Here is a 65611-nt window from a genome sequence, read left to right on the forward strand (position 1 = left end):
CTGTTTCAAATATTTTTTATTAAACACACACAAGAATGGTATACAATTCTTACAAGGACATGTAGAAAGAAAGAGGGTAGATGTCCCCCCCCCTCCCCCCCCCCAACTGCTCGGGTGGCAGGACCAGCACATGCTGCCCAAAGGTAAATTAAAACATTACAATTGAGAGTGCGTTAATAAGTCCAAATTCACAGCGCCGACTCGTCCAAGTAGGAGAGGAAAGGCTGCCAGATTTGATCAAATGTTGATAATTTATTGTTCAGAATATATCTAATTATTTCTAAGTGTACAGTGTTTGCCAATTCACTGAGCCATAATTTGGTAGAGGGCGCTTCCCTCCTTTTCCAAAACAACAAGATTCGTTTTTTGCCGAAATGAGACCGTAAGAGATTAGTTGTTTTTGGGGGGTTGGTTAATCCGTTTAGGGAGTCTCCAAAACTTCAGAGAGGATCCCAAAAATTCCACACCAATAACCAAGCAAGCTAGAGCATAGGGCAAAGCAGTGGAGTAGTGTACCCTGCGCAGCCTGACATTTATCACATGTAGGGGATGTATCAGGAAATATCCTATGCAGTTTAGTTTTGGAATAGTGTAATCTGTGTAATATCTTGAATTGTATGAGACGATGTCTGGAATTAATGGAGCATGTGTGGATATACTCCAAGCTCTCTTCCCAGTCTGCCACCGAGATGTCAGTCCCTAGTTCTTCCTCCCATTTTGCCTTGATGGCATCTGTAGAAGGTGTGCTAACAGATTGAAAAGCATCATATAGACGCAATATCAGTTTATCTGAGGTGGGGCATATTTTTATGTTTTATGTTGTCTGAGGTGGGGCATATTTTTATGCACCCGTCAAACATGGAAGGTTTAGCATTCCCAAATGTTGGGAGGTGTTTTCTAACGTAGTCTCTAATTTGTAGGTATCTGAAAAAATTACTTCTGGGAAGATTATAAGTTTCCCTCAGCAACTCAAAGGAAGCAAAGGTCCCTTCTATGTATAAATCCCCCATGGTATTTATCCCCAACTCTCCCCATCGCTCAAAGGTGTTATCAAGGTTAGAGGGGGCAAAGGAGGGATTCCTGGCGACAGGGAGCATGAATGACCATGGTCTAAGCTCAAAGTGGACTTTAATTTGCTTCCAGATTCGGACTGTGCTATGTATAATAGGATTGTTACAATAAAGTGACATCTCCAGATTGACAGGCGACAAAATCACAGCGCCAATAGAGAAGGGGTGACACTCCTCACGCTCCATACTAAGCCAGCTGGATGACGGAAGTGCGTCATCCAGCAGAAACGTAACAGCGCGGAGGTTAGCGGCCCAGTAATAAAATTTGGGAGAGACAATCCTCCTTCCATCTTGGATTTACAGAGGTGTTTTTTACCTATCCTGTGTGTTTTATAATCCCAGATGAAAGGATTGATAATTGAGTCCAGTTGTTTATGAAAGGATTTAGGTATGAATACTGGGATGTCCTGATATAGGTAGAGCAGTTGTGGGAGGAAGACCATTTTAATTGGCATTGATTCTACCGAGCAGAGAAATTGGGAGAGTTCTCCAAAATAGTATGTTTGCTTTGAGTTTTTGTATCAGAGAGGGGAAATTCTCTTTAAATAGTAAGGAGTATTGTTTGGTAACTACAATTCCTAGGTAGGTACATTTTTCTGAAGATAACTTAAATGGGAGATGTTCTAGCCAGGAGGTGTTTTGCGACCGTATGGGCATTAATTCACTCTTGTTCCAATTAATTCTGTATCCCGAGAAGGTACCAAACAATGATCACATCAAGAATAGCTGGGATACTAGCCTGGGGTTCTGTTACATAGAGGAGGATGTCATCTGCGTATAGGGAAATCTTATTTAGAGTATCTTTAGTATTATAGCCGTGTATTGCTGCATGAGATCTAATCGTCTGAGCGAGCGGATCGATAATTAGGGCGAAGAACATAGGCGACAGCGCACAACCCTACCTTGTCCCCCTGTAAAGGTTAAATCGGGGCGACAATGATTGGTTAGTGAGTATTCTGGCACAGGGGTTCCTATATAAAAGCTGGATCCAATTTATGAACCCATCTCCAATATTACATTTCTGTAGGACCTTGAATAGATAGGGCCACTCAACTTGGTCAAAGGCCTTTTCGGCGTCAAGAGATATGACGGCAAGGTCCACGTTGGGTAACATCTGAGAATACATAATATTGAAGAGGCGCCTGAGATTGAAGAATGAGTTTCTGTTAGGGATAAAGCCGGTCTGATCCGAATGGACTAATTTGCCAATTAAAGTGCTAATCCTGTTAGCCAGAGTTTTTGCTAAAATCTTTTGGTCTGTATTAAGGAGAGATATTGGTCTGTATGACCCTACCTCTTCTGGATCTTTACCCAGGGTATCCATCTGGGCCCAGGGTCTTGCCACTCTTTAGAGATTTAATTGTTTCTCGAATTTCATCAAGAGATATTTCCTTATTCAGGAAGTTAGAATCTTCCTGGTTCAGGGCAGAATGTTTGCATAATTAAGGGGTTAGATGTATATAGAGTATATAGATGTATATAGAGTCTCATAAAACTGCCGGAATCTGTCATTGATGTCTTTGGGGGAAGAGAGTAATTCCCCAGATGCATATTTAACTTTGTGAATCATTCGGTCACTCACATTTTTTCGAAGTTGTCTGGCGAGTAATTTGTGTGGTTTCTCACCAAACTCAAAATATTTTTGCTTGGCATAGAGAAAAGATTTAGCAATTTTATCTGAGAGAATCTGATTATATTCAAATTTTAAAGAGGTATTTTTTTTATGTTTCTCCATAGATGGATGGCTAGCATTCTCCCTATCCAGTAAGTGAATTTGTCCCTCCAGTTCTTCCAGTTTTCCTCTGTTTTGCCTACTCCTGGCAGCCTGAAAGGAGATGATACAGCCTCTCAGATAAGCCTTCAGTATTTCCCACAATAATGCTGGGGAAGTCTCTGTGTTGTCGTTGGTATGAAAGAAAAATGTCATTTGGTCTTTAAGATATTCACAGAATGTTGGTTCTGTGAGGAGCTGAGGATTCAACCTCCAGACCCTCTCGTTTGGTACAATGTCACCCAATCTCAGGGAGAAGGTGAGTGGACTGTGGTCCGAGATTATAATATCATGATACCTCACATTACAGGTATAGGGGAGTAGTCTAGCATCCAACAAAAAGTAGTCAATTCGAGTGTAAACATTGTGAACATGAGATTAAAAGGAGTATTCCCTACCCATGGGGTTAGCGATCCTCCATATATCAAATAAGTTTGAATGTTTTATGTAGGTATTCAAGAATTCGCTTGAATAGGAGGTAGGGGTTCGCCGGGTAGAGGATCTATCCAAATATTGGTCTAGCACACAGTTAAGGTTCCCTCCAATGACCAGGTTAGTATGGGAGATACAGTGCCTTGCGAAAGTATTCGGCCCCCTTGAACTTTGCGACCTTTTGCCACATTTCAGGCTTCAAACATAAAGATATAAAACTGTATTTTTTAGTGAAGAATCAACAACAAGTGGGACAAAATCATGAAGTGAAACGACATTTATTGGAAATCAAAAACTGAAAAAACTGAAAAATTGGGCGTGCAAAATTATTCAGCCCCTTTACTTTCAGTGCAGCAAACTCTCTCCAGAAGTTCAGTGAGGATCTCTGAATGATCCAATGTTGACCTAAATGACCAATGATGATAAATACAATCCACCTGTGTGTAATCAAGTCTCCGTATAAATGCACCTGCACTGTGATAGTCTCAGAGGTCCGTTAAAAGCGCAGAGAGCATCATGAAGAACAAGGAACACACCAGGCAGGTCCGAGATACTGTTGTGAAGACGTTTAAAGCCGGATTTGGATACAAAAAGATTTCCCAAGCTTTAAACATCCCAAGGAGCACTGTGCAAGCGATAATATTGAAATGGAAGGAGTATCAGACCACTGCAAATCTACCAAGACCTGGCCGTCCCTCTAAACTTTCAGCTCATACAAGGAGAAGACTGATCAGAGATGCAGCCAAGAGGCCCATGATCACTCTGGATGAACTGCAGAGATCTACAGCTGAGGTGGGAGACTCTGTCCATAGGACAACAATCAGTCGTATATTGCACAAATCTGGCCTTTATGGAAGAGTGGCAAGAAGAAAGCCATTTCTTAAAGATATCCATAAAAAGTGTTGTTTAAAGTTTGCCACAAGCCACCTGGGAGACACACCAAACATGTGGAAGAAGGTGCTCCGGTCAGATTAAACCAAAATTGAACTTTTTGGCAACAATGCAAAACGTTATGTTTGGCGTAAAAGCAACACAGCTGAACACACCATCCCCACTGTCAAACATGGTGGTGGCAGCATCATGGTTTGGGCCTGCTTTTCTTCAGCAGGGACAGGGAAGATGGTTAAAATTGATGGGAAGATGGATGGAGCCAAATACAGGACCATTCTGGAAGAAAACCTGATGGAGTCTGCAAAAGACCTGAGACTGGGACGGAGATTTGTCTTCCAACAAGACAATGATCCAAAACATAAAGCAAAATCTACAATGGAATGGTTCAAAAATAAACATATCCAGGTGTTAGAATGGCCAAGTCAAAGTCCAGACCTGAATCCAATTGAGAATCTGTGGAAAGAACTGAAAACTGCTGTTCACAAATGCTCTCTATCCAACCTCACTGAGCTCGAGCTGTTTTGCAAGGAGGAATGGGAAAAAATGTCAGTCTCTCGATGTGCAAAACTGATAGAGAGATACCCCAAGCTACTTACAGCTGTAATCGCAGCAAAAGGTGGCGCTACAAAGTATTAACTTAAGGGGGCTGAATAATTTTGCACGCCCAATTTTTCAGTTTTTGATTTGTTAAAAAAGTTTGAAATATCCAATAAATGTCGTTCCACTTCATGATTGTGTCCCACTTGTTGTTGATTCTTCACAAAAAAATACAGTTTTATATCTTTATGTTTGAAGCCTGAAATGTGGCAAAAGGTCGCAAAGTTCAAGGGGGCCGAATACTTTCGCAAGGCACTGTATCTGTTCAATCTAATCCTGGAATGTAATGACATTCCAAAGATCTGGAAATCAGCATTTGTCCTATCACTTTTAAAAGGGGGAGATCCAACTCTTTTAAATAATTATAAGCCAATCTCAAAGCTGTCACCCCTGGTAAAAATACTTGAATCCCTTGTGAGTGAACAACTAAAAGAGTTTTTAAATACTAACTCTATTTTATCAATGTACCAATCGGGCTTCAGGAAGAAGCATAGCGCTGTACTTGGTCCCCTCTTATTCACTATTTATATAAATAATTTAGACAACAATTTGTAAAATGTGCAACTTCACTTTTATGCTGATGATACTGTTATTTATTGTTGTGCCTCATCTCTCACAAAAGCTTTCCAGAACTTGAAGACTGCTTTTTATACTGTTTATACTTTTCATACTGTTCAACATACCTTTTGAAGTTTTTGAAGCTTATATTCAATACTTACAAAACTAAAATTATGGTGTTTTCTAAAGCAAAAAATATATCTCTGAACCTTTCACCTGTCAGGGCAATGAGATTGAGACTGTAACCTCATATACATATCTTGGAATTTTAATTGATGACGGACTCTCATTTTTAAATTGCATGTTTACCAACTTACAAAAAAATTGAAGTTGCGATTTTATTTTAGGAATAAGGCCTGTTTTTCTTTTGAAGCCAGAAGGAGGCTAGTATCAGCTACATTTATGCCTTTACTAGACTATGGGGATATTTTATATATGAATGCTTCTGCTCAGTGTTTGAGATCAATTGATACCCTTTACCATGGCGCATTGAGATTTATTTTAAACTGCAAAACACTTACGCACCAAAGCCATTTTGGGTTTACTGCCATTTTATTTGTTCATTTTTATTGTTTAGACTTATGGTCGGGTCACCCATAAAGTTGCATATTGCAGCTAACGTCAAATGCATATGGTGGTCTGATATGGTGTATTAATGTATTTGATACCATTCCACTAACTCCGCTCCAGCCGTTACCACGAGCCCATCCTTCCCAATTAAGTTGCCACCAACCTTCTGTGGTGAGTACAGACAAATAACCATTTTTTCTAAAAGAGTGTAGGATCCAGTGAAAGGAACTATTAGTGCAACTGTTGAACCGTATAGCCATAAACATTGGCTTATTGTACACTAACACTTGGCCTCTGTTTGTAGATCTGCAGCCAGATCGAGATAATAACTTCCTGATCTGATCTGTATTTCTGCCAGAGCAATACATCTCCTGTTCTGGGATCAGCTGGTTGTGGTTATAGTCTGGATAGAAGCAGATAGTTGACGAACCAATCATATAGCAAGTACGCTATGGCCCTACAAACACAAAAATGTTAATCTGGACCTCGAAGCCAGTTCTACTTCTGATTTTCATCCTTCCCCTCTAATCAAGGATTGATTTAGAACTGGGACAGCAGGTGGGTGCAATTCATTATCAGGTAGAGCAGAAAACCAGCAGTACTCTGGACCTGCTGAATGAGACATGAGGCCCCCTAAATGCAACAGTCAGATTTTGGGGGATTTCTAAATAATGCTAATTTAACCATTCTCCTATTTTTTTTAATGCAATTTGTACTGCTACTGTACAGTGGTATATATGAAAATAAAAGCTTATTCCAAATTCAACTAATACCCCCACCTCTGTGTCATGGTTTAAAAAAAAATCTCATGTGTCTGTACATCCCGGGACAGTCCCCTATCTCAGCCCCTTTTTAGGTTTCCCAACTTTTCGTTCTACATAAAAAGTCTCAGAGTGTAGACCCAATGACAACCGCAGAATGTCATTACACTTTTTGGAGTTTAGTAACAGATGTCTATTTCCATTCATCAAATGGTGCAAAGAACCCTTAAAGTCTTAAAGTCTAAACTCTTCACCCTTAAAGTCTAAACTCTTAACCCTTAAAGTCTGACATTCGGTGGTCTCTATTTTTTTTACTTTACCTCCTATGTGTGCACAAACTTCCATGACATTTTTTTATGGGCCTAATAGTAAAGACGTCATTTAATGGTGTTTTTAACTTATTTACTTTTAAGTTGGCATGACCACAACCAGTCATGATGTTTTCATCTTATTGTCAAACAAATCACTTCAAAAAGTAGGCGACCTGCGCATGTTCATCCACTCCAAAACAGTTCCAGCATCCAAACAGTCCACAGTGATTTAATAAGTTGAAAACATCATGATTGTGTTCATGCCAAGTTAAAAGGTAATAAATAAAAAATATTGTTAAATCACATGTCTTTACGTCTTTTTTTTATGCATGCGCAAGCGAGTGCACACAGGAGGTCCGGTCAAAAGAATAGAGACCCCTGAATGTCACGGTATCAATCACACACACTGATATTTGACATTTGCTTTAGATTTGGCTTCATTCTCACTTTATGAGTTTCTCTTTAGAGGGAGCTAGGTTAAAGTAACAATTCTAGCAATTCTAGCAACTTCTATAGTTTTTAGGAGATCTAAAAAACAGACAATCCCTTTTACCTCCTCAAATAACTAGCGTTATACTAAGAAAATGGAATTCATTAAGTAGGCACGGACCTACTGGCACAAATTAGATTTGCTTATCATACATCTTCTTCGCAAATTGAGTAAATGTGATTCTAAAATGTAACTTGACTTTATTTCCTTATAGTGATGAACTACTAAAAAGTTTTCCAACTAAGGTTTTTCTCCTGGCGAATGATGCACTTCATATCCAAGAATATACTTTATTGAAAAAGGTTTAAAAACTACAGTAAAAAAAGCTATTGAGAGAATACAGTATGTGAAAAGTTAAGTTTGTCAGAATGTTGCACATTTGAAACATCTAAAAGCAAAGACAAGATCAATATCTGAATGTTTAGCTAGGTAGAATAAGAGTCAGGCAGAAAGAGAAAGCAAACACACTACTGTGACATTCAAGTCAGATCAGAGCTGAAATTACATCTGGTAGAAAAATATAAACATTTGCAGAAGTAGTCAGAAAATAGCAATCACATTTGTATTTTATTTATTTTTATGTGAGCACCACAAACTTGATATTATGCAGATGTAAATTGAAAAAGTTCCCAAAAATTACTAAAACTTCCCAGAAATCCTGTTGTATCACCTCAACCAATGGTCAATAGCTTGGTTTTAAAGATTATTTTGCTTCCTCTGGCTATCTTTTAATCTTTAATCTCTAATATACCCCCAAAACCCACAAATATGTGTACACTATTTACATATATTGATGGCTTTTAGTTATCTTTAGATACATTCACCAATGATTTGTGTTTTGTTTAGCAAATGGCTTTACTGGTCTCACTAAGTTCAAGTTCTGTATGTCTACACACACGTCATTTGGAGTGTAGCGCTTGTATGGGAGACCATTCATTGACATTATCTCTGCTGTTCCTCTCTGGTTGCTGGTGCATCTTCAGTCACCTGGTCTGTCCATGTTCATGCTCTTTGTTCCTTTGATCTGACATTCCTTCTGGGACCAGCTAGGAACAGAGACATCAGAAAGATCATCATACACTCAAACTCATAGAAATAAAGTTCCTAGAATGGACATTCCCATTCAAGTCAATGTTCTTGGTCATTCTATGTATATGGTCGCAATCACAGCTCCTCATAGGATGATATTGCCAATCATTTGAATCCCTCCAAGGAATAATGTTTTACCTGGAATTCTCCTGCTAATTACTGGTCTTGGGTTTCCCACTGTGAAGACAAATTTACGACGTCAAATATCCCAGGGTGGAAATGTGACAGTTAGTTTGAATCCTGTTCGTCACTCTCTGCTTCACACTATCTGCTAAACCCAGATTCTAACATAACCTGTCACATGTCCACCCAGTGACATGCATATACGTGATTTTCAATGAAACATTGCATTATTTCCTCTATATTAAGTTATCTTTGACCAGAGGGGTGATGTTACTGACCTTTCTGCTGGAGGTTTGCGATACCAATGCTGGAGCCACTGTTGCTGGCTGAGTACTGAGGACCTGTGGATGACATCATAATGAAACATGAAACATACATCAGTCTTCACATAGAAACATCATGTTTTCACAGAGGGGCAGCTGTAGGAGTCATGAGGGGGGTGACGTACAGTAGAGGGGATTCAGTACAAAAGACTCACATCTGCAGACCTGTGTCTCACTTCAGCAAACCAAACACACCCTTCTTTGTTTCATGTAGTGCATCAATACACTATATAGCAACTGTAGACCAAAACAGGCATAGCATACTGTAGCCTACAATACGTTTATTTTACTAGATGTTACTATGTACCCAGAGTTCTTCAGACCTCATGGACGAGAGTCAATAAAGACATGTGTGTCTGTGAGGTACGTACCTGAGACCACTCTCGTAACTTTGGTGACCTTGGGCTCTCCCTCGATGACTCGAGTGACCTTGGTGAACTTTGGCTCACCTTCAATGACCCTGGTCACCTAGTAATCATAATCATGTATTAGATTTATGTAACGCTTTTCCCGATTGCTAAAAGTGATTTGGTGGGTACATGGGTGGGTACATGGCTGGGTACAACAGTTGAAACATGGGTTGTTACATTGGTGTTACCTTGGTGATGGTAGGCTCTCCCTCAATCACCCTTGTCACCTTGGTGATGATAGGCTCTCCCTCAATCACCCTTGTCACCTTGGTGATGCTAGGCTCTCCCTCAATCACCCTTGTCACCTTGGTGATGGTAGGCTCTCCCTCAATCACCCTTGTCACCTTGGTGATGGTAGGGTCCCTTTCAATAACCCTAGTCACATGGGTCACATCAGGAACTTTAGAAAGAGAGAGAGGACAACAAGTTTAGCAACTGGAATAAACAACAACAAAAGGGTCATTGAAGAACATGAAGTTTAAAGGGCACACTAGTGAGATCTGAAGGATCGAATGAACTTAGAAACTCTAGACTCCACAAACTACAGACATGTAGTGTGTCAGTGGTTCCTCTACTCCTTCTTTAATAGAGATGACAGTTTATAGGTTTTATCAAATTAGACTGAATGGCAATATTTCACAGACTCTAAAAGGATTCATATGACTGGAATATTTTACATAATCAAAGGAATTGTGGATATGTGCTTTGTGGATACTTTCCAGGTAAAGGCTTTCTCCATGACATCAGTTTTCCCCTTAGAATTGCAACTACACTACCGTTCAAAAGTTTTAGAACAGCTACTCATTCAAGGGTTTTTCCTTGTTTTTACTATTTTCTGCACTGTAGAATAATAGTGAAGACATCAAAACTATGAAATAACACATATGAAATCATGTAGTAACCAAAAAAGTGTTAAACAAATCCAAATATATTTTATATTTGAGATTCTTCAAAGTAGCCAGCCTTTGCCTTGATGACAGCTTTGCACACTCTTTGCATTCTCTCAACCAGCTTCATGAGGTAGTCACCTGGAATGCATTTCAATTAACAGGTGTGCTTGTCATGCCCTCATCTGTTTCGCCTGTCCTTATGATTGTCTCCACCCCTTCCAGGTGTTGCTGATTTTCCCCAGTGTATTTATCCCTGTGTTTCCTGTCTCTTTGTGCCAGTTCGTCTTGTATGTTTCAAGTTAACCAGCGGTTTTTCCCATACTCCTGCTTTTGCTGTTCTCCTTTTTCTAGTCCTCCCGATTTTGACCCTTGCTTGTTCTGGACTCTGTACCCACCTGCCTGACCATTCTGCCTGCCTTGACCACGAGCCTTTCTGTCACTCTGTACCGCCTGGACTCGGATCTGGTTTTGATATTTTGCCTGCCCACAACCATTCTCTTGCCTTACCCTATTGGATTAATAAATATTGTAAGACTCCAACCATCTGCTTCCTGTGCATGCATCTGGGTCTCGCCTTGTGTCATGATAGTACCTTCTTATGAGTTAATTTGTGGAATTTCTTCCTTCTTAATGCATTTGAGCCAATCAGTTGTGTTGTGACAAGGGAGGGGGTATACAGAAGATAGCCCTATTTCGTAAAAGACCAAGTCCACATTATGGCAAAAACAGCTCAAATAAGCAAAGAGAAACAACAGTCAATATGGAAAATTTCTAGAACTTTTCTTCAAATGCAGTCGCAAAAACCATAAAGCGCTATGATGAAACTGGCTTTCATGAGGACCGCCACAGGAATGGAAGACCCAGAGTTACCTCTGCTGCAGAGGATAAGTTCATTAGAGTTACCAGCCTCAGAAAATGCAGCCCAAATAAATGCATCACAGAGTTCAAGTAACAGACACATCTCAACATCAACTGTTCAGAGGAGACTGTGTCAATCAGGCCTTCATAGTCAAATTGCTGCAAAGAAACCACTACTAAAGGACACCAATAAGAAGAAGAGACTTGCTTTGGCCAAGAAACACAAGCAATGGACATTAGATCGGTGGAAATTTGTCCTTTGGTCTGATGAGTCCAAATAGGAGATTTTTGTTTCCAACCGCTGTGTCTATGTGAGACACAGAGTAGGTGAACAGATGATCTCCGCATGTGTATTTCCCACCGTGAAGCATGGAGGAGGAGGTGTTATGGTCTGAGGGTGCTTTTCTGGTGACACTGTCAGTTATTTATTTAGAATTCAAGGCACACTTAACCAACATGGTTATCACAGCATTCTACAGCGATATACCATCCCATCTGGTTTGGGCTTAATGGGACTATCATTTGTTTTTCAACAGGACAATGACCCAACACACCTACAGGCTGTGTAAGGGCTATTTGACCAAGAAGGAGAGTGATGGAGGGATGCATCAGATGACCTGGCCTCCACAATCCCCCGACCTCAACCAAATTGAGATGGTTTGGGATGAGTTGGACCACAGAGTGAAGGAAAAGCATATAACAAGTGCTCAGCATATGTGGGAACTCCTTCAAGACTGTTGGAAAAACATTACAGGTGAAGCTGGTTGAGATAATGCAAAGAGTGTGCAAAGCTGTCATCAAGGCAAAGGGTGGCTATTTGAAGAATCTCAAATATAACACTTTTTGATTACTACATGACTCCATATGAGTTATTTCATATTTTTTAATGTCTTCACTATTATTCTACAATGTAGAAAATAGTAAAAATAAAGAATAACCTTTGAATGAGTAGGTGTTCTAAAACTTTGGACCGGTAGTGTATCTCTTTCAGAATCTTGACTAGAGATAATTGTATAAACAGTTAACTTGAACTTCTGTGCATATTTCTCTTTGAAGTCAGGAATTAACCACACAAATCAAAGGTCAGGATTAAGCCCAATAAAGAAGGGTTATTTTACCCAGAACAGATAAAAACCTTCCCAGGTGTCTGCTACTATGGCAAGTATTTTCTTGTTGCTGTCTGTACTGTAATTATCTGAACAGACATAATGGTTTTTCCTCTTGGACGTGGGTCATGAATTTAATTGAATGCCGATATCCTCCCTATCTGAACTGTGCCAACTATTCTATCAACTCTTGTAGCACAATGTCTTCAAGTCATTCCAAGACTAAATGTGAAATATCGTTTACAATTATATACACTGAGTGTACAAAACATTACATGACATAGACTAACCTGGTGAATCCAGGTGAAATATATGATCCCTTAATGATGTCACTTGTTAAATTCACTTCAATCAGTGTAGATGAAGGGGAGGAGACAAGTTAAAGAAGCATTTTTAAGCCTTGATGCAATTGAGACATGAATTGTGCATGTGTGCCATTCAGATGGTGAATGGGCAAGACAAAATGTGATATGGTATTAGGTGCCAGGCGCACCAGTTTGAGTGTGTCAAGAACTGCAATGCTGCTGGGTTTTTCATGGCCAACAGTTTCCCATGTGTATCAAGAATGGTCCACCACCCAAAGGACCTCCAGCCAACTTGATTTAACTGAAACATTGGAGTCACCATGGGCCAGCATCCCTGTTGAACGCTTTCGACACCTTGTTGAGTTCATGCACTTACGAATTGAGGCTGTTCTGAGGGAAAAAGGGGGTGCAACTCAATATTAGGAAGGTGTTTCTAATGCTTTGTACACTCAGCGTATTACACAAAGCTAAGATTTATGCATGAAGAATGTTGCTTCGATCTGTAACTTACCTGACTCAATGATGCGTGTGATAATCGTCCTCTCTAGAAGAAACAGAAGACACACAACAGTTACTCACTGGACAACAACAAAGTTACAAATAAATGTAATTTCAATGCAAAAAGGTACAGCGGACATGTAAGACTTGAACAGATATAGTTGAACTCACTCATGAATGTGAGGGGGATTTCCTTATAGCTGTATCCTGACACGAACTGCGAATGAATGGAAAGAAGGATTAGAGGCTGTAAACCATATTATTGTAGGTCTGTGTACACATCGTTCTGCTCAACTCCAATGCAGAGGGCAACAATGAACCTTCAGATGCACTGCTTGGGTTTTGTGAAGGCAGGAGAAATGCCTTCCTCTATTATGTGGTGGGTACTGTATTTGCTCAAGGCTTTACATGACGTCTTGTCATCTTAAGGTAATTTTGTAGCAAACACTTAAAGGTTAATCTCATCTTGTTAGCTCAGGGTTCTCTGGCATTGTAGTCATTTTCCTAATCATAATAACCTGTCTGGCCTTGTTCAGTACTGTAAGTAATGCTGTGGCACGATAGTCATGTGGGTGTGGCCTATTGTCCTGGTTCATTATATGGGCGTGGTCTGTTCCTTTATGTGGGTGTGGCCTGGTACTGTACCTTGATCTCCATGTACTTGATGAGTCTTCTCAGCAGCCCAAGCAGGTCAGAGTTTCCAGCAGGCAGCTCTACAGGACATTAGAGTACAGGGTGTTAGACATACTGGTAACACTTTATACTAGGGTACATACAGTACAGTACAGTACAGGGTGTTAGACATACTGGTAACACTTTATACTAGGGTTCATACAGCACAGTACAGGGTGTTAGACATACTGGTAACACTTTATACTAGGGTTCATACAGCACAGTACAGGGTATTAGACACACTGGTAACACTTTATACTAGGGTACAAACAGTACAGCACAGTACAGGGTGTTAGACATACTGGTAACACTTTATACTAGGGTTCATACAGTACAGTACAGTACAGGGTGTTAGACATACAGGCAACACTTTATACTAGGGTACATACACCACAGTACAGTTACAGGGTGTTAGACATACTGGTAACACTTTATACTAGGGTACATACACCACAGTACAGTTACAGGGTGTTAGACATACAGGCAACACTTTATACTATGGTTCATACAGTACAGTACAGTACAGGGTGTTAGACATACTGGTAACACTTTATACTAGGGTACATACACCACAGTACAGTTACAGGGTGTTAGACATACTGTTAACACTTTATACTATGGTTCATACAGTACAGTACAGTACAGGGTGTTAGACATACTGGTAACACTTTATACTAGGGTACATACACCACAGTACAGTTACAGGGTGTTAGACATACTGTTAACACTTTATACTATGGTTCATACAGTACAGTACAGTACAGGGTGTTAGACATACAGGCAACACTTTATACTAGGGTACATACAACACAGTACAGGGTGTTAGACATACTGGTAACACTTTATACTAGGGTTCATACAACACAGTACAGGGTGTTAGACATACTGGTAACACTTTATACTGGGGTTCATACAGTACAGTACAGGGTGTTAGACATACTGGTAACACTTTATACTAGGGTCCATACAGCACAGTACAGTTACAGGGTGTTAGACATACTGGTAACACTTTATACTAGGGTACATACAACACAGTACAGGGTGTTAGACATACTGGTAACACTTTATACTGGGGTTCATACAGTACAGTACAGGGTGTTAGACATACTGGTAACACTTTATACTAGGGTCCATACAGCACAGTACAGTTACAGGGTGTTAGACATACTGGTAACACTTTATTCTAGGGTTCATACAGCACAGTACAGTACAGGGTGTTAAACATACTGGTAACACTTTATACTAGGGTTCATACAGCACAGGGTGTTAGACATACTGGTAACACTTTATACTAGGGTACATACAACACAGGGTGTTAGACATACTGGTAACACTTTATACTAGGGTTCATACAGCACAGGGTGTTAGACATACTGGTAACACTTTATACTAGGGTACATACAACACAGGGTGTTAGACATACTGGTAACACTTTATACTAAGGTACATACAGTACAGTACAGGGTGTTAGACATACTGGTAACACTTTATACTAAGGTACATACAGTACAGTACAGGGTGTTAGACATACTGGTAACACTTTATACTAGGGTTCATACAGCACAGTACAGGGTGTTAGACATACTGGTAACACTTTATACTAGGGTTCATACAGCACAGTACAGTTACAGGGTGTTAGACATACTGGTAACACTTTATACTAGGGTACATACACCACAGTACAGTACAGGGTGTTAGACATACTGTTAACACTTTATACTAGGGTTCATACAGCACAGTACAGGGTGTTAGACATACTGGTAACACTTTATACTAGGCTACATACACCACAGTACAGTTACAGGGTGTTAGACATACTGTACTGGTAACACTTTATACTAGGCTACATACACCACAGTACAGTACAGGATGTTAGACATACTGGTAACACTTTATACTAGGGTTCATACAGCACAGTACAGGGTGTTAGACATACTGGTAACACTTTATACTAGGGTTCATACAGTACAGTACAGGGTGTTAGACATACTGGTAACACTTTATACTAGGGTACATACACCACAGTACAGTTACAGGGTGTTAGACATACTGGTAACACTTTATACTAGGGTTCATACAGCACAGTACAGTTACAGGGTGTTAGACATACTGGTAACACTTTATACTAGGCTACATACAACACAGTACAGGGTGTTAGACATACTGGTAACACTTTATACTAGGGTTCATACAGCACAGTACAGTACAGGGTGTTAGACATACTGGTAACACTTTATACTATGGTTCATACAGCACAGTACAGTACAGGGTGTTAGACATACTGGTAACACTTTATACTATGGTTCATACAGCACAGTACAGTACAGGGTGTTAGACATACTGGTAACACTTTATACTAGGGTACATACAACACAGTACAGTACAGAATGTTAGACATACTGGTAACACTTTATACTGGGGTACATACAACACAGTACAGGGTGTTAGACATACTGGTAACACTTTATACTAGGGTACATACACCACAGTACAGTTACAGGGTGTTAGACATACTGGTAACACTTTATACTAGGGTACATACAGTACAGTACAGGGTGTTAGACATACTGGTAACACTTTATACTAGGGTTCATACAGCACAGTACAGGGTGTTAGACATACTGGTAACACTTTATACTAGGCTACATACACCACAGTACAGTTACAGGGTGTTAGACATACTGTACTGGTAACACTTTATACTAGGGTACATACACCACAGTACAGTACAGGATGTTAGACATACTGTTAACACTTTATACTAGGGTTCATACAGCACAGTACAGGGTGTTAGACATACTGGTAACACTTTATACTAGGGTACATACACCACAGTACAGTTACAGGGTGTTAGACATACTGTTAACACTTTATACTAGGGTTCATACAGCACAGTACAGGGTGTTAGACATACTGGTAACACTTTATACTAGGGTACATACACCACAGTACAGTACAGGGTGTTAGACATACTGGTAACACTTTATACTAGGGTACATACACCACAGTACAGTTACAGGGTGTTAGACATACAGGCAACACTTTATACTAGGGTTCATACACCACAGTACAGTTACAGGGTGTTAGACATACTGGTAACACTTTATACTAGGGTACATACAACACAGTACAGGGTGTTAGACATACTGGTAACACTTTATACTAGGGTTCATACACCACAGTACAGTACAGGGTGTTAGACATACTGGTAACACTTTATACTAGGGTTCATACAGCACAGTACAGTACAGGGTGTTAGACATACTGGTAACACTTTATACTAGGGTTCATACAGCACAGTACAGTACAGGGTGTTAGACATACTGGTAACACTTTATACTAGGGTTCATACAGTACAGTACAGTACAGGGTGTTAGACATACTGGTAACACTTTATACTAGGGTACATACACCACAGTACAGTTACAGGGTGTTAGACATACTGGTAACACTTTATACTAGGGTACATACAACACAGTACAGGGTGTTAGACATACTGGTAACACTTTATACTAGGGTTCATACAGCACAGTACAGGGTGTTAGACATACTGGTAACACTTTATACTAGGGTACATACACCACAGTACAGTTACAGGGTGTTAGACATACTGGTAACACTTTATACTGGGGTACATACAACACAGTACAGGGTGTTAGACATACTGGTAACACTTTATACTAGGGTTCATACAGCACAGTACAGTACAGGGTGTTAGACATACTGGTAACACTTTATACTAGGCTACATACACCACAGTACAGTTACAGGGTGTTAGACATACTGGTAACACTTTATACTGGGGTACATACAACACAGTACAGGGTGTTAGACATACTGGTAACACTTTATACTATGGTTCATACAGCACAGTACAGTACAGGGTGTTAGACATACTGGTAACACTTTATACTAGGGTTCATACACCACAGTACAGTTACAGGGTGTTAGACATACTGGTAACACTTTATACTAGGGTTCATACAGCACAGTACAGGGTGTTAGACACACTGGTAACACTTTATACTAGGGTTCATACACCACAGTACAGTTACAGGGTGTTAGACATACTGGTAACACTTTATACTAGGCTACATACAACACAGTACAGGGTGTTAGACATACTGGTAACACTTTATACTAGGCTACATACAACACAGTACAGGGTGTTAGACATACTGGTAACACTTTATACTAGGGTACATACAACACAGTACAGGGTGTTAGACATACTGTACTGGTAACACTTTATACTAGGCTACATACAACACAGTACAGGGTGTTAGACATACTGTACTGGTAACACTTTATACTAGGCTACATACAACACAGTACAGGGTGTTAGACATACTGGTAACACTTTATACTATGGTTCATACAGCACAGTACAGTACAGGGTGTTAGACATACTGGTAACACTTTATACTAGGCCACATACACCACAGTACAATAAAGGGTGTTAGACATACTGGTAACACTTTATACTAGGGTTCATACACCACAGTACAGTTACAGGGTGTTAGACATACTGGTAACACTTTATACTAGGGTTCATACACCACAGTACAGTACAGGGTGTTAGACATACTGGTAACACTTTATAATAGGGTACATACAACACAGTACAGGGTGTTAGACATACTGGTAACACTTTATACTAGGCTACATACACCACAGTACAATAAAATGTGTTAGACATACTGGTAACACTTTATACTAGGGTTCACACAGCACAGGGTGTTACCCTGGCAGTTACATACATTAGCATACATACAGCACAGGGTGTTAGACGTACTGAACCATTCAGCACTGCTAAATATGTGTATTAAATCAATAAATGATTCACTGCACAGTGCGTCTCTCAACACATGACAATATAATCAGGGTATAATCAGTTTCTCCAACAGAGGAGATGGCAGTCTGAGACGTTTGTCAGTCTTACCACCAGGGTAGAGGAGGGTTTTGACAAAGTGAATGACTCCATTAGTGGCCATGATATCATGTTCAGGGACCTCAATAGTGTTCACTCTGATTGTGTTGTTAGCCTGGAGGAGAGGAGTAGAGAGGATTAAGATCCAAACACTGATGAGGTTGGCATTGATGACATTATATACAGAACATTTGCAACAGTTGTGGTGTTGTGGTGTGATCATAACATACAGGAACTCAAGTCCTTTTGTTCACCTGACCTAGAATTCCTTACAATCAATTGCCGGCCGCATTATCAACCAAGAGAATTCTCTTCGATTATGATGACAGTCGTGTATATCCCCCCCAAGTAGACACCTCGACGGCCCTGAAATAACTTAATTTGACTCTATGTAAACCACATATCCTGAGGCTGCATTTATTGTAGCTGGAGATTTTAACAAGGCTAATCTGAAAACAAGGCTCCCTAAATTATATCAGCATATCGAATGTGCGACACGTGACGGCAAAATTCTGAATCATTGTTACTCTAACTTCTGCGATGCATACAAAGCCCTCTCTCGTCCTCCTTTTGGCAATCTGACCATGACTCCATTTTGTTGCTCCCAGCCTGCAGACAGAAACTAAAACAGGAAATGCCTTGCTCAGGTCTGTTCAACGCTGGTCCGACCAATCTGATTCCACGCTTCAAGACTGCTTCGATCACGTGGACTGGGATACAGTGCCTTGCGAAAGTATTCGGCCCCCTTGAACTTTGCGACCTTTTGCCACATTTCAGGCTTCAAACATAAAGATATAAAACTGTATTTTTTTGTGAAGAATCATCAACAAGTGCAACACAATCATGAAGTGGAACGACATTTATTGGATATTTCAAACTTTTTTAACAAATCAAAAACTGAAAAATTGGGCGTGCAAAATTATTCAGCCCCTTTACTTTCAGTGCAGCAAACTCTCTCCAGAAGTTTAGTGAGGATCTCTGAATGATCCAATGTTGACCTAAATGACTAATGATGATAAATACAATCCACCTGTGTGTAATCAAGTCTCCGTATAAATGCACCTGCACTGTGATAGTCTCAGAGGTCCGTCAAAAGCGCAGAGAGCATCATGAAGAACAAGGAACACACCAGGCAGGTCCGAGATACTGTTGTGAAGAAGTTTAAAGCCGGATTTGGATACAAAAATATTTCCCAAGCTTTAAACATCCCAAGGAGCACTGTGCAAGCGTTAATATTGAAATGGAAGGAGTATCAGACCACTGCAAATCTACCAAGACCTGGCCGTCCCTCTAAACTTTCAGCTCATACAAGGAGAAGACTGATCAGAGATGCAGCCAAGAGGCCCATGATCACAGCTGAGGTGGGAGACTCTGTCCATATGACAACAATCAGTCGTATATTGCACAAATCTGGCCTTTATGGAAGAGTGGCAAGAAGAAAGCCATTTCTTAAAGATATCCATAAAAAGTGTCGTTTAAAGTTTACCACAAGCCACCTGGGAGACACACCTAACATGTGGAAGAAGGTGCTCTGGTCAGATGAAACCAAAATTTAACTTTTTGGCAACAATGCAAAACGTTATGTTTGGCGTAAAAGCAACACAGCTCATCACCCTGAACACACCATCCCCACTGTCAAACATGGTGGTGCCAGCATCATGGTTTGGGCCTGCTTTTCTTCAGCAGGGACAGGGAAGATGGTTAAAATTGATGGGAAGATGGATGGAGCCAAATACAGGACCATTCTGGAAGAAAACCTGATGGAGTCTGCAAAAGACCTGAGACTGGGACGGAGATTTGTCTTCCAACAAGACAATGATCCAAAACATAAAGCAAAATCTACAATGGAATGGTTCAAAAATAAACATATCCAGGTGTTAGAATGGCCAAGTCAAAGTCCAGACCTGAATCCAATCGAGAATCTGTGGAAAGAACTGAAAACTGCTGTTCACAAATGCTCTCCATCCAACCTCACTGAGCTCGAGCTGTTTTGCAAGGAGGAATGCGAAAAAATTTCAGTCTCTCGATGTGCAAAACCGATAGAGACATACCCCAAGCGACTTACAGCTGTAATCGCAGCAAAAGGTGGCGCTACAAAGTATTAACTTAAGGGGGCTGAATAGTTTTGCACGCCCAATTTTTCAGTTTTTGATTTGTTAAAAAAGTTTGAAATATCCAATAAATGTCGTTCCACTTCATGATTGTGTCCCACTTGTTGTTGATTATTCACAAAAAAATACAGTTTTATATCTTTATGTTTGAAGCCTGAAATGTGGCAAAATGTCGCAAAGTTCAAGGGGGCCGAATACTTTCACAAGGCACTGTATGTTCCGGATAGCGTCGGACAACAACATTGATGTACAGTATATGCTGATTCGGTGAGCAAGTTTATTAGCAATTGCATCAGTGATGTTGTACCCACGGCAACTGTTAAAACCTTCCCCAACCAGAAACCGTGGATTGATGGCAGCATTTGCGCAAAACTGAAAGCGTGAACCACTGCTTTTAATCAGGGCAAGGCAACTGGAAACATGACCGAATACAAACAGTGTAGCTATTCCCTCCGCAAGGCATTCAAACAAGCTAAGCGTCAGTATAGAGACAAAGTAGAGTCGCAATTCAACGGCTCAAACACGAGAGGTATGTGCTAGGGTCTACAGTCAATCACGGACTACAAAAAGAAAACCAGCCCCGTCGCGGACCCCGATGTCTTGCTCCCAGACAAACTAAACATCTTCTTTGCTCGCTTTGAGGACAATACAGTGCCACCGATACGGCCGGCTACCAAATCCCGCGGGCTCTCCTTCACCGCAGCCAATGTGAGTAAAACATTTAAACGTGTTAACCCTCGCAAGGCTGCCGGCCCAGATGGCATCACTAGCCGCGTCCTCAGAGCATGTGCAAACCAGCTGGCTGGTGTGTTTACGGACATATTCAATCAATCCCTATCCCAGCCTGATGTTCCCACATGCTTCAAGAGGGCCACCATTGTTCCTGTTCCCAAGAAAGCTAAGGTAACTGAGCTAAACGACTATCGCCCTGTAGCACTCACTTCCGTCATCATGAAGTGCTTTGAGAGACTAGTCAAGGATCATATCACCTCCACCCTACCTGACACCCTAGACCCACTCCAATTTGCTTACCGCACCAATAGGTCCACAGACGCAATCGCAATCACACTGCACACTGCCCTAACCCATCTGGACAAGAGGAATACCTATGTAAGAATGCTGTTCATCGAATACAGCTCAGCATTTAACACCATAGTACCCTCCAAACTCGTCATTAAGCTCGAGACCCTGGGTCTCGACACCGCCCTGTGCAACTGGGTCCTGGATTTCCTGACGGGCCACCCCCAGGTGTTGAGGGTAGGTAACAACATCTCCACCCCGCTGATCCTCAACACTGGGGCCCCACAAGGGTGCATTCTCAGCCCTCTCCTGTACTCTCTGTTCACCCATGACTGCGTGGCCATGCACGCCTCCAAATCAATCATCAAGTTTGCAGACGACACTACAGTGGTAGACTTGATTATAGAAGTTGGATTAGCTAACACAACGTGCCATTGGAACACAGGAGTGATGGTTTGCTTATAATGGGCCTCTGTACGGCTATATACGTAGATATTCCATTAAAAATCTGCAGTTTCCAGCTACAATAGTCATTTACAACATTAACAATGTCTACACTGTATTTCTGATCTATTTGATGTTATTTTAATGGACAAAAATGTGCTTTTCTTTCAAAAACAAGGACATTTCTAAGTGAGCCCAATTTATGAACGGTAGTGTACATTTTTTAGTAACTTGGTGGTAGTTTTAAATTCATCAGTTAATAATTTTTCTGCCATGTAGCAGTGTAGCTAACTACTGGAACTACACTCAACTTTTTTTTGCAAAAATAAGATACGGGTGAAGTTTGACCCCAAGTGATATGTTCTTGCAGTTTGTAGTCTACGACATTTCAGATTTACATACTGTATGATCATTTATCACAAAGTAATTTGGATATAGTGAACAACATTTTCAAAGTAACTGTAGTTAAGTGAACTATATTTTTTAAGGGTATCTTTAGTGTAGCTTAACTTTTTCCAGTGTGAAGTAATTGGTAGCAATGGAATGCAACTGTCTGTTGTTAGAAGTAAAACGTAATCTAAACTAAATCATGAATAGTCTGCACTACAAACATCCAGGGACTTCACATGGCTTTATGGTTTATTTCAATAAATTATTTTTTTGAATGATCTTAGAATATGACCCTAAGGACATTGCTGCAATCAAACTTAAAAGCTGAGTATAAAATTAACCCAAGGTCAAAACAGTAAATATCAAAGGTCAATGCAAGCCTTTGTGAAATCCTAAATCCTGTCAGCATGCTGAATTATGTTTGGGAAGTTGTTTCCGGGGAAGTTAATCCAATAAATACGTTTTGGTTTCTTATTCATCAGATGACCATTATTTCAGATGTCCTCTTTTTCCACGTTGAACTGTTATATATATATATATATATATATATATATATATATATATATATATATATATACGTTTTCGAAGAAGTAATATTTAGTCATAATTCCTACTTTGAACGTTGGTTTACATTGTTGATGACAAAGGATTGCGGATGTTAGTAATACTGAGTGGATCTGGAGGAGAGGCTCTTGATTCACTGTAAAAACATTGTACAATCTCTTCAGGGTCTGTCTGATAATAGCTTTTTTCCGGCTTTTCATACACACGTACATTGGAAAATGCCATGATTTCTTATATTTACAGTCTTGTTGAATGTTGAGAGATTTGGACTCACATGCAGCACTCGGAGGTTATTGCCCTGCAGAGACTTGAGAAGGTTGGTCACCCCAGTCTCCAGACCTCCACCGATGAACACTCCATTACTGAAGTGGTAGAGCAGGATGGTACGCAGGGCATTCATATTACCTGGCCAGGACAGACATGACTTTAGACGGAAGACTACAGTACCATAGAACGTGTCGTACATACAACCACTAAGTCTTATGGATGTTCCTTTGACATTACAACCTTTAGGAGAAAGCTAGTAGCTATGGTAGCTATGGTTAAGGTCAGCAGTTTTTCCTGACCATCATGATGTGGCCTGACAAGAAAAACCTCTGGCTATGATTTTTTTTAGAGAGACTGACACAGACTATGAAGGATGGAGAAAATGATGGAGAGAGTGACAGAGAGACAGAGAGAGAGACGAACCAACCTCTGAGCAGAGCCAGGTCGCTGTCTCTGACGCCAGTGAAGGCCTCATCACTGGGAGCGAACAGAGTGTATTCTCCTTCCTGTTTGAGCAGGTCAGTCAGACCAGCCATCTCCATCAGTGACAGGAAGATCCTGCAACCAAAACAACATTAAGGAAACAGTTACCTGCCACTCATGACAACCACTATAGACATTGTATAACCGGTAACCGGTGCCAGTGTGATAGCTTAGCATATAGCGCTGCCTCCCTAAACTCGTCTCTGACCGGGCTTGACCAGGGTTCTCTACCTCGCCAACACACGTGAACGCCAGCTTGACAATGTACAAACCGATTGACCTATAGAACAGGATCCTCTTCAGTGATGAGATCCTATGTATTATTTAGATAATAACTTGCAAGAGGTGGACATGATTTAGAAAGAAGTTGGCCCACATGTCTGTATAAACTGTTTTCCCAGCTTGCTCCCAGGTCTGTATGAAATTGATTGAACTCTGTCTGACTAGTGAACTCTCTCTGACTCTCTGGCTGTTTGGTTAGCTAAAGAACATCCTTTCTCGAGTAGGGAGTGAGACAAGGTTGTCCAACACTGTTTAATTTACAGTATATTCGTGAATTGGCTGCAAAATCAGAACAATCTTTGTCTGTCCCTTGATCAAAATCCTTCCACTAGTCTGGTCTCAGATCTGTATGAGCTTGAGCTAACTTCTCTGACTATTTCATTTGCTGAAGCACATATAGATCTGGGACCAGGCTAAAGCACACAGAGTCTATATGTGCCCAAGCAGCTTACTTGAATCCTCCGTTGTCAGTGAGGATCTGGAACATGGTGGTCTCAGCTGGCTTCATCAGAGTCTTCATCAGGTGGAGGGCTCCGTTACTGCCCTCCTTGCTGCCACGCACCAGGCAGGAGTTCTCTATGCACACCGCCTACAGACAGACAGGACAGGTTAAAGAACCACTAGTGAAAACTCTACTTTTTTTGTTGTTGAAAACTGTTTTTCTGGGTTTTATCCTAATAATGTAACTCTAGTCCTAATATCCCAATTCTAGCAAAATGATTACATATTTGGGCATGTTGGTATGCTAGCATAAGCACCTAACTAGTTAGCTAGCCAGATAGTTAGCTAGCTAGGCTAATGGTTTCTCCAGTCACCTGACTTCTGTTTTGAGCATCTTTAAAACTGAAATTTGAGTTGGAACATCTGCTGAAGTGGCTCTTTATAAGGCATACAATTGAACAGTCTGCTAGCTACTGAATTTACAGCCTCTTAGTCAGTCCAGTAGATGGATAGCACAGCGAAATGGATATGTGTTGTATGGCCATTGTGTTTGACCAGCTGTTCAGAGACAAGAGATGCACGCACACACGCACATCCACACACAAACTGTCATGTACTCACACAAACTCACACAGACACACCCCCCCCCCACACACACAGACTCACTGTGCGGTAGATGAAGACTCTGAGGAACTTCCCGGCAATGGTCTCCAGGCGCTGTCCATTGTACAGCTGTCCCAGAGTAATCTTCTCCTTCAGGATGTGGTTCTCCAGAATCATCTTCAGAAAGCTCTGGTCAATGGCCATCACCTCATCTGGAAGACAAGATATTTCATATAGATACATTGTAAGAGATCAAAATATGACATTAAATATGTTTGTAAACAATAACTTTTTAGAAACTATCCCCAATTCTGCAAAAATGGAGATACAAGGTTTTCCCAGGTCGCAGACGATAAAAAAAGTATATAGGCTAATGATGCAGTCTGGTGGTCTAGTCAGTCATTGTAAAATGTCAACCTTATTTTCCAGGAAATCAGATTGATCAGCCACATTGTAACAGTGTCTGTGTCCCAAATGGCTCCTTATTTCCTTATTCCCATAGGGCTCCGGTCAAAAGTAGTGCACTATATAGGGAATAGGGTCCCATTTGGGACACAGCCAGGGACTGTTCCAGGCTGCATTACCCTGGGGTTGTCATACAGACTATACTGATGTCCTGTGGAAGAAGAGCTGCCTCTCCCCACGCCTTTTGAGGTTCATATGTTCCTATGTGGTGTGTGTGTGTGTCTGGTTTGCATGGCAAAAAGCTCCAGCTATAAATCATTCCAGCACTCTTCCCTCGGTGACCCGTATATAGTAAGTCTAGTATATGAAGCTTACTAGTGAGTCAGCATGACAGCAAGACTAATGTCACAGTTTGGAGCTCAGTGTGCATTACCCACCTGTTGAGAGGAGAGAAACAGAAAGAAGGAGAGGAGTGATAAAGTAGTGACAGAGAGGAAGAGGGAGACAGAGAGAGGAGCTAGAGAGAGGAAGAGGGAGACAGAGAGAGGAGCTAGAAAGAGGAAGAGGGGGGCAGAGAGGAGCTAGAGAGAGGAAGAGGGGGACAGAGAGAGGAGCTAGAGAGAGGAAGAGGGGGACAGAGAGAGGAGCTAGAGAGAGGAAGACGGGGACAGAGAGAGGAGTTAGAGAGATGAAGAGGGGGACAGAGAGAGGAGCTAGCGAGATGAAGAGGGGACAGAGAGAGGAGCTAGAGAGAGGAAGAGGGGGACAGAGAGAGGAGCTAGAGAGAGGAATAGGGGGACAGAGAGAGGATCTAGAGAGAGGAAGAGGGGGGCAGAGAGAGGAGTTAGAGAGAGGAAGAGGGGGACAGAGAGAGGAACTAGAGAGAGGAAGAGGGGGACAGATAGAGGAGCTAGAGAGAGGAAGAGGGGGACAGAGAGAGGAGCTAGCGAGATGAAGAGGGGGACAGAGAGAGGAGCTAGAGAGAGGAAGAGGGGGACAGAGAGAGGAGTTAGAGAGAGGAAGAGGGGGACAGAGAGAGGAGCTAGTGTGTTACTCACAGTGACAACAGAATTGAGCGGGGCCAGTGGTGTGTTACTCACCAGTGAAGACAGAATTGAGCGGGGCCAGTAGTGTGTTACTCACCAGTGAAGACAGAATTGAGCGGGGCCAGTGATGTGTTACTCACCAGTGAAGACAGAATTGAGCGGGGCCAGTAGTGTGTTAATCACCAGTGAAGACAGAATTGAGCCGGGCCATGATGTGTAATCACAGTGACAACAGAATTGAGCGGGGCCAGTGGTGTGTTACTCACCAGTGAAGACAGAATTGAGCGGGGCCAGTAGTGTGTTACTCACCAGTGAAGACAGAATTGAGCGGGGCCAGTGATGTGTTACTCACCAGTGAAGACAGAATTGAGCGGGGCCAGTGGTGTGTTACTCACCAGTGAAGACAGAATTGAGCGGGGCCAGTAGTGTGTATTCTGCCTTGGCTTCCATGGCTGTAGACAGACCCAGCTCTGACACCATGTCACTGAAGGTGGACTGGGAAGGGGTGAGCAGCTCCATCACCTGCTTGGCTTAGAGGACACAGACAACACCATTAAAAGCTTTTCTAACACTGAAAGATCAACACTTCTACACTTATTCAGAGTTTTAAGATTTTATCTTAGTCTTGGTGTTATTGTGTCATTGTTTCCATCTATTTTCCTATGTGTATGGTTGACTTGTATACTAGTGTAACAGCAAAGAGGTGTTGCAAATAAAGGTGTTGTGTATTTCGTGAAACAGTTAATTCCATTTACATTTCAACAAAGAAATGCAAATGCAAAAACATGCATATTCAGAGATGTGTGTTACAGCTCTGTAATGAAAGCACTATAGAGAGAGCTAACCTGAGTCAGGCATGAGGACCTCGTCAATGAGGTGGATGACTCCGTTGGTGGTGACTATGTCTTTCTTCAGCACCATCTTGATACCGTTCACCGTCAGGCTTTCCCCATCACAGCCAATCTCAATATTGTGGCCCTCCAGGGTCTCAAAGGTCTGGCCGGACATGATGCCCTCTGAACACTGGACAGAGTTCAGCATGTGGAAGTTCAGCAGGGCTGGAGGAAGAGGATAGAGGATAGAGGATAGAGGAGAGGAGAGGAGAGGAGAGGAGAGGAGAGGAGAGGAGAGGAGAGGAGAGGAGAGGAGAGGAGAGGAGAGGAGAGGAGAGGAGAGGAGAGGAGAGGAGAGGAGAGGAGAGGAGAGGAGAGGAGGAGAGGAGAGGAGAGGAGAAAAGTGTTAATCGGACCCACAGACTCAGATACTTCTATATATACCGTTATTGATTAACAGCATTGTTTTATTATACATGACTGGCCCAGCATCCTGAGAAAATTTGAATTCACATACTGTACTAGCAAGGCATACCTTTTATCCTTAGTAACATAATAAAAAAATCCCCAAAAATCAGTCAGTTTAAGATAGTGACTTTTTGCATGGACTGCATCTCAATCCACCACATCCTTCTATGTCGGCCTTCCGCATCTGCGATGGAAGTTAGCCAAGCTACAGTTTGTCAGACCATGAGAGATGCCCAAAATGTCAACTCAGTGGCCTTGTGGTAAGAGTGTCTGCCCTGAAATTGGAAAATTGTGAGTTCAATCCCTGGCTGGGTCATAACAAAGACAGTAAAACTGGGACCTGAGTGCTTCTTCCCTTGTCACTCAGTGTTAAGAAGATAGATTGGGGGTAAAGCCATGTGATGGACTAGCATCCTGTCTTGAGGATGTACTTGTACATCAAGCTGCCTCACACTACAGATTAGGAGATAGGCTCCTTCCCTATGAGCTGTTCCACTTGTGCAAAGCTACTTATTTACCCACAAAAGCTTCCCACTAGACTTGTCTGCAGTTGATAGCGCTGATCTGCCAACTTCTGTCTGTAGCATCTGATATTGGTATAGGTTTTTATACTTTCATACGCTCTGGCACCGTATCGGATTGTAGGAGCAAATCCATGGCTACCTAGTATTATGGCTTGTATTACATGTCTGGATGAATTTGACTGAGATTTGAACATGAACATGAGTAGGCCAGTTGGCTGCTAGAAACAGAGGCGCCTTGCATCAGATTATGTCATTTCCAGCATGGCTTCAGAATAGTGAATGAATCACAGGTTGCGTGCCAAATGGCACCCTATTAGAGGTCCAATGTAGCCATTTTTATCTAAAAATATAATAATTTCTGGGTAAAAATGTAGTACCTTACTGTGATTGTTTTTAATTAAAATGGTCAAAAAGTAACAAAAATAGCTTCTTAGCAAACAGCAATTTCTAAAGCAAGAACTTTGCTAGGATTGCCTGGGAGTGGTTTGAGTGGGGGAAACCAAAATGTGCTGTTACTGGCAGAGAGGTTTGGAACTCTCTTTCTTATTGGTCCATTAACTAATTTACCGCATGGTGTTATCGCCATAGAAGGCCAAAACCTCCGATTTGTTTTGTTTAAATAATCCAGGCCGCAATGTGGCAGCAGCTTGTTTGTCTCATGCCTGCTGTAGATAATGTAAGCTAACTAGCAAGCTGTGCTCATGGGGTCATCACAAGCTATCACAGCCACAAAGTCGTAAACCCCACCTATTTCTACCAAAAAAATATAAACCTAACCTTAACCCTAACGTTAACCACACTGCTAACCTTATGCCTAACCCTAAACTCAAATTATGACTAAAAAGCACATTTTTGTTTTCATACATTTTTACTCTATAGCCAATAATGACAACTGCGCTAATGTTGTTGTCTTATCCGGTGTCCTGTGTGAATTTAAGTATGCTCTCTCTAATTCTCTCTTTCTCTCGTTCTTTCTTTCTCTCTCTGGACCTGAGCCATAGGACCATGCCTCAGGACTACCTGGCATGATGACTCCTTGCTGTCCCCAGTCCACCTGGCCGTGCTGCTGCTCCAGTTTCAACTGTTCTGTTCTATGGAAACCTGACCTGTTACCTGTCCCAGACCTGCTGTTTTCAACTCTCTAGAGACAGCAGGAGCGGTAGAGATACTCTTAATGATCGGCTATGAAAAGCCAACTGACATTTACTCCTGAGGTGCTGACTTGTTGCACCCTCGACAACTACTGTGATTATTATTATTTGACCATGCTGGTCATTTATGAACATTTGAACATCTTGGCCATGTTCTGTTATAATCTCCACCCGGCACAGCCAGAAGAGGACTGGCCACCCCTCATAGCCTGGTTCCTCTCTAGGTTTCTGCCTAGGTTTTGGCCTTTCTAGGGAGTTTTTCCTAGCCACCGTGCTTCTACACCTGCATTGCTTGCTGTTTGGGGTTTTAGGCTGGGTTTCTGTACAGCACTTTGAGATATCAGCTGATGTAAGAAGGGCTATATAAATACATTTGATTTGATTTGATTTAGCTATGTTGTGCTAAATTGTGATGCTAACCGTTTAGCTAAAGTTAGCTAGGAAGCAAACTGGTACTGGAAGTATGGGATAATGGAGAATTCATTTAAATATTTCTTCATCATCTTGCTAGATTGCTAGCTTGGTAAAGTATTTAGTGTTGTGTACATTGTGCTGCGGTAAAATATATAAAGACCTGCGATAGAAAAATGAGTCATGTGTCCGCGGCCTGCTATATAAAGCAGGCAGACAGGCATTGAGACATTCAGTTGCTGTTCACATGAACATTAGAATGGGCAAAATGAGTGACCTAAGCGACTTTGAGCATGGTACGATCGTCGGTGCCAGGCACGACAGTTCCAGTATCTCAGAAACAGTCTAGGGTTTACCGAGCATGGTGCGATCGTCGGTGCCAAGCACGACAGTTCCAGTATCTCAGAAACAGTCTAGGGTTTACCGAGCATGGTGCGATCGTCGGTGCCAGGCACGACAGTTCCAGTATCTCAGAAACGGTCTAGGGTTTACCGAGCATGGTGCGATCGTCGGTGCCAGGCACGCCAGTTCCAGTATCTCAGGAACGGTCTAGGGTTTACCGAGCATGGTGCGACAAACAGGCAAATAACGGCGCAGTACAACAGTGGTGTGAAGAACGACATCTCCTTGTCACCTTCGGTCCTTGTCACCGATAGGCTATTGCAGCAGACGACCACACTGGGTTCCAGTCCTATAAGCTAAAAACAAGAAGAAGCAGCTCCAGTGGGCACGCGATCACCAACACTGGACAGTCGAGGAGTGGCAAACATCACCTGGTCCTACGAATCCCGGTTCCTGTTGCATTATTCTGATTGAGGATTTGGCGTAAGCAGCTTGACCCATGGCCCCATCCTGGCTGGTGTCAACGATACAGGCTAGTGGCGTAGGCAATGTTTTCCTGGCACACGTTAAGTTGCTCAATTGGTATCAAGAGACCTTTCTATGCCCGAAGAATTCAGGCTGTTCTACATTTACATTTTAGTAATGTAGCAGACACTCTTATCCAGAGCGACTTACAGGAGCAATTAGGGTTAAGTGCCTTACTCAAGGGCACATCAACATATTTTTCACCTAGTTGGCGCATGGATTCGAACAAGCAACTTTTCGGTTACTGGCCCAACGCTCTTAATAACGCTTAACGCTCTAAATGAACCACTTAACCACTAGGGGGTCCAACCTGGTACTAGATGTGTGTACCTAATAAACTGGCCACCACGTGTATATAAAACACAGGAAAAAACTTTTTGGACTACAAGTGCTCAACTTTTGACCAGATCCCTATGGGCCCTGGTCAAAAGAAGTGCTCTAAATAGGGAATCGAGTTCCATTTGGGACGCACCTATGAAATTCAGGAGACCTGGAGATCCCTTAGATCTCATGGGTTCTGGTGTCGGGAGACTATTGAGTGCAGGGATATTCCTGACTGTTTTACTGCCTTGTCTGACTCTGTTCGACTGTGTGTGAAGTTGTGTGATCTCATAGCTCAGGGAAGTCCTAGGACTAATATTAGGGATCATCACACCGCTGCCAACCCTCCTAATGCTCTGAACCTTCTGAACCTTTCCAGTCCCAACCCTGACTGGGGTGTGTCCCAAAATGGTACTCTATTAATAGTGCACTACTGTTGACCATAGCCGTATGATCGAAGTAGGGAATAAGGTGCACTGCCTTTGGGACACAGGCAGAGCGGGGTGCTTCCTGCTTCCTGCCCTGTGGTGTTTAGAACCGTATGAACGATACCTCTTTGGAAATGTTTTGGAACAAGTGAGAGTGTTTTATTATTGTGTGCCACCCAGACATAAATTATAGAGTGACAGTAAATGTTTAGCTCTTTAATGTGTCAAATTATCAAAAAGCTTCACCATATGAAGGTTTATGTCTGAATAGCCATTATTTCGTAGCCCATCATCTGAAACTAGAGCTCTTTTGTTTTTCATTACTCACTCACACAACTGTGGTGAACGCTCAGTTTGCCAACTGTCTAAGAATTCAAAATCCACAGCTCAGACTGTAACTAGTCGGCTCCATCTGTTTAGAGTAGGAAAAGGCGCTTACATGTAAAAAGTCTGCGGTTACTCAGCCCTGCAAACATGGCGAGCGGGAACCATTGAGTTACTTTTCCTGCACTTTCATCTCATTAAACACGGATATGGCCTGAGTTTGGAGGTTTATATAAAGTCTATATGTCTCCCCTCCCCTCTGCGTTACAGTACTCTCCTGGGAGCTGCTCTCTGTATTCATAGAAAACATTCCAGAGAGGTGATAGACCATTGAAGCCTGGCCCAGCGGTTTGGTTTACCTTGGAGGACACCCTTGTCACCCATCAGTCGTTGCAGCACATCCGAGTCCAGCTTGGCGAAGGCATCGTTGGTGGGGGCAAACAGGGTGTACTGGCCGGGCTGTCCCAGCTTGTCCAGCAGGCCTGAGGCCAGGGCCACATCCTGTAGTGAAAGAACACATTATATCCTCCATCATATCCTCCGTTAATACTGTGTGTGCCACCCTGTGTAAATCGAATAGAATGAAAACAAAAAGACGAGAAGGAGAAAGGAGACAAGAGGAGAACCATAATGAAGAAAAAGGTAGGAAAGGAAGTGAAAGGAATGGAAATGAAGGGGGAAGAAGAGAGGAGAGGAGAACAGAAGAAAATAAAACTTACACTGAGAGTGGTGAGGTCATCGTCAACCTCAATGACATCCTGGATGGTGTTGCTCACGCCAGTGATGACACGATCAATGACGTGCACCACTCCGTTGGTGGCAACCTGGTTGCCATGGATAATCCTGGCACAGTTCACCGTCACGATCTTCATACATAATAACACACCGCATAGGACATGCACAGCACAGTTAGTATCTGCACACATCACACAACAGCATCCTGTCCTTAACTCTCCAATGTTCACACAACACACCCTTCAACAACTACCTGCACACAATAAAGCCTTAGCTCTCCATGATGTCAACTTTCCTATCTCTTGGCATGGAAACTATCGGATTTCCAATACATTCCATGGACGCTGGTCAAATTAGTGCACTGCATGTGGAGTAGGGTGCCATTTGGGATGCAGAAGATGATGGTGTGTAGGTTTAGTGGGATGCTCACCCCGTTGGAGTAGTGGTTGATGTAGAGTCCCAGGTCGTTGTACATGGAGTCGACCACCAGGCCGTTCTTCAGGTCTTTGGTCTGTAGGCGTTTGTTAGCCATGTGGTAGTGCAGGGCGTTGTACAGCTCAATGTTCACGTTGCTCACCAACGCACTACGCACTTCCTGTTGAAGAAATGCAGAATAAAAAGGCTTAAGATAACATATATACTTAACACGAAGTGATGACAGCAACTGGCTGTAGGGTTCAGGTATATCAACCATTCTGGTGATTTATGTTGTAGCTCTTTTAAATGGTCACATTACAAGCACTGAATGGTTTTGGTTTTGGAATAGTTACTACTATCGCTGGTGGGTTCATTTTTCCAGGTAATTTATCTGAATTACCTGGAATTTTCCAGCTGTAAGAGATGACACTTATCCTGACTTACCCCATCTAACAAGTCCCAAGCATCGTTGCTGGGAGCGAAGAAGGTGTATGACCCAGATCCCTCTATCTCCTCCCTTAGCTTGGAGATGTGAGAGTATTCCTGGGTGGAGATGGCCTTGACCAGGCCCAAGGTACCATACACATTGTCTATAGGGGCCACTGTGGAACAGGGAAGAGAAGGTACCATAATGACTACATCTCCCTACATACCAGGAGTGATCCCAAATGGCATCCTATACCCTATATAGTGTACTACTTTTGATTAGAGCCCTAAAATATTGCAGTACATATGGAATAGAGTACCATTTGGGACACACACAAGCCTCATTAAAACAACTAACAACTTTAAAGAACCCCAAAGACAGCCAGATGATGCTGAAAGGGAACATGTATGGGTAGGATGATGTGCCAGCTGAATCTTTATGTTGGTGTGGCGTTGTGACTCGTGCATTTTATGAGAAAATGTAATACCCATTGATTTGTCTTAGTTTAACCTCTTGTTGAACCTTTGAAGTACACTATAACATTAAGTGCACTACAAACTTGAGTACACTGCGTATCCTGTACCATATAACATTACATACACTGTAACCGACCGTAGCTACATACCTGCAGGGCATCCTTTCATTCCTTCCAGCTTCATGTAACCTGGACAGCACTCATACAGCACCGTCCTATAGACATAGAGACACAGACACACCATGTTTAGGGTCAGATCACTCATACAGCACCGTCCTACAGACAGAGACACAGACACACCATGTTTAGGGACAGATCACTCATACAGCACCGTCCTACAGACAGAGACCAAATTTAGAGACAACACATGTACACGTCACATTTTAGAGACAGAGACAACACACAGAGATACACCATAAACAGCACTGTCCAACAGACAACACAGGGACACAAACGTTAGAGACAGAGAGGAGGGAGGGATGGAGACATCCCACAGATCACGCTTTAGAGACAGAGACAACACACAGACGGACAGATCATGAGCTAGAGAAAGAGACATACCCTATCCTCTGTTTAAATATTCAGAGTCGGGGTACATAAACAGTGATCACCACATCCCATGTAATTAGAGTGTTCTATAACTTATTTCAGAACATCAGAGCACATCGTATATTTATCCTGGAGTTCATCCTACAGTATTTCAGCTGAATCATCACTAATGTCTGTACTGAAAGGCTGTTTCATGCTCCTGTGTGTGTGTGTGTGTGTGTGTGTGTGTGTGTTCAGTTGTTTCCACATGGTCCTCATCATCTGTTTTATTAACCATAAGGCTTTGTGGTCCCAGGGCCCAGGCCAGCACGCCTCCAGGGTAACGCTACCACATTGTATACTGTAGATACATAAACTGTGTGCCTCCCGAACGGCACCCTAGTCCATATATAATGCACTTTGTAGGGAATAGGGTGCCCCTTTGAAGCTAAACAAACAATTTCTAGCCCTCTAGTCCATGATTTAGCCTTGTTTAACCTCTAAGACTTTATGTTTTCGGTCTTGAAATCAAATCTGTAAGCAGTTGACAACCTTGGTTAGGAAATGGAACTTTTCAACTCCTGCATATGCCACAAACTGTTGAATGGGCTATGTGTAAACTGTAACAGACTAGCTCATTAGAAATGACTAATGGGGGAGGAATGATTTGAGGAAATGGCACTGTAATCTTTAATCTAAATCAAACAGCTTTGAACAGCAGTCGTAATCACAGGGACACAAAAACAGATCAGGCCTCTTTAATTAAACCCCATGACATTGCAATCCAGCTAACAACAAGCATTCCCACAACTTTAGAGAACGTTCCCTTGGGAGTCTCATTGGGTCATTAACTAACATTTCCATAGGAATTTTCCTGTGATATGCAAGATATTGTTTCCAAGAGACCATTCCATTAATCCTTTACAGCAGCATTTCCCGGGACCCCAAGGGGTGCACGTTTTGTTTTTACCCTAACACTACACAGCTGATACAAATGATCAAAGCTTGATGATTAGTTGATTACTTGAATCCGCTGTGTAGTGCTAGGGCAAAAAACTAAATGTGCACCCCTTGGGTAAGAGAGACCCTGCTCTAGAGTCTAAGCCCTGTCTAAGACTCCTTAAGGTATATAATTTAAACAAATATATTTAATGAAACATTGAATTTGGCATTACTACTATTAGCCAAAAGAAACACACTGAATAACAGATTCACTACATGGAACAACAGATAGCCCCCCAAAATCAAAGGAAATTTGTTCTGAAGTGTCTATCTTATATCTGAGAGATATAAGAAAGATCAGGAAACTATTTTTTTTTTAAATCAACATGTATTTAACCCCTTATTTTAGGCACTAAACTATCTCCATATATATATTGAACAATAATATAAATGCAACATGCACCAATTTCAAAGATTTTACTGAGTTACACTTCACATGAAGAAATCAGTCAACTGAAATAAATGAATTAGGCCCCAATCTATGATTTCACATGGGAATGCAGATATGCATCTGTTGGTCACAGATACCTTAAAAAAAGTATGGGCGTGGATCAGAGCATCCCAAACATGCTCAATGGGTGACATGTCTGGTGAGAATGCAGGCCATGGAAAAACTGGGACATTTTCGGCTTCCAGGAATTGCGTACAATCCTTGTGACATGGGGCCGTGCATTATCATGCTGAAACATGAGGTGATGGATGGCACGACAAAGGGCCTTAGGATCTGGTCACGGTATCTGCATTTAAATTTCCATCAATAAAATGCAATTGTAGCCTCCCTGGTGGCGCAGTGGTTAAGGGCGCTGTACTGCAGCGCCAGCTGTGCCACCAGAGACTCTGGGTTCGCGCCCAGCCTCTGTCGTAACCGGCGGGGTCCGTGGTGTGACGTACAGTTGTCCGGGTTAGGGAGGGTTTGGCCGCACCAGCGACTCCTGTGGCGGGCCGGGCGCAGTGCACGCTAACCAAGGTTTCCAGGTGCACGGTGTTTCCTCCGACACATTGGTGCGGCTGGCTTCTGGGTTGGATGTGCGCTGTGTTAAGAAGCAGTGCGGCTTGGTTGGGTTGTGTATCGGAGGACGCATACGGACTCTCCCGAGCCCGTACGGGAGTTGTAGCGATGAGACAAGATAGTAGCTACTAAACAATTGGATACCACGAAATTGGGGAGAAAAAGGGGTAAAAAAATAAATTAAAAAATGCAATTGTGTTCATTTTCCATAGTTTATGCCTGCCACCTCCACAATTGGACACTCAGTTCACAACATTGACATCAGCAAACCACTAGCCCACACGACACCACACATGTGGTCAGCAGATGTGAGGCCGGTTGAATGCACTGCCAAATTCTCGAAAACGAAGTTGGAGGTGGCTTATGGTAGAGAAATTAACATTCAATTCTCTGGCAACAGCTCTGGTGGACATTCCTGCAGTCAGCATGCCAATTACAATCTATCAAAACTTGAGACATATGTGGCATTGTGTTGTGTGACAATACTGCAGATTTTAGAGTGGCCTTTTATTGTCCCCCGCACAAGGTGCACCTGTGTAATGATCATGCTTTTAATCAGCTTCTTGATACAGTTGAAGTCGGAAGTTTACATACACCTTAGCCAAATACATTTAAACTCAGTTTTTCACAATTCCTGACATTTAATCCTTGTAAAAATTCCCTGTCTTAGGTCAGTTAGGATCGGCACTTTATTTTAAGAATGTGAAATGTCAGAATAATCGTAGAGAGAATTATTTATTTCAGCTTTTGTTTCTTTCATCACATTCCCAGTGGGTCAAAAGTTTACATGCACTCAATTAGTATTTGGTAGCATTGCCTTTAAATTGTTGAACTTGGGTCAAACATTTTGCATAGCCTTTCACAAGCTTCCCACAATAAGTTGGGTGAATTTTGGCCCATTTCTCCTGACAGAGCTGGTGTAACTGTGTCAGGTTTGTAGGCTTCCTTGTTTGTGCATGCTTTTTCAGTTCTGCCCACAAATGTTCTATATGATTGAGGTCAGGGCTTTGTGATGGCCACTGCAATATCTTGACTTTGTTGTCCTTAAGCCATTTTGCCACTTTGGAAGTATGCTTGGGGTCATTGTCCATTGGGAAGATCCATTTGCAACCAAGCTTTAACTTCCTGACTGATACTTGAGATGTTGCTTCAATATATCCAAATAATCTTCCATCCTCATGATGCCATCTATTTTGTGAAGTGCCCCAGTCCCTCCTGCAGCAAAGTACCCCACAACATGATGCTGACACCCCCGTGCTTCACGGTTGGGATGGTGTTCTTCAGCTTGCAAGCCTCCACCTTTTTCCTCCAAACATAACAATGGTCATTATGGCCAAGCAGTTCTATTTTTTTTTCATCAGACCAGAGAACATTTCTCCAAAAAGTATGATCTTTGTCCCCATGTGCAGTTGCAAGCCGTAGTGTGGCTTTTTTATGGCGGTTTTGAGCAGTGGCTTCTTCCTTGCTGAGCGGCCTTTCAGGTTATGTCGATATAGGATTCATTTTACTGTGGATATAGATACTTTTGTACCTGTTTCCTCCAGAATCTTCACAAGGTCCTTTGCTGTTGTTCTGGGATAGATTTGCATTTTTCGCACCAAAGTACATTCATCTCTAGGAGACAGAACACATCTCCTTCCTGAGCGGTATGATGGCTGCGTGGTCCCATTGTGTTTATACTTGCGTACTATTGTTTGTACAGATGAACGTGGTACGTTCAGGCGTCTGGAAATTGCTCCCAAGGATGAACCAGACTTGTGGAGGTCTACAATTGTTTTTAGAGGTATTGGCTGATTTCCTTTGATTTTTCCATGATGTCAAGCAAAGAGGCACTGAGTTTGAAGGTAGGCCTTGAAATACATCCACAGGTACACCTCCAATTGACTCAAATGATGTCAATTAGCCTATCAGAAGGTTCTAAAGCCATGACATAATTTTATGGAATGTTCCAAGCTGTTTAAAGGCACAGTCAATTTAGTGTTTGTAAACTTCTGACCCACTGGAATTGTGATACAGTGAATTGTAAGTGAAATAATCTGTCTGTAAACAATTGTTGGAAAAATAACTTGTGTCATGCACAAAGTAGATGTTCTAACCGACTTGCCAAAACTATAGTTTGTTAACAAGACATTAGTGGAGTCGTTGAAAAACGTGTTTTAATGACTCCTACCTAAGTGTATGTAAACTTCCAACTTCAACTGTATGCCACACCTGTCAGGTGATTGGATTTTCTTGGCAAAGGAGAAATGCTCATTAACAGATCTCTAAACAAATTTGGGCACAACATTTGAGAAAAATAAGCTTTTTGTGCATTTGGAACATTTCTGGGATATTTTATTTCAGCTCATGAAACATGGGACCAACACTTTACATGTTGTGTTTATATTTTTGTTCAGTGTACTTCCATCCATCCATTCAAACTTGTACTGGGGACCTTCAGATGAGTCTTGTGAGGCTTGTGGGCGTGGTTCCAAAAGGGTTTTTCGGCTGTCCCCATAGGAAAACCATTTTGGGTTCCATGTAGAACCCTCTGTGGAAAGGGTTCTACATGGATCCAAAATGTGTTCTTTTTTTAAATATATTTTTTTACCTTTATTTAACTAGGCAAGTCAGTTAAGAACAAATTCTTATTTTCAATGACGGCCTAGGTTAACTGCCTTGTTCAGGGGCAGAACGACAGATTTGTACCTTGTCAGCTCAGGGATTCAAACTTGCAACCTTTACGGTTACTAGCCCAACGCTCTAACCACTAGGCTATCCTGCCGCCCAAAGGGTTCTCCTATGGGAAGAGTCAAATAATCCTTTTAGGTTCTAGATAGCACCTTTTTTATATGAGTGTAGATTAAACAGACAGATTTTGATGAGGATTTAAAAAAAAATATGATTAGAATTCCACATGCCGAACTTTGTATGTTTGGGGGGACGTCTCGGGGGACGTTGAAGGAATATTTTCATAAACCACAGAAATATAGACACGTGAATGTTCTTGCAACGTTCCCATAAAACGTGTCTAGAACATGAATATCCGATATTCTGAGCACATGGCAACCATATTCTGTGTATGTTTGGTAGGACGTTGATGGAACATTGTGCTGAATATACAAATAATAACGATAGATGAAGTAGGCTAGAGTGGGAGATACATGTCCAGTTTAATATGGACCAGACTGAATTGTGAAACTGAAATGTCTAGTGTGGTGAAACCCACTTCTCTGAAGAAAGCTTTATGCTTTCTGAACCCTTCCACTGGTCACACACCGGTTGAATCAACATTCTTTCCAAGTTATTTTAACAAAATTTGACGTTGAATTGACCTTTGTGCCCAGTGAGCTCACCCTGCATGATGCTGAACCTAGGTAACTCACTAACACATGTCTGGATGATGGAAGGGGATTTAGTTTCTTTTCTCCAGAGTAATGGTTTATGGTTGCTGGTTGTTCAGTCTGTGGTGGCTTGGAACTTAAGTCCAGCTGTGCTTCTTCATCAGTGGTCCCCCTGGGACGTCTGCAAACCAGAAAAACATTTCCACATGTTCTCCATGTTCCAGTGGTAGCTGGGTCCATAATAGGACAAGACAGCATTGTCTAAATCAACAGAGTTTGACTGGAGAGAGAGGGGTCGAGGGCAGGATGGAGTGAGGTTTACAGTGGCTTGTTTCCTTCAGAGCGACAGACGATGAGGCTACAGTGTGGTTGGGTGTTCAGGGCTGTCATCCACGGCTCATCTCTCAAATACACATGCATGCAAACGCGCACACACAGAGCTGACAGAAACAGAGCAGATCAAGGCCTGCTGTACGATGAGAAGGGCTACGTCCCAAATGGCACCCTATTTTCTATATAACGCATCATTTTGACCAGGGCCCATAGGGGCCCATAGGGCTCTGGTCAAAAGTATTGCACTATATAGAACAGAGGTATTCAACTCTTACCCTGATTATTAATTGCATCCACCTGGTGTCCCAACTCTAAATCCCTTCCTGATTAGAGGGCAACTATGAAAAAAACGCAGAGCAACTGGCTTTGAGGCCCAGAGTTGAGTTTGAGGGACTCGGGTGCCAATAGGGATGCAGATGAGGAGAGAAAAGGCCATGGCTCATGGCTGCCATAGTTGTCTTCTTTTGAACTTAGCCCCTGGAAACACAGAGAAGAAGAGGAGTGGGGAGACGAGCCAGGCATGAGATCACACATGCCCTGATGAGGCACAGTCAGCAAAACCATCTCCACTCTCCCACGCACATACAGGAGAACCAAGACTCCCTCTTGGAAACTTTCCTCTGTCTGGTCAGCAGCTCTACTTTATGCTGGAGATCTCTGTATGTCAGCCAGCCAAACCAATACTACTGTAGTACTGGCATGTGGTCACAGGAGAAAACTGTGCTGTTTCCAAAACACATATCATTACTAATGAGCAGGGCCAGTTGTTTTGGTAGTTTTCTGTGAGTGTTATCTATCCAGCATTATCCATTAGGTTTGCTGCAGATAGAAAATGTTAGGACATGTTATTTAATTGAAACAAGCTGTCTCCAATCAATCAATTACTCAATAAATGTCTGATTGTGCGTGAGTGTTTGCTGGGGAGATCGCCTAAGCCAGGGAAGCGTAGCTCTACGAATCTTAATTGCACAAAGTCTGTTATTTGACAGACAATACTATTTTTAGATCAGTGATTCAACACCTCAATTTGCTCAAGCTGATCCTCTCCAACAGACTCAGAAGTTACAGCTTAAAATGGGTCAATTATGGGGCAGTTTAAGGGGACAGTCAATGGAACCAACCATGGAATCCAACACATTAACCATTCCACCAAGAGGTTTGGACCTGTTAGTGTAACATTTAAGGTGTTGGCTTGACAGTCGCTGGACCAGGGTTTGACAAAGCCTATCATTTGGGAGGGAATTATATTTGTAGATCAGTGATTCTGCACATCACCTTGCTCAAGCTGGTTGTCTCCAACAGACTCAGAAGTTGTTAGGGGCAGTTTAAGGTGAGAGTTAATGAAAACAACCATGGAAGTATGTTGTAGCCCCAACCGGGAATCGAACCCAGATCCAACAACGGTTTCATTGACTCTCCCCTTAAACTGCCCCTAATTTACCTATTTTTAGCTACCACTTCTAAGGGGTGGAGGTTTAAAAAAAAAAAGAAGATTACAATGTTCTGTGCCTCCTGATGGTGGATACTGTGGTTTGATTGATTCCATTCAATAATTCCTCATCAACATAGATCACATTCTTTGGCTGTGTGTCAGTATTGCAGGGCATTCCTGGAATAGAGCGATACTCAGCATCCAAGAGAATAGAACACTATTCAGCATACACAAACATACAACACTACTCGGCAACCAACAACATAAAACACTACTCAGCATCCAGGCGCATAGCTAGCATAGAACACTACTCATGTTCCAGGAGCATAGAACACTACTCAGGATCCAGGAGAATAGAACACTACTCAGGATCCAGGAGCATAGAACACTACTCAACATCCAGGAGCATAGAACACTACTCAGGATCCAGGAGCATAGAACACTACTCAACATCCAGGAGCATAGAACACTACTCAGGATCCAGGAGCATAGAACACTACTCAACATCCAGGAGCATAGAACACTACTCAGGATCCAGGAGCATAGAACACTACTCAACATCCAGGAGCATAGAACACTACTCAGGATCCAGGAGCATAGAACACTACTCAGGATCCAGGAGCATAGAACACTACTCAGGATCCAGGAGCATAGAACACTACTCAGGATCCAGGAGCATAGAACACTACTCAGGATCCAGGAGCATAGAACACTACTCAGGATCCAGGAGCATAGAACACTACTCAGGATCCAGGAGCATAGAACACTACTCATGATCCAGGAGCATAGAACACTACTCAACATCCAGGAGCACAGAACACTACTCAACATCCAGGAGAATATAACATTACTCAGCATCCAGGTGCATAGAATACGACTCAGGAACCAGGAGCATTGAACACTACTCAGCATCCAGGTGCATAGCTAGCATAGAACACTACTCAGGATCCAGGAGAATAGAACACTACTCAGGATCCAGGAGCATAGAACACTACTCAGGATCCAGGAGCATAGAACACTACTCAGGATCCAGGAGAATAGAACACTACTCAACATCCAGGAGCATAGGACACTACTCAGGATCCAGGAGCATAGAACACTACTCAACATCCAGGAGCATAGAACACTACTCAACATCCAGGAGCATAGAACACTACTCAACATCCAGGAGCATGGAACACTACTCAGCATCCAGGCGCATAGCTAGCATAGAACACTACTCAAAATCCAGGAGCATAGAACACTACTCACGGTCCAGGAGTATAGAACAGTACTTAAGATCCAGGAGAATAGAACACTACTCAGGATCCAGGAGAATAGAACACTACTCAGGATCCAGGAGCATAGAACACTACTCAGGATCCAAGGGCATAGATAGCATAGAACACTATTACGATTCAGCATCAAGAGTGTAAGTTCATCACCATGCAACACAACCTAGCAGCAGTGTCCATGCTGTCAAATTGATGATAGGGAACTAGGACGTGACCCGAGTCCAGCATGGATCAGAAAGTTAATAAGAGAGCTGGAACCAAGGGAACCATTCTGTTATTTGATTTGATGTATTTTTTGGTACAACAGTCCATACAGTTTAAACAATTGAAAAGTATAAATAATTCCTAGAGTACACATGAAAGTATATTGGAAATACACATTTTTCCAGTGTGGTCCTCAAAATACTATCTGGTTGTACTGAGTGTCTGTTTCGTGTGAGCAGCACTATGTGAGCAGCAGCACTATGTGAACAGCACTATGTGGGTAGCACTATGTGTGTAGCAGCACTATGTGAGCAGCAGCACTATGTGAGCAGCACTATGTGGGTAGCAGCACTATGTGAGCAGCAGCACTATGTGAGCAGCACTATGTGGACAGCAGCACTATTTGAGCAGCAGCACTATTTGTGTAGCAGCATTATGTGAGCAGCAGCACTATGTGAGCAGCACTATGTGGACAGCAGCACTATTTGAGCAGCAGCACTATGTGTGTAGCAGCACTATGTGAGCAGCAGCACTATGTGAGCAGCAGCACTATGTGAGCAGCAGCACTATGTGAGCAGCAGCACTATGTGAGCAGCAGCACTATGTGAGCAGCAGCACTATGTGGGCAGCACTATGTGAGCAGCAGCACTAGGTGAGCAGCAGCACTATGTGAGCAGCAGCACTATGTGGACAGCAGCACTATGTGAGCAGCAGCACTATGTGAGCAGCAGCACTATGTGAGCAGCAGCACTATGTGAGCAGCAGCACAATGTGAGCAGCAGCACTATGTGGACAGCAGCACTATGTGAGCAGCAGCACTATGTGAGCAGCAGCACTATGTGAGCAGCAGCACTATGTGAGCAGCAGCACTATGTGAGCAGCAGCACTATGTGAGCAGCAGCACTATGTGAGCAGCAGCACTATGTGAGCAGCAGCACTATGTGGGCAGCAGCACTATGTGAGCAGCAGCACTATGTGAGCAGCAGCACTATGTGAGCAGCAGCACTATGTGAGCAGCAGCACTATGTGAGCAGCAGCACTATGTGAGCAGCAGCACTATGTGAGCAGCAGCACTATGTGAGCAGCACTATGTGGGCAGCACTATGTGAGCAGCAGCACTATGTGAGCAGCAGCACTATGTGAGCAGCAGCACTATGTGAGCAGCAGCACTATGTGAGCAGCACTATGTGGGCAGCACTATGTGAGCAGCAGCACTATGTGAGCAGCAGCACTATGTGAGCAGCAGCACAATGTGGATAGCAGCACTATGTGAGCAGCAGCAGCACTATGTGAGCAGTAGCACTATGTGGATAGCAGCACTATGTGAGCAGCAGCACTATGTGAGCAGCAGCACTATGTGAGCAGCAGCACAATGTGGACTGCAGCACTATGTGAGCAGCAGCAGCACTATGTGAGCAGTAGCACTATGTGGATAGCAGCACTATGTGAGCAGCAGCACTATGTGAGCAGCAGCACTATGTGGGCAGCAGCAACACTATGTGAGCAGCAGCACTATGTGGGCAGCAGCAACACTATGTGAGCAGCAGCACTATGTGGACAGCAGCAACACTATGTGAGCAGCAGCACTATGTGGGCAGCAGCAACACTATGTGAGCAGCAGCACTATGTGGACAGCAGCAACACTATGTGAGCAGCACTATGTGGACAGCAGCACTATTTGAGCAGCAGCACTATGTGAGCAGCAGCACTATGTGAGCAGCAGCACAATGTGGACTGCAGCACTATGTGAGCAGCAGCAGCACTATGTGAGCAGCAGCACTATGTGAGCAGCAGCACTATGTGAGCAGCAGCACTATGTGAGCAGCAGCACTATGTGGACAGCAGCACTATGTGAGCAGCAGCACTATGTGAGCAGCAGCACTAAGTGAGCAGCAGCACTATGTGGGCAGCAGCAACACTATGTGAGCAGCAGCACTATGTGGGCAGCAGCAACACTATGTGAGCAGCAGCACTATGTGGACAGCAGCAACACTATGTGAGCAGCAGCAACACTATGTGAGCAGTAGCATTATGTGAGCACCAACAGAAGTATGCGAGCAGCAGGACTATTTGGGCAGCACTATGTGAGCAGCACTATGTGAGCAGCAGCAGCACTATGTGGGCAGCACTATGAGAGCAGCACTATGTGAGCAGCAGCAGCACTATGTGAGCAGCACTATGTGAGCAGCACTATGTGAGCAGCACTATGTGAGCAGCACCATGTGAGCAGCTCTATGTGAGCAGCACTATGTGAGCAGCACTATGTGAGCAGCAGCACTATGTGAGCAGCAGCACTATGTGAGCAGCAGCACTATGTGAGCAGCAGCACTATGTGAGCAGCAGCACTATGTGGACAGCAGCACTATGTGAGCAGCAGCACTATGTGAGCAGCAGCACTATGTGAGCAGCAGCACTATGTGAGCAGCAGCACTATGTGAGCAGCAGCACTATGTGGGCAGCAGCACTATGTGAGCAGCAGCACTATGTGAGCAGCAGCACTATGTGAGCAGCACTATGTGAGCAGCAGCACTATGTGAGCAGCAGCACTATGTGAGCAGCAGCACTATGTGAGCAGCAGCACTATGTGAGCAGCAGCACTATGTGAGCAGCACTATGTGGGCAGCACTATGTGAGCAGCAGCACTATGTGAGCAGCAGCACTATGTGAGCAGCAGCACAATGTGGATAGCAGCACTATGTGAGCAGCAGCAGCACTATGTGAGCAGTAGCACTATGTGGATAGCAGCACTATGTGAGCAGCAGCACTATGTGAGCAGCAGCACTATGTGAGCAGCAGCACAATGTGGACTGCAGCACTATGTGAGCAGCAGCAGCACTATGTGAGCAGCAGCACTATGTGAGCAGCAGCACTATGTGGACAGCAGCACTATGTGAGCAGCAGCACTATGTGAGCAGCAGCACTATGTGAGCAGCAGCACTATGTGAGCAGCAGCACTATGTGGACAGCAGCACTATGTGAGCAGCAGCACTATGTGAGCAGCAGCACTATGTGAGCAGCAGCACTATGTGGGCAGCAGCAACACTATGTGAGCAGCAGCACTATGTGGACAGCAGCAACACTATGTGAGCAGCAGCACTATGTGGGCAGCAGCAACACTATGTGAGCAGCAGCACTATGTGGACAGCAGCAACACTATGTGAGCAGCACTATGTGGACAGCAGCACTATTTGAGCAGCAGCACTATGTGAGCAGCAGCACTATGTGAGCAGCAGCACAATGTGGACTGCAGCACTATGTGAGCAGCAGCAGCACTATGTGAGCAGCAGCACTATGTGAGCAGCAGCACTATGTGGACAGCAGCACTATGTGAGCAGCAGCACTATGTGAGCAGCAGCACTATGTGAGCAGCAGCAGCACTATGTGAGCAGCAGCACTATGTGGACAGCAGCACTATGTGAGCAGCAGCACTATGTGAGCAGCAGCACTAAGTGAGCAGCAGCACTATGTGGGCAGCAGCAACACTATGTGAGCAGCAGCACTATGTGGGCAGCAGCAACACTATGTGAGCAGCAGCACTATGTGAGCAGTAGCACTAAGTGAGCAGCAGCACTATGTGGGCAGCAGCAACACTATGTGAGCAGCAGCACTATGTGGGCAGCAGCAACACTATGTGAGCAGCAGCACTATGTGGACAGCAGCAACACTATGTGAGCAGCAGCAACACTATGTGAGCAGTAGCATTATGTGAGCACCAACAGAAGTATGCGAGCAGCAGGACTATTTGGGCAGCACTATGTGAGCAGCACTATGTGAGCAGCAGCAGCACTATGTGGGCAGCACTATGAGAGCAGCACTATGTGAGCAGCAGCAGCACTATGTGAGCAGCACTATGTGAGCAGCACTATGTGAGCAGCACTATGTGAGCAGCACTATGTGAGCAGCACCATGTGAGCAGCTCTATGTGAGCAGCACTATGTGAGCAGCACTATGTGAGCAGCAGCATCACCATGTGAGCAGCACTATGTGGGGAAACCTCTCTGTACTATGTGGGCTCTGTCCTCTCTGTCTGTACTCACTGAGTTTCCAATGTTTCAACCTCCAACCAGTAAATATGGCTGACACATTACTGCCCTATCAGAGCCAGGATCCAGCAGTGCACCACAGTGGCGCCCCTACGGCGTCCACGCTCACCATACCATAATAACCATCATAACCATAGTAACTAGGACCTTTATAATGCATGTGGTTGTGCATTGATGTTTCGTGCAAGAGTTGAAGGCTTGCTTGGGTATAATCTTAAATCTTGTTCCTTTGACGTTCATTACTAAACCCTCTGAACTCCTCTGCTTCAGACTAGTCTTTGTTTCCCAACATACACTGGATGAAGAGAGGGTATTTGATGGTCCATCATCCTCCTAGATTAATCTTGAGTGCTGTTCATTTTTATGTTAATTTAACCTATCCTTCTTAACTGCTCTCCCTCTCAAGTTCAAATTCAGGCATAGTTCCGTTAAAGGTCTCTTTGTTTCTCAACATCCTCTGATGTTGGTGACAAATTAAGTCAAAGATAACACAGACCTTTGTTATCTTCCCTAAAACTCCCTGCTTCATTCCAAATGGCACCCAATTCCCTATATTGTGTACTACTTTTGGTTCTGGTCAAATGTAGTGCACTATATAGGGAATAGGGTGCCATTTGGGACATACCCTCAAAATTCCTGACTGGTTTTAAAGGGTGATCGTAAATCTACACACACACCCGTTTAACACGTACCATAACACGTACCCCGTATAACCCATACCCAGTATAACCAGTACCATATTACATACCCTGTATCATAACACATACCCGTTTAATCCGTACCATAACACATACCCTATATAACCCTGTACCATATCACATATCTGTACCATATCACATAACCCGTATATTACATACCCTGTATAACCCTGTACCCAGTACCATATCACATCCCCTGTATAACCCATGACATAACACATACCACGTATAATCTGTACCATAACACATACCCCGTATAATCTGTACCATAACACATACCCCGTATAATCTGTACCATAACACATAACCCGTATAATCTGTACCATAACACATAACCCGCATAATCTGTACCATAACACATACCACGTATAATCTGTACCATAACACATACCCCGTATAATCTGTACCATAACACATACCCCGTATAATCTGTACCAAAACACATAACCCGTTTAAGCCATACCATAACACATACTACGTATAATCTGTACCATAACACATACCACGTATAATCTGTACCATAACACATAACCTGTATAATCTGTACCATAACACATACTACGTATAATCTGTACCATAACACATACCACGTATAATCTGTACCATAACACATAACCTGTATAATCTGTACCAAAACACATAACCCGTTTAAGCCATACCATAACACATACCACGTATAATCTGTACCATAACACATAACCTGTATAATCTGTACCATAACACATAACCTGTATAATCTGTACCATAACACATACCACGTATAATCTGTACCATAACACATAACCCGTATAATCTGTACCATAACACAAAACCCGTATAATCTGTACCATAACACATACCACGTATAATCTGTACCATAACACATACCACGTATAATCTGTACCATAACACATACCACGTATAATCTGTACCATAACACATACCACGTATAATCTGTACCATAACACATAACCCGTATAATCTGTACCATAACACATACCACGTATAATCTGTACCATAACACATAACCCGTATAATCTGTACCATAACACATACCACGTATAATCTGTACCATAACACATACCACGTATAATCTGTACCATAACACATAACCCGTATAATCCGTACCATATTCGACTCTGGAACTGATTCAAAGCCTCACGAAAGACACATAAATCTGTTACATTGACTTCCAAGTGAAGGAATGTGACCCCTGGCTGTATACCAACGGGGGAGTTGGGATATGCAAAAACACACATTTCCAATTCACACGTGTATTAATACACACTTACTGGTGCATATGTGAAAAAGGACAAATATAAGCACCCACTTAATAATTATTGTTATTATTATTATTATTATTCTATTATTAAGCCCTGCTCTGAGGTTCTGTGGTTTCCATGGCACTAGGGAGCATCCAGGTGTCATTTGGACATTTCTGTATGGTACATGAGACTACGTCATTCCTGGGTTCATGTCTGTCCCTAATGGCACCCTATTCTTTGTATAGTGCACCACTTAGAAATAAATCCTAGAGTACAAATGAAAGTATATTGGAAATACACTTTTTTCCAGTGTGGTCCTCAAAATACTATCTGGTTGTACTGAGTGTCTGTTTCGTGTGAGCAGCACTATGTGAGCAGCACTATGTGAACAGCACTTTGTGGGTAGCACTATGTGGGCAGCAGCACTATGTGGGCAGCACTATGTGAGCAGCACTATGTGGGCAGCAGCAGCAGCATTATGTGAGCAGCAGCACTATGTGAGCAGCACTATGTGAGCAGCACTATGTGGGCAGCAGCACTATGTGAGCAGCACTATGTGAGCAGCAGCAAGCACTATGTGAGCAGCAGCACTATGTGAGCAGCAGCACTATGTGGACAGCAGCAGCAGCATTATGTGAGCAGCAGCACTATGTGAGCAGCACTATGTGAGCAGCACTATGTGAGCAGCAGCAAGCACTATGTGAGCAGCAGCACTATGTGAGCAGCAGCACTATGTGAGCAGCAGCAAGCACTATGTGGGCAGCACTATGTGAGCAGCAGCACTATGTGAGCAGCACTATGTGAGCAGCACTATGTGAGCAGCAGCAAGCACTATGTGAGCAGCAGCACTATGTGAGTAGCAGCACTATCTGAGCAGCAGCACTATGTGAGCAGCAGCACTATGTGAGCAGCAGCACTATGTGGGCAGCAGCAGCAGCATTATGTGAGCAGCAGCACTATGTGAGCAGCACTATGTGAGCAGCACTATGTGAGCAGCAGCAAGCACTATGTGAGCAGCACTATGTGGACAGCAGCACTATGTGGACAGCAGCACTATGTGGACAGCAGCACTATGTGAGCAGCAGCACTATGTGAGCAGCAGCACTATGTGGACAGCAGCACTATGTGGACAGCAGCACTGTGAGCAGCAGCACTATGTGAGCAGCAGCACTATTTGAGCAGCAGCACCATGTGGACAGCAGCACTATGTGAGCAGCAGCACTACGGGAGCAGCAGCACTATGTGAGCAGCAGCATTATGTGAGAAGCAGCACTATGTGAGCAGCACTATGTGAGCAGCAGCACTATTTGAGCAGCAGCACCATGTGGACAGCAGCACTATGTGGACAGCAGCACTGTGAGCAGCAGCACTATGTGAGCAGCAGCACTATTTGAGCAGCAGCACCATGTGGACAGCAGCACTATGTGAGCAGCAGCACTGTGAGCAGCAGCACTATGTGAGCAGCAGCACTATTTGAGCAGCAGCACCATGTGGACAGCAGCACTATTTGAGCAGCAGCACCATGTGGACAGCAGCACTATGTGGACAGCAGCACTGTGAGCAGCAGCACTATGTGAGCAGCAGCACTATTTGAGCAGCAGCACCATGTGGACAGCAGCACTATTTGAGCAGCAGCACCATGTGGACAGCAGCACTATGTGGACAGCAGCACTGTGAGCAGCAGCACTATGTGAGCAGCAGCACTATTTGAGCAGCAGCACCATGTGGACAGCAGCACTATGTGAGCAGCAGCACTACGGGAGCAGCAGCACTATGTGAGCAGCAGCATTATGTGAGAAGCAGCACTATGTGAGCAGCACTATGTGAGCAGCAGCACTATGTGAGCAGCAGCATTATGTGAGCAGCAGCATTATGTGAGCATCAGCATTATGTGAGCAGCAGCATTATGTGAGCAGCAACAGAAGTATGTGAGCAGCAGGACTATTTGGGCAGCACTATGTGAGCAGCACTATGTGAGCAGCAGCAGCACTATGTGAGCAGCACTATGAGAGCAGCACTATGTGAGCAGCAGCAGCACTATGTGAGCAGCAGGACTATTTGGGCAGCACTATGTGAGCAGCAGCAGCACTATGTGAGCAGCAGGACTATTTGGGCAGCACTATGTGAGCAGCACTATGTGAGCAGCAGCAGCACCATGTGAGCAGCAGGACTATTTGGGCAGCACTATGTGAGCAGCAGCAGCACTATGTGAGCAGCAGGACTATTTGGGCAGCACTATGTGAGCAGCACTATGTGAGCAGCACTATGTGAGCAGCAGCAGCACTATGTGAGCAGCACTATGTGAGCAGCACTATGTGAGCAGCAGCAGCACTATGTGAGCAGCACTATGTGAGCAGCACTATGTGAGCAGCACTATGTGAGCAGCACTATGTGAACAGCACTATGTGAGCAGCACTATGTGAGCAGCAGCAGCACTATGTGAGCAGCACTATGTGAGCAGCACTATGTGAGCAGCAGCAGCACCATGTGAGCAGCACTATGTGGGGAAACCTCTCTGTACTATGTGGGCTCTGTCCTCTCTGTCTGTACTCACTCAGTTTCCAATGTTTCAACCTCCAACCAGTAAATATGGCTGACACATTACTGCCCTATCAGAGCCAGGATCCAGCAGTGAACCACAGTGGCGCCCCTACGGCGTCCACGCTCACCATACCATAATAACCATCATAACCATAGTAACTAGGACCTTTATAATGCATGTGGTTGTGCATTGATGTTTCGTGCAAGAGTTGAAGGCTTGCTTGGGTATAATCTTAAATCTTGTTCCTTTGACGTTCATTACTAAACCCTCTGAACTCCTCTGCTTCAGACTAGTCTTTGTTTCCCAACATACACTGGATGAAGAGAGGGTATTTGATGGTCCATCATCCTCCTAGATTAATCTTGAGTGCTGTTCATTTTTATGTTAATTTAACCTATCCTTCTTAACTGCTCTCCCTCTCAAGTTCAAATTCAGGCATAGTTCCGTTAAAGGTCTCTTTGTTTCTCAACATCCTCCTACATCCTCTGATGTTGGTGACAAATTAAGTCAAAGATAACACAGACCTTTGTTATCTTCCCTAAAACTCCCTACCATAACACATACCACGTATAATCTGTACCATAACACATAACCCGTTTAAGCCATACCATAACACATACCACGTATAATCTGTACCATAACACATACCACGTATAATCTGTACCATAACACATAACACGTATAATCTGTACCATAACACATACCACGTATAATCTGTACCATAACACATAACCTGTATAATCTGTACCATAACACATACCACGTATAATCTGTACCATAACACATAACCCGTATAATCTGTACCATAACACATAACCCGTATAATCTGTACCATAACACATAACCCGTATAATCTGTACCATAACACATACCACGTATAATCTGTACCATAACACATACCACGTATAATCTGTACCATAACACATACCCTGTATAATCTGTACCATAACACATACCACGTATAATCTGTACCATAACACATAACCCGTATAATCTGTACCATAACACATACCACGTATAATCTGTACCATAACACATAACCCGTATAATCTGTACCATAACACATAACCCGTATAATCTGTACCATAACACATAACCCGTATAATCTGTACCATAACACATAACCCGTATAATCTGTACCATAACACATAACCCGCATAATCCGTACCATATTCGGCTCTGGAACTGATTCAAAGCCTCACGAAAGACACATAAATATGTTACATTGACTTCCAAGTGAAGGAATGTGACCCCTGGCTGTATACCAACGGGGGAGTTGGGATATGCAAAAACACACATTTCCAATTCACACGTGTATTAATACACACTTACTTGTGCATATGTGAAAAAGGACAAATATAAGCACCCACTTAATAATTATTGTTATTATTATTATTATTATTCTATTATTAAGCCCTGCTCTGAGGTTCTGTGGTTTCCATGGCACTAGGGAGCATCCAGGTGTCATTTGGACATTTCTGTATGGTACATGAGACTACGTCATTCCTGGGTTCATGTCTGTCCCTAATGGCACCCTATTCTTTGTATAGTGCACCACTTAGAAATAAATCCTAGAGTACAAATGAAAGTATATTGGAAATACACTTTTTTCCAGTGTGGTCCTCAAAATACTATCTGGTTGTACTGAGTGTCTGTTTCGTGTGAGCAGCACTATGTGAGCAGCACTATGTGAACAGCACTTTGTGGGTAGCACTATGTGGGCAGCAGCACTATGTGGGCAGCACTATGTGAGCAGCACTATGTGGGCAGCAGCAGCAGCATTATGTGAGCAGCAGCACTATGTGAGCAGCACTATGTGAGCAGCACTATGTGGGCAGCAGCACTATGTGAGCAGCACTATGTGAGCAGCAGCAAGCACTATGTGAGCAGCAGCACTATGTGAGCAGCAGCACTATGTGGACAGCAGCAGCAGCATTATGTGAGCAGCAGCACTATGTGAGCAGCACTATGTGAGCAGCACTATGTGAGCAGCAGCAAGCACTATGTGAGCAGCAGCACTATGTGAGCAGCAGCACTATGTGAGCAGCAGCAAGCACTATGTGGGCAGCACTATGTGAGCAGCAGCACTATGTGAGCAGCACTATGTGAGCAGCACTATGTGAGCAGCAGCAAGCACTATGTGAGCAGCAGCACTATGTGAGTAGCAGCACTATCTGAGCAGCAGCACTATGTGAGCAGCAGCACTATGTGAGCAGCAGCACTATGTGGGCAGCAGCAGCAGCATTATGTGAGCAGCAGCACTATGTGAGCAGCACTATGTGAGCAGCACTATGTGAGCAGCAGCAAGCACTATGTGAGCAGCACTATGTGGACAGCAGCACTATGTGGACAGCAGCACTATGTGGACAGCAGCACTATGTGAGCAGCAGCACTATGTGAGCAGCAGCACTATGTGGACAGCAGCACTATGTGGACAGCAGCACTGTGAGCAGCAGCACTATGTGAGCAGCAGCACTATTTGAGCAGCAGCACCATGTGGACAGCAGCACTATGTGAGCAGCAGCACTACGGGAGCAGCAGCACTATGTGAGCAGCAGCATTATGTGAGAAGCAGCACTATGTGAGCAGCACTATGTGAGCAGCAGCACTATTTGAGCAGCAGCACCATGTGGACAGCAGCACTATGTGGACAGCAGCACTGTGAGCAGCAGCACTATGTGAGCAGCAGCACTATTTGAGCAGCAGCACCATGTGGACAGCAGCACTATGTGAGCAGCAGCACTGTGAGCAGCAGCACTATGTGAGCAGCAGCACTATTTGAGCAGCAGCACCATGTGGACAGCAGCACTATTTGAGCAGCAGCACCATGTGGACAGCAGCACTATGTGGACAGCAGCACTGTGAGCAGCAGCACTATGTGAGCAGCAGCACTATTTGAGCAGCAGCACCATGTGGACAGCAGCACTATTTGAGCAGCAGCACCATGTGGACAGCAGCACTATGTGGACAGCAGCACTGTGAGCAGCAGCACTATGTGAGCAGCAGCACTATTTGAGCAGCAGCACCATGTGGACAGCAGCACTATGTGAGCAGCAGCACTACGGGAGCAGCAGCACTATGTGAGCAGCAGCATTATGTGAGAAGCAGCACTATGTGAGCAGCACTATGTGAGCAGCAGCACTATGTGAGCAGCAGCATTATGTGAGCAGCAGCATTATGTGAGCATCAGCATTATGTGAGCAGCAGCATTATGTGAGCAGCAACAGAAGTATGTGAGCAGCAGGACTATTTGGGCAGCACTATGTGAGCAGCACTATGTGAGCAGCAGCAGCACTATGTGAGCAGCACTATGAGAGCAGCACTATGTGAGCAGCAGCAGCACTATGTGAGCAGCAGGACTATTTGGGCAGCACTATGTGAGCAGCAGCAGCACTATGTGAGCAGCAGGACTATTTGGGCAGCACTATGTGAGCAGCACTATGTGAGCAGCAGCAGCACCATGTGAGCAGCAGGACTATTTGGGCAGCACTATGTGAGCAGCAGCAGCACTATGTGAGCAGCAGGACTATTTGGGCAGCACTATGTGAGCAGCACTATGTGAGCAGCACTATGTGAGCAGCAGCAGCACTATGTGAGCAGCACTATGTGAGCAGCACTATGTGAGCAGCAGCAGCACTATGTGAGCAGCACTATGTGAGCAGCACTATGTGAGCAGCACTATGTGAGCAGCACTATGTGAACAGCACTATGTGAGCAGCACTATGTGAGCAGCAGCAGCACTATGTGAGCAGCACTATGTGAGCAGCACTATGTGAGCAGCAGCAGCACCATGTGAGCAGCACTATGTGGGGAAACCTCTCTGTACTATGTGGGCTCTGTCCTCTCTGTCTGTACTCACTCAGTTTCCAATGTTTCAACCTCCAACCAGTAAATATGGCTGACACATTACTGCCCTATCAGAGCCAGGATCCAGCAGTGAACCACAGTGGCGCCCCTACGGCGTCCACGCTCACCATACCATAATAACCATCATAACCATAGTAACTAGGACCTTTATAATGCATGTGGTTGTGCATTGATGTTTCGTGCAAGAGTTGAAGGCTTGCTTGGGTATAATCTTAAATCTTGTTCCTTTGACGTTCATTACTAAACCCTCTGAACTCCTCTGCTTCAGACTAGTCTTTGTTTCCCAACATACACTGGATGAAGAGAGGGTATTTGATGGTCCATCATCCTCCTAGATTAATCTTGAGTGCTGTTCATTTTTATGTTAATTTAACCTATCCTTCTTAACTGCTCTCCCTCTCAAGTTCAAATTCAGGCATAGTTCCGTTAAAGGTCTCTTTGTTTCTCAACATCCTCCTACATCCTCTGATGTTGGTGACAAATTAAGTCAAAGATAACACAGACCTTTGTTATCTTCCCTAAAACTCCCTACCATAACACATACCACGTATAATCTGTACCATAACACATAACCCGTTTAAGCCATACCATAACACATACCACGTATAATCTGTACCATAACACATACCACGTATAATCTGTACCATAACACATAACACGTATAATCTGTACCATAACACATACCACGTATAATCTGTACCATAACACATAACCTGTATAATCTGTACCATAACACATACCACGTATAATCTGTACCATAACACATAACCCGTATAATCTGTACCATAACACATAACCCGTATAATCTGTACCATAACACATAACCCGTATAATCTGTACCATAACACATACCACGTATAATCTGTACCATAACACATACCACGTATAATCTGTACCATAACACATACCCTGTATAATCTGTACCATAACACATACCACGTATAATCTGTACCATAACACATAACCCGTATAATCTGTACCATAACACATACCACGTATAATCTGTACCATAACACATAACCCGTATAATCTGTACCATAACACATAACCCGTATAATCTGTACCATAACACATAACCCGCATAATCCGTACCATATTCGGCTCTGGAACTGATTCAAAGCCTCACGAAAGACACATAAATATGTTACATTGACTTCCAAGTGAAGGAATGTGACCCCTGGCTGTATACCAACGGGGGAGTTGGGATATGCAAAAACACACATTTCCAATTCACACGTGTATTAATACACACTTACTTGTGCATATGTGAAAAAGGACAAATATAAGCACCCACTTAATAATTATTGTTATTATTATTATTATTATTCTATTATTAAGCCCTGCTCTGAGGTTCTGTGGTTTCCATGGCACTAGGGAGCATCCAGGTGTCATTCGGACATTTCTGTATGGTACATGAGACTACGTCATTCCTGGGTTCATGTCTGTCCCTAATGGCACCCTATTCTTTGTATAGTGCACTACTTTTGATCAGAAGCCTACGGACTCTGGTCAAAAGTAGTGCACTATATAGGTAACACAATGCCATTTGTGACACATCCTCTGTGGTCCACACAGTGGTCCCTATCAAAGCCCTGAAGCTAAACCTAGCAGTGTCATATTATTCCTCTTTAAACCCAGAGGAAAGAATGTGTCCAGGAGGAGCCTAAAAAAGAACTAAAAGTCACTTACGCTTTCTTTCCACAGATGGCCCCTTGATACCAGTTACGACACGTGCTGAAGTACTTCTTCTTGGTCCCCATGACCTGCTGCAGAGCGCACACGTTGGGTCTAGCGGTCGCCAGGGAAACAGAGGAGACAGAATGTTAAATGAACACAGTTGGAACAGCTAAAGTGTTCTGCATGCAGCATATCATGTAGTAAATACTACAGTATATGTATGTTTGATTTCTTATCCTTATTTCACTTTCACAGTATATTTCACTTTTGTTATTTCACTTTCACAGTATATTTCACTTTTGTTATTTCACTTTCACAGTACATTTCACTTTTGTTATTTCACTTTTGTCAATTTGGTAATATTTTCTTTCATAAAAATGTATCTGACATAGCAAGTTCTTTACATGAATCCGTACCATCCAGAAGGCGAGGTCAGTACAAGTGCATCAAAGCGGGGACAGAGACTGAAAAACAGCTTCTATCTCAAGGCCATCAGACTGTTAAACAGCCATCACTAACACAGAGTGACTGCTGCCAACATACTGACTCAAATCTCTGGCCACTTTAAAAATATATATAAATGGATGTAATAAATGTATCACTTGTCACTTTAAATAACACAACTTTAATAATGTCTACATATCCTACATTACTCATCTCATATGTATATACTGTACTCTATACCATCTACTGCATCTTGCCTATGCCGTTTGGCCATCGCTCATCCATATATTTATATGTACATATTCTAATTCATTCCTTTACATTTGTGTGCATAAGGTAGTTGTTGTGAATTTGTTAGGTTACTTGTTAGATATTACTGCACTGTCGGAACTAGAAGCACAATCATTTTGCTACACTCGCATTAACATCTGCTAACCGTGTGACCAATACCATTTGATTTGATTTGATTTGACATTAGCTCTTAAATGTAGTGAACTTTAAAGCATGATCAATTTATCATTTATGAAATAATCATATTCAGAATTAAAGTCTCTGTAAATTATTATAAAAGCAGAAAAAGAGTATTGTTTCAACTCAGCAAGTTTGCATTAAAAATGACTTTTGCATGACACATTTGTAGAGACTGTGTATGGATCAGCATAAATCAGTGACTGCAGAGCAAGCCCTTCAGATAATAATAGTAATAATAACAACAATAATAATACAAATAATAATAGCAATCATAATAACAATACTGCTACTACAACTACTTCTATTACCAATATTAATAACAATAATAACCAAAATAATAAACTTACCCCTCTTTTCTAGCTCTGACTTTACTGTGGTAGACTATCTTATCATAAGAAGAGTCCACCATGTCAAAGTTAGACAGGACAAACACAGCAAGGAGAGCTGCAAACAGGATCTTCATGATGATATCCCAGGAAGCTCCTCCAGGTACAAAGGAACACTGAGAAATGGGATCTGGCTGGGGAGAGGGAACTTATATAGTAGGAGAGACTCACTAGGCTGGCTGGTTGAGGAACTAAGAGGGAGAAATGCAACACATCAAAGTCAAAGCCACGCCTGGACCACCCAGCACCCCTCCAAGACCATGTTACTCACTCCTACGCTAATACTGTGTGGTGGACATGCTACTGTACAGTGAAATAGTTGTAGGATTGACGGAAGGTGTTGTCATCCTTGAGATTTTTATTTAGTAATCATTTTCATACTGATAATTTGCTCTCACTTCAGATTTTGTACTTCAGACTCTGTTGAGATTACGTTTAAATTGAGATTCCGTTTAAATTGAGATTACGTTTAAATTGAGATTACGTTTAAATTAAGATTACGTTTAAATTGAGATTACGTTTAAATAGAGATTACGTTTAAATTGAGATTATGATTAAATTAAGATTACGTTTAAATTGAGATTACGTTTAAATTGAGATTAAGTTTAAATTGAGATTACGTTTAAATTGAGATTACGTTTAAATTAAAGAAAAAACCAAGACAAGATCATACATATGGTATTCACTTATGCTATGGAAAACACATGCCTGTGGAAACCACACTGGCATGTAGAAGCCAGAACATAGATCCACCGTTCCTGTCTGAAAACAAGTAGCTAGACAGAAAGTTATCTTGTTCTAGTCAGACAAGGTCCAGACAGACATGGTTCCATAATGCAGCATTAGTCACCTCTGTGAACAGGCAGGCACCACTGGAGGCTGTAAGTCATTGTATTCAGAACAAAGCTGGCCTCCAGATTTAAAAAGCCACAAACACACTCCAGATGGACTTAAAGGAGCTAAGTCCTCCAGTGCCAGTCACTGATCTGTATATCAACTCCTAATTATTAAACCACACAAACAAAACTCACACTGAGGTAGGAGTGAAAAATGGATTCTGTCAGAAGTAAGTTTGTGTTTAGCCCCACCTAGGGGACTGAGGGGAGTGTGACATAGAGGAGCCTATGACTATTGGAGAGGATAAGAGTGTGTAGAGGAGAGGAGGTTCAGAGTGTGGCTGTAAATACCAGAGCCATATGAACTCTTTAATACACTAGAGATGTTAGGGAGGGAGGCCTCGCTCAGCCTGTCTGTCTACATGTCAGAGGAACAAACAATGCCACAAACACAAGCTAGTGTCTCATACATCCAAGAGCCTTTAAAAAATTGAATTCAGAATTCAAACTCAATTGTTGTGGGAGGAAATTTGAGAAATTCCCAGTGATGCATTATGGGGATAAAAAATCCAGAAAACATAACACCCTTCTAAAAACGTTTTTGTTTAAGAAAGCCCTCATACCAGTGTTTGTGTAAGAGAGCCCTCATAACAGTGTTTGTGTAAGAGAGCCCTCATACCAGTGTTTGTGTAAGAGAGCCCTCATAACAGTGTTTGTGTAAGAGAGCCCTCATACCAGTGTTTGTGTAAGAGAGCCCTCATAACAGTGTTTGTGTAAGAGAGCCCTCATACCAGTGTTTGTGTAAGAGAGCCCTCATACCAGTGTTTGTGTAAGAGAGCCCTCATACCAGTGTTTGTGTAAGAGAGCCCTCATAACAGTGTTTGTGTAAGAGAGCCCTCATAACAGTGTTTGTGTAAGAGAGCCCTCATAACAGTGCTTGTGTAAGAGAGCCCTCATACCAGTGTTTGTGTAAGAGAGCCCTCATACCAGTGTTTGTGTAAGAGAGCCCTCATACCAGTGTTTGTTGGTGATATGGGTCTGTTATCACTTAACTTCTAACAGAAAGGAACAAGATCATTTATTTCTATTATCTGTTGATTGTTTGCATGTGTTTGAAATTACATTTTTAAAATGAGCTGTGCAACTTTACTGTACCTTTGGAAATGGGGCAATCGAATCAAATTCTTTCTCAGAGCTACTTGAAGAGTTGAGTCTGCACCAAACAAAACCAACTAACAAGTTAATAATTGTTTTGAGCTGCCTCACATGCGCTATGAGAGACAGCGATATGTGAGGTTGGCAGGACCATAGAGATAACCCTACCGTCAGGGAGGGCAGTCTCTCTCTCTCTCTCTCTCTCTGGTTAGATGAACAGAACACGACTACTGTTCACTAGATTCTGCACAAACAGCGGAAACTACACAGTACACAGTACACAGCATACACACCAGAAACTACACAGTACACGTACCCTGAACCCTAACACTCACAGTTTATGACGCATGAGGTGGAGAATGCAGGCAGTTGTTTACAGCCCATAGTCCAAAGTCAGGGTTTCCCAACTCCAATTGCTGTCATTGTCAAGCCAAACATCCACCACATCCATGGTGATTTGATACAGTTTAGAATCCTATTAAACAATCTACAATCAATTCACTCTACAATCCATAATTATGTATTTCCATTAGCCAGGGTTACCAGGCAATCTCCCGGAGCAGCATGTCCCTGTTAGATGAGAGAGTAATGACAGTGTTTTTACACCCAGACTGGTCAACTCATTTAACACATGCAGTGTGACTTTTCCCTGTAAAGGCCAGGAGACTGCTGGAACACTGAGTGACTGGGGAGAGGAGCAGCAGGGAAGATGAGCTATGTCTGACTCTGAAATGGTAACCTATTCCCTATAAAGTGCACAAATGTTGACCACAGCCCATAGTGCGACAGGGCAACGGGGGTTTGAGTCCCGGCTCAGCTGTCTGTCTGTGCCCTTAAATCCTTTATGTCTATCTCCCAAACTATACCTATCTATCCTATCATAAAAAAATATTTAAAAAATATGTCAGACGATTGGGGGAAAATAGTAAAAAAATAAATAATGGTATCATCCAAGAGAGAGTTCCTCTGTGTGACCTTAACTAGTCAGAAGTAGCAGTGAAGTACCTTCATTATAGACTTGCCTAGTTAAATAAAGGTTAAATAAATTAAAATAGTAGAAAATGATTCTTCCAATTCATGTTACCATGGAGACAGAGATCTAATGAGTAGATGAGACACTCCTGCAGATCTTTAGGTGTGAAGCTGAGAATATCCATGGAAGTGAAGCAAGCTGAATGAGGAATGGTGACATGTATGTGAGAAACTCTCACTGTCTATTGAAAGGATGGTGATACTGACTTCAAATCATTTATGTTAAAAACATATTATGTTTATTGATTCATGTTGTATAGCCCTCTGGAGCTTGAATGAATGCCAGAAATAAAATACAATAAAAATTAGCACTCCCTCAGAAATTATACATATCTAACCAACTCGCATATGAGAATAACAGAATACCATTCAATATTATGTCATTAAGGTTAACAATGGGATGCTGAGAGTCCAAGTATATTAATTTAAAGGGCAAATCTGGGATTCCAAAAACAACAGTGGTAACCCTGCCACTTGTTGTAATAAAAAGCTGAGGGATGGGCCTAAAGAAATAAATGCTTAAATTCATAAACAGAGCAATAAAAAGCCACCAAAAATATGCACAAATGGATGTACCAATCTCAGATTTCCCCTTTAAGGTTAACAATGGGATGCTGGGAGCTGAGTTAGTGTGCAGTGTTAATGTCAGTACTGAGTATAGCATCATATGGTAAGAACGTGGGGAATTCCTAAGGAATTGGATTTCACAAGCTAAGCCATGTCAACTTTCAGTTGTAGAGGAGAGTGGGGTAAGTTGAGCCATTTTTTACATTCAGCATCACTCCATCAAGGGAAATATAGTATTCTTTCTAACAAAGATATCTACATATATTTCAGGATGTTGTGTATCCCTGGAAATAATCAGAATTCCAGTAAACATTACAGTTTTAAAAACTAGCTTGTCCAACTTGTCCAAAAAAAGTAGTCTCTTGGCACAACTTACTCAGAATATGGGGTAAGTTGAACCATGGGACAGGGTAAGTTAAGCCGCCTTCACATTTCTGTACTGAATGAAATATTACCACTAACTTTTTAAAACCATGTCTATCTTTAACACAATTAAAATCACTTTTTTGTCTTTAAATAAGTTTAAGCATCTTTTAACACAGGCTTAACACCTAAAAAACAATGTACATTTTAAAGCACTATTAAGATAGGCCAGTCCCTGTTGTTACCTCCTATCCCAGAGATAAGGCCTTGCAATAGGCCTGGGAAGAAAACATTTCAATTTGCTCAACTTGCCATTGGCTCAACTTACCCCATGGCCATTGGCTCAACCTACATCAAGGCCATTGGCTCAACCTACACCAAGGCAAAATTTTTGACATATTAGCCAACACAGCTACTAGGATGTACTTTCATGCTAGGTTTAGGACTTCATATTGCAGCCTATAACCTCAACTGATGTATAGAACAATCTTTAAATGATCTACTTTTGTTTAGATACAAGCATCATGAAACCTCTACTACAATACATTTATTTGGTGAAATTCCATTTTTGCTCACTAATTTTCCCATGTATCTTCCTTCACAGAATCCATAAAATTACCTCTTCCTAAACATTTGGTCCAATTATTAATTTTGTGTATGGTTCCCTAGAAACAAGGGGGGCTCAACTTATCCCACTCTCCCCTACATGTACAGTATAGCATCTCTTGTGGGATTTCACTTGAAAGAAAACGTTGCTTCTAAAGGTCTTACTCGCTTGCATAGAAAACCAATCTTCTGTAGGCCCTACTTCTGGTCTTCTGGTGGTAGTGGAGCCCAATCCTGGATTTCCAGCTGCAGTGGCAGACAGGGCATGTGAAGGCTTGGTTGGAGGGGGGCAGGAGTCGCGCTGCAAGCATCAGGAGTAGCCCTGCGAGCTTCAGGAGTAGCCCTGCGAACACCTGCATACTTCTCCAGGTGTTGCCCCATAGGGCTCTGGTCAAAAGTGGTGCACTATATAGGGAATAAGGTGCCTTTTGGGAAACACCCGAGATAATAGACTAGACAGCATCATCCAACTAGTTTTGAATAATTTGCCAATGTGTGACATTGTATAGATCTACCTGCAAGATTTATTAGCGTTTTCCATTATACATTATGGCAAATGATTGTTTTGCAAATAGCAGGGGGCTGACTGGGAGAAGCAGCAGAGACAGGGTCTGTTAATAAAATACTGATAGTTCTATCACGTACAGTATAGGTTGGCAAAACTCCAGTAACTTTCCCCAAATTCCCAGGTTTTCCAGAAATCCTGGTCGGAGAATGACGTCTTATCTGCTTGTTCCACATGACATCCTATTCCCTACACAGTGCGCAACTTTTGGCCAGAGCCCTTTTGTCCCCTGGTCAAATGCAGTGCACTATATAGAGAATTGGGTGCTATTTGGGACACAGACCAAGAAACAGACTTCTTGTCTCCTGTTTTCCAGCTTATACATTCTGTCTTATAGACCAGAATATATTAGTCTGAGAGTTGAATTGGTTCTGGAGAAGCAAGGCGAGCTACTACACAGGCCTCCATGAAGACGCATCATAACGATACATTCAAATAAGTCCTTCTACGTCTCATCCTCAACAGTCTGTTTTAACGTGGACTCTCTCTCTCTTCACTCTCCCCTCTCTTCGTTTTCTCCCTTCTCTGTACACGTCCTCTCCCTCGCTCCACCCTGCTCCTCCTTCTCTCTTCACTCTCCCCTCCCTTCGTTCTCTTCCTTCTCTGTACACGTCCTCTCCCTCGCTCCACCCTGCTCCTCCTTCTCTCTTCACTCTCCCCTCCCTTCATTCTCTTCCTTCTCTGTACACGTCCTCTCCCTCGCTCCACCCTGCTCCTCCTTCTCTCCATCACAGTCCAGCTCCTCCAGGTCAACTTCTCCCATCTCCTCAGACACAGAGTAGAGCCCAAAGTCACAGATGTCTTTGGGAAAGTCTTTCCTGGCCAGCCTGTCTTTGGTGGAGGAATGGATGGGAGTGGAGGAGGAAGAGGAGATGGGAGTGGAGGAGGTGGGGTTGGAGGAGGTGTCAGTGGAGGCCCAAGAGGGTACCACAGAGCCGTTGACCAGTCGGTTCAAGCCCTGAGAGGTGGAAGGGGATGTGGAGGAGGTGGAGGAGAGGGCTGCCCTCTGCTGGAGTATGGATGTGGTGTCGGGAAACATGTTGGTCTTAGGCATGGCTGGGGAGAACTTGGGGGAGTACTTGAAGGAGTGGTCAGGGTAGACCAGAATGGAGGCCCCTGCCTCTTCACTGGGTTTACTTTCTGCTAGAGCCACGCCCCCACCCCCGGGCCCCACCTTCCCCTTCATCATCCCCAGGACCTCATACCTAAAGCTGGAGATGTCCTGCTTCAGCTCCTGGGGAGAGAAACATACACACATACAACTTGTTTATCTATTTATGACATTTACAGTGGACAGTGCACATTAATCAACATTCATTGCTAGAGTTAGAAACAATGCTTATTGTTCTTCTGTAGTCCCTGTCTGGTGCTGGATAGAGAAACACATGTAAATACATGTGGAATGTCAGAGGAAACCAAACCTTACCTTAAAGTTCTCCTCAGTCAGTCCTTCCTCTGTCTTGGCATCTCTGATCATGGCTGCTACATATCTCTTCACCAGGTTCCTCAAAACCTCCTGAAAACAACACAGTCCACAGGTTGATAAAATCTTATCAAATACATCCACTGCTGGGCTACTAACAACTTCTGCTGATAATATGGAAAACATCATCCTGAGAGTGGACAGGTACAGGGATGTGTTCCAAATGGCATCCTATTCCCTATATACTGTAGAGCATAACTTTTGTCCATGGCCATAGAGCTCTGGTCAAAAGTAGTGCATTATATAGAGAATAGGGTGCCATTTGGGGAAAAATCAAGTTCAAAATATGTGCATCTACAGAATGAAACACATTGAAAACTGAAACATAATGAATTTTATATTGAAAAGAGAAACACATAAATACCTGATACTGGTGGTTTGTTCTTACGTTTAAGGCAGCCCGTCTCTACAAACGAGGAACATTCATTTACTTCA

At 42.9% G+C, this 65611-nt stretch overlaps 2 protein-coding genes across 2 annotated transcripts in view; both read right to left on the bottom strand.

The window, feature by feature from the left end:
* Window positions 1-7727: 7727 nt before the first annotated feature.
* Window positions 7728-59464, bottom strand: LOC110507664 (periostin). Its single transcript, XM_036964821.2, has 22 exons — window positions 58531-59464; window positions 57281-57379; window positions 34243-34307; window positions 33635-33792; window positions 33204-33368; window positions 32758-32904; window positions 32398-32539; window positions 27557-27769; window positions 27107-27241; window positions 25324-25472; window positions 24669-24805; window positions 23879-24009; window positions 23459-23589; window positions 18668-18770; window positions 13699-13766; window positions 13225-13270; window positions 13067-13099; window positions 9585-9796; window positions 9358-9454; window positions 8942-9004; window positions 8679-8717; window positions 7728-8497 (listed from the first exon to the last, which is right to left on the bottom strand). The coding sequence occupies exons 1-22, from the start codon at window positions 58644-58646 to the stop codon at window positions 8454-8456; spliced, it is 2493 nt and encodes an 830-aa protein (XP_036820716.1). The 5' UTR covers window positions 58647-59464; the 3' UTR covers window positions 7728-8453.
* Window positions 59465-61808: 2344 nt separating this feature from the next.
* The window catches only part of LOC110507665 (short transient receptor potential channel 4), an 18802-nt gene continuing 14999 nt past the window's right edge, over window positions 61809-65611 (bottom strand). The window contains exons 15-17 of the mRNA XM_090224733.1: window positions 65541-65582; window positions 65120-65209; window positions 61809-64927 (exon numbers count right to left, since the gene is read on the bottom strand). Of these exons, the coding sequence (XP_090080859.1) occupies window positions 64343-64927; window positions 65120-65209; window positions 65541-65582 (717 nt within the window). The 3' untranslated portion in view covers window positions 61809-64342. The remainder of the gene's footprint in view (window positions 64928-65119; window positions 65210-65540; window positions 65583-65611) is intronic.

This window comes from Oncorhynchus mykiss, chromosome 27 (assembly GCF_057628025.1).
Source record: "Oncorhynchus mykiss isolate SJ-2025 chromosome 27, ASM5762802v1, whole genome shotgun sequence".
Classification (NCBI taxonomy): Eukaryota; Metazoa; Chordata; class Actinopteri; order Salmoniformes; family Salmonidae; genus Oncorhynchus; species Oncorhynchus mykiss.

Excerpts from the sequence above, each read along its gene's own strand:
- LOC110507664 (XM_036964821.2), bottom strand. The coding sequence starts at position 58,646 with ATGAAGATCCTGTTTGCAGCTCTCCTTGCTGTGTTTGTCCTGTCTAAC. Across the intron at positions 24,806-25,323 it reads GAGTCTTCATCTACCGCACA|GCGGTGTGCATAGAGAACTC; the intron begins GTGAGTCTGTGT and ends GTCTGTCTGTAG. Across the intron at positions 13,100-13,224 it reads AATCCCCCTCACATTCATGA|AGAGGACGATTATCACACGC; the intron begins GTGAGTTCAACT and ends TGTTTCTTCTAG.